This window comes from Calliphora vicina, chromosome 3 (genome assembly GCF_958450345.1).
Source record: "Calliphora vicina chromosome 3, idCalVici1.1, whole genome shotgun sequence".
In the NCBI taxonomy this organism is placed as follows: Eukaryota; Metazoa; Arthropoda; class Insecta; order Diptera; family Calliphoridae; genus Calliphora; species Calliphora vicina.
Window position 1 is genome coordinate 83854971 of NC_088782.1, and position 72089 is coordinate 83927059.

The 72089-nt window shown below is 27.9% G+C and overlaps 1 protein-coding gene across 1 annotated transcript; it reads left to right on the top strand.

Moving 5' to 3' along the window:
• Positions 1–4556: 4556 nt before the first annotated feature.
• Positions 4557–15834, top strand: LOC135955579 (probable serine/threonine-protein kinase clkA; the record flags this gene model as incomplete). Its single annotated transcript, XM_065505933.1, has 4 exons — positions 4557–5393; positions 14876–14959; positions 15400–15491; positions 15657–15834. Coding segments are annotated over 4 exons (1191 nt in total), but the record flags the coding sequence as incomplete, so codon positions are not given.
• Between the last annotated feature and the right edge of the window lie 56255 nt (positions 15835–72089).

Consider the following 72089-nt stretch of genomic DNA (forward strand, 5'->3'; position numbering starts at 1 on the left):
ATAATAATAATAATAATAATAATAATAATAATAATAATAATAATAATAATAATAATAATAATAATAATAATAATAATAATAATAATAATAATAATAATAATAATAATAATAATAATAATAATAATAATAATAATAATAATAATAATAATAATAATAATAATAATAATAATAATAATAATAATAATAATAATAATAATAATAATAATAATAATAATAATAATAATAATAATAATAATAATAATAATAATAATAATAATAATAATAATAATAATAATAATAATAATAATAATAATAATAATAATAATAATAATAATAATAATAATAATAATAATAATAATAATAATAATAATAATAATAATAATAATAATAATAATAATAATAATAATAATAATAATAATAATAATAATAATAATAATAATAATAATAATAATAATAATAATAATAATAATAATAATAATAATAATAATAATAATAATAATAATAATAATAATAATAATAATAATAATAATAATAATAATAATAATAATAATAATAATAATAATAATAATAATAATAATAATAATAATAATAATAATAATAATAATAATAATAATAATAATAATAATAATAATAATAATAATAATAATAATAATAATAATAATAATAATAATAATAATAATAATAATAATAATAATAATAATAATAATAATAATAATAATAATAATAATAATAATAATAATAATAATAATAATAATAATAATAATAATAATAATAATAATAATAATAATAATAATAATAATAATAATAATAATAATAATAATAATAATAATAATAATAATAATAATAATAATAATAATAATAATAATAATAATAATAATAATAATAATAATAATAATAATAATAATAATAATAATAATAATAATAATAATAATAATAATAATAATAATAATAATAATAATAATAATAATAATAATAATAATAATAATAATAATAATAATAATAATAATAATAATAATAATAATAATAATAATAATAATAATAATAATAATAATAATAATAATAATAATAATAATAATAATAATAATAATAATAATAATAATAATAATAATAATAATAATAATAATAATAATAATAATAATAATAATAATAATAATAATAATAATAATAATAATAATAATAATAATAATAATAATAATAATAATAATAATAATAATAATAATAATAATAATAATAATAATAATAATAATAATAATAATAATAATAATAATAATAATAATAATAATAATAATAATAATAATAATAATAATAATAATAATAATAATAATAATAATAATAATAATAATAATAATAATAATAATAATAATAATAATAATAATAATAATAATAATAATAATAATAATAATAATAATAATAATAATAATAATAATAATAATAATAATAATAATAATAATAATAATAATAATAATAATAATAATAATAATAATAATAATAATAATAATAATAATAATAATAATAATAATAATAATAATAATAATAATAATAATAATAATAATAATAATAATAATAATAATAATAATAATAATAATAATAATAATAATAATAATAATAATAATAATAATAATAATAATAATAATAATAATAATAATAATAATAATAATAATAATAATAATAATAATAATAATAATAATAATAATAATAATAATAATAATAATAATAATAATAATAATAATAATAATAATAATAATAATAATAATAATAATAATAATAATAATAATAATAATAATAATAATAATAATAATAATAATAATAATAATAATAATAATAATAATAATAATAATAATAATAATAATAATAATAATAATAATAATAATAATAATAATAATAATAATAATAATAATAATAATAATAATAATAATAATAATAATAATAATAATAATAATAATAATAATAATAATAATAATAATAATAATAATAATAATAATAATAATAATAATAATAATAATAATAATAATAATAATAATAATAATAATAATAATAATAATAATAATAATAATAATAATAATAATAATAATAATAATAATAATAATAATAATAATAATAATAATAATAATAATAATAATAATAATAATAATAATAATAATAATAATAATAATAATAATAATAATAATAATAATAATAATAATAATAATAATAATAATAATAATAATAATAATAATAATAATAATAATAATAATAATAATAATAATAATAATAATAATAATAATAATAATAATAATAATAATAATAATAATAATAATAATAATAATAATAATAATAATAATAATAATAATAATAATAATAATAATAATAATAATAATAATAATAATAATAATAATAATAATAATAATAATAATAATAATAATAATAATAATAATAATAATAATAATAATAATAATAATAATAATAATAATAATAATAATAATAATAATAATAATAATAATAATAATAATAATAATAATAATAATAATAATAATAATAATAATAATAATAATAATAATAATAATAATAATAATAATAATAATAATAATAATAATAATAATAATAATAATAATAATAATAATAATAATAATAATAATAATAATAATAATAATAATAATAATAATAATAATAATAATAATAATAATAATAATAATAATAATAATAATAATAATAATAATAATAATAATAATAATAATAATAATAATAATAATAATAATAATAATAATAATAATAATAATAATAATAATAATAATAATAATAATAATAATAATAATAATAATAATAATAATAATAATAATAATAATAATAATAATAATAATAATAATAATAATAATAATAATAATAATAATAATAATAATAATAATAATAATAATAATAATAATAATAATAATAATAATAATAATAATAATAATAATAATAATAATAATAATAATAATAATAATAATAATAATAATAATAATAATAATAATAATAATAATAATAATAATAATAATAATAATAATAATAATAATAATAATAATAATAATAATAATAATAATAATAATAATAATAATAATAATAATAATAATAATAATAATAATAATAATAATAATAATAATAATAATAATAATAATAATAATAATAATAATAATAATAATAATAATAATAATAATAATAATAATAATAATAATAATAATAATAATAATAATAATAATAATAATAATAATAATAATAATAATAATAATAATAATAATAATAATAATAATAATAATAATAATAATAATAATAATAATAATAATAATAATAATAATAATAATAATAATAATAATAATAATAATAATAATAATAATAATAATAATAATAATAATAATAATAATAATAATAATAATAATAATAATAATAATAATAATAATAATAATAATAATAATAATAATAATAATAATAATAATAATAATAATAATAATAATAATAATAATAATAATAATAATAATAATAATAATAATAATAATAATAATAATAATAATAATAATAATAATAATAATAATAATAATAATAATAATAATAATAATAATAATAATAATAATAATAATAATAATAATAATAATAATAATAATAATAATAATAATAATAATAATAATAATAATAATAATAATAATAATAATAATAATAATAATAATAATAATAATAATAATAATAATAATAATAATAATAATAATAATAATAATAATAATAATAATAATAATAATAATAATAATAATAATAATAATAATAATAATAATAATAATAATAATAATAATAATAATAATAATAATAATAATAATAATAATAATAATAATAATAATAATAATAATAATAATAATAATAATAATAATAATAATAATAATAATAATAATAATAATAATAATAATAATAATAATAATAATAATAATAATAATAATAATAATAATAATAATAATAATAATAATAATAATAATAATAATAATAATAATAATAATAATAATAATAATAATAATAATAATAATAATAATAATAATAATAATAATAATAATAATAATAATAATAATAATAATAATAATAATAATAATAATAATAATAATAATAATAATAATAATAATAATAATAATAATAATAATAATAATAATAATAATAATAATAATAATAATAATAATAATAATAATAATAATAATAATAATAATAATAATAATAATAATAATAATAATAATAATAATAATAATAATAATAATAATAATAATAATAATAATAATAATAATAATAATAATAATAATAATAATAATAATAATAATAATAATAATAATAATAATAATAATAATAATAATAATAATAATAATAATAATAATAATAATAATAATAATAATAATAATAATAATAATAATAATAATAATAATAATAATAATAATAATAATAATAATAATAATAATAATAATAATAATAATAATAATAATAATAATAATAATAATAATAATAATAATAATAATAATAATAATAATAATAATAATAATAATAATAATAATAATAATAATAATAATAATAATAATAATAATAATAATAATAATAATAATAATAATAATAATAATAATAATAATAATAATAATAATAATAATAATAATAATAATAATAATAATAATAATAATAATAATAATAATAATAATAATAATAATAATAATAATAATAATAATAATAATAATAATAATAATAATAATAATAATAATAATAATAATAATAATAATAATAATAATAATAATAATAATAATAATAATAATAATAATAATAATAATAATAATAATAATAATAATAATAATAATAATAATAATAATAATAATAATAATAATAATAATAATAATAATAATAATAATAATAATAATAATAATAATAATAATAATAATAATAATAATAATAATAATAATAATAATAATAATAATAATAATAATAATAATAATAATAATAATAATAATAATAATAATAATAATAATAATAATAATAATAATAATAATAATAATAATAATAATAATAATAATAATAATAATAATAATAATAATAATAATAATAATAATAATAATAATAATAATAATAATAATAATAATAATAATAATAATAATAATAATAATAATAATAATAATAATAATAATAATAATAATAATAATAATAATAATAATAATAATAATAATAATAATAATAATAATAATAATAATAATAATAATAATAATAATAATAATAATAATAATAATAATAATAATAATAATAATAATAATAATAATAATAATAATAATAATAATAATAATAATAATAATAATAATAATAATAATAATAATAATAATAATAATAATAATAATAATAATAATAATAATAATAATAATAATAATAATAATAATAATAATAATAATAATAATAATAATAATAATAATAATAATAATAATAATAATAATAATAATAATAATAATAATAATAATAATAATAATAATAATAATAATAATAATAATAATAATAATAATAATAATAATAATAATAATAATAATAATAATAATAATAATAATAATAATAATAATAATAATAATAATAATAATAATAATAATAATAATAATAATAATAATAATAATAATAATAATAATAATAATAATAATAATAATAATAATAATAATAATAATAATAATAATAATAATAATAATAATAATAATAATAATAATAATAATAATAATAATAATAATAATAATAATAATAATAATAATAATAATAATAATAATAATAATAATAATAATAATAATAATAATAATAATAATAATAATAATAATAATAATAATAATAATAATAATAATAATAATAATAATAATAATAATAATAATAATAATAATAATAATAATAATAATAATAATAATAATAATAATAATAATAATAATAATAATAATAATAATAATAATAATAATAATAATAATAATAATAATAATAATAATAATAATAATAATAATAATAATAATAATAATAATAATAATAATAATAATAATAATAATAATAATAATAATAATAATAATAATAATAATAATAATAATAATAATAATAATAATAATAATAATAATAATAATAATAATAATAATAATAATAATAATAATAATAATAATAATAATAATAATAATAATAATAATAATAATAATAATAATAATAATAATAATAATAATAATAATAATAATAATAATAATAATAATAATAATAATAATAATAATAATAATAATAATAATAATAATAATAATAATAATAATAATAATAATAATAATAATAATAATAATAATAATAATAATAATAATAATAATAATAATAATAATAATAATAATAATAATAATAATAATAATAATAATAATAATAATAATAATAATAATAATAATAATAATAATAATAATAATAATAATAATAATAATAATAATAATAATAATAATAATAATAATAATAATAATAATAATAATAATAATAATAATAATAATAATAATAATAATAATAATAATAATAATAATAATAATAATAATAATAATAATAATAATAATAATAATAATAATAATAATAATAATAATAATAATAATAATAATAATAATAATAATAATAATAATAATAATAATAATAATAATAATAATAATAATAATAATAATAATAATAATAATAATAATAATAATAATAATAATAATAATAATAATAATAATAATAATAATAATAATAATAATAATAATAATAATAATAATAATAATAATAATAATAATAATAATAATAATAATAATAATAATAATAATAATAATAATAATAATAATAATAATAATAATAATAATAATAATAATAATAATAATAATAATAATAATAATAATAATAATAATAATAATAATAATAATAATAATAATAATAATAATAATAATAATAATAATAATAATAATAATAATAATAATAATAATAATAATAATAATAATAATAATAATAATAATAATAATAATAATAATAATAATAATAATAATAATAATAATAATAATAATAATAATAATAATAATAATAATAATAATAATAAAAAGATGAATAATTTAGTAAAATTTAATCTTAGTCACAATAGATCAATTTATATAATAACTATTTTTACACTTAATTTATGAAGTTTTTAAATTTTCAAATATCCATACTTTTATCCTCCTTATTTGTCACCTTTATTAGCTGCTTTTTTTTTGTCAATCCTTTCTTGGCGTTATTAGATTCAGCTACTGATTTCGCTGCTGGCTTCTTTTTTTTTGCTGGAAAACTTTTTTAATTTGAGTCTTCCATCGACAAGCGGTATGAAAGCATGGTATTGAGCAGTGACATCGATTGTTACCGCAGCATCTGACATCCTCGTATTCAGATTGAAATGTTGCGAATAATTCATTCAGGTTACAGAGAACCATTCTCTTCTGCATTTGAACTTTCTTGCCATCGATTCGTACAGACATCCAGTCTTTCATCCCTGGCATCAGGCGACTCATATCATCTCGCTGATAAAACTGAGTTATTAGAGATTTAGTATCGCACTCCAAAGTTTTTCCCTTCTTTTTGTTTGGGAGTGTGAGAATCCCATGCTCAGCAACCAATTGTTTAGCAATTCTTGCTTTTCGTTGAGACGTTCCAAACTCAGTCATTGTTTTTGCAGAACTCCATGTTCTTGGAGCAAGCGTGAGAAGTTGAATTCTTTCAGCTTCACTCTGTGACGTTTTGTATTTCTCTTTTTTTTGTTCAAGAACTTCTACTGCATCCTTATGGTATTGGTTTCGACACTCATTCGTTGAATTTGAAAAGTTAGAACAACCATCATCATCAACAGTTCTGTCTTCATTCTCGGAATTACTTTTGTCTTCATCTGGAATAACTTCAACGCAAGGCTCATTACTATTCAAATTCGGTAATTCGTTCAACTTTCCGAGCTCTTTCCTGCATGATCCACAAATTTTCAATCGTTTTGACAGCGTAGGGAATTTTTTTAATAAGCCGTCGGAAATATTTCGCATATCTGATGATCTGTGCTTCATTTTGTTAAAGGGATTAAAACAAAAAGACGAATAAATTTCATTTTCAACCTTAGCCTTTTTAGAAGTCGTAGACATTTTGAAATTTGTAAGTATTTATGTAAATAACACACGTCTTAACTTTAACGCTGTTTCTAAAAAACTGATTTCCGTATGTCTTTAGAATGACAATAAATAGTTTTTAAAGATCATATAGGTAGTACGTTTTAATGAATGAGTCTAAAATCTTTTATTAGGGTCAAGAAGGGCTTACATACTAAAGTACCTAGTTTAACCAAATGTTACAAATAATAATAAAAATAAACCACCATATAAATAACCTACCTGTCAACTTCTACCTCTCCACCCACTTCTTAAAGTCAAATGTCATAAAATAATAAATAAACTGGTACTTCGGAGAAGGGCCATAAAATATTTCCACTTGATTCCAAAAATTTGTTTCTGGGGCACCTGATATTTTAACAATGAAAATCACGTGCGCTGAAAACTACCTCTAGGATTGACTAAAAAAGCCGCAAGATACAAAACTCAGACAAATTTTGGGGGTGGAAAATTAATAGCGGTCGGCCTCATATTGCTCCTCTCCAGTGGCTATTATCGGTCAGTTGTTGTGGTTTTTATTTTTAAGGTTTTAGAAACACTTACACACAAATATGAAAAAAATCAATTTAAAAACATTTGTCTTGAGTTACAAAACATTTATTTTGATAGATATCCCACTCGCATCCCACTAAGCGACCAAAAAGGTTTTAAAGGAAAAGACCTAAGCTTTCTTTTGAGAAAAAAAATTAATAAAAAAGAGTCCATTTTGGAAAAATAAAGTCAAAAAGGTTTTTGATTTTTCAAAAAAAAGTAAAAAATTGTATGTCTTGAGTTACAAAACATTTTTTTTATAGATATCCCACTCGCATCCCACTAAGCGACAAAAAGGGTGTTAAAGGAAAACACATAAGCTTTCTTCTGAGCAAAAAAAAAAATTAAAAAATGGGTCCATTTTTTTAAAAAAAGTCAACAAAGTTTTTGATTTTGCAAAAAAATTCAAAAATTTTAAATCTTGAGTTACAAAATATTTTTTTTGATAGATATCCCACTAAGCGACCATATAGGTCGCTTAGGAAAAGATCTAAGCTTTCTTAAAAAAAATAAAAGGGCCCATTTTGAAAAAAAAAATATTTTTGATTTAAAAAAAATATTTTTGATTTAAAAAAAAAAATCAAAAATATTTTATAAAATTTTTTTAATTTTTTTTTTCGAAAGATTGCATAAATAGCTATCTAAACTATTTGGGACACATTTTGCTAAGAACAATAGGTAATAAGTTATATGGATAAAAAAAAAACACCTGTTTGGCCAAAATGTAAAATTTTGACCTCCTATAACTCAGAGAGTTCTTGACCGATCTTGTTGAAAAATGGTGTCCGAATTACTATCCAATAGAACTAATTGGTGCAAATTTCATCGCGATCGGAAGGCATCGATTTCAAAAGTTGGTTCACTTGACGTGAAATGCCCCATATGTATATTAGAGTGACAATCAGTTGTATGTAAAAAAATGTTTGTTAAAATTTTGAAGAGTGCCGGGTGGAAAAGTTAAGTGCTGAAAATTTTAGCCAAATCGGACAACGATTTCTGGACGCGCATCGAGGTCAAAGTTCAGATATAGATTTATATCAGATTTATAGATTTATTATACATATAGAATATGTAGATTTATTTATATTAATGAATATTACATTAAAAAAAAATTTTTGGAAATTGACCCTGTATCTCCTTTGGATCAAAATTACCCAAAAACTGTATTATCGCCAAAATTCGGGAAAAATGCAAATTTTTCAGTTTTTGTAAAAATTTTGCTACTAAATAAATACTTTTGCAATTGAATGCAAAATAATCGAAATGAGTACATAATTATGGTTGTAATGAGATATAATTGACAAAATTTGGTTAAAAAATGGTAAAGTATTACAAATTCGCCAGACCATTAACGTGTCTCAAGCCACTTGGAAAAGAAATTTAAGAAAAAAATTAAAATATTTCGAGAAAAATTAAAATAAAAGCTAATTTTTATTTAAAATATATCCGTATATTCTTGTGTATGAGTTTTTTTTTAGGAGGACTATAATATTATGAATAGGTTTTACTTAAAATTTGTAACAGTAAGGAAATTGTGCTCATTCGCCAAAATATAGACAAAAAATTAGTTTTTCTTGAAAATCGCAAAATTTAAATCGCAGGTACGGAAAAACTGTAAGAGGTATTGATATAAATTTTTCATCTTTTTATTCCCCATTATGATCTCAATAAATCCCAATGTGATGATCGAAAAATTCTGAAATTTGTTTAACAAAATTTTTAAAAATTTAAAAATGGAGATTCAAAACAGCCGTTAAAAAAATATTTTTTTTTTGGCCATACCTGCGAATAGGTTAACGGTATCCTACGAAGACAAAAACTCATACACAAGTAAATAGGATATATTTTAAATAAAAATTAGCTTTTATTTTAATTTTTCTCGAAATATGTTAAATTTTTTTCTTAAATTTCTTGTTCAAGTGGCCTGAGACACGTTAATGGTCTGGCGAATTTGTAATAACTTTACCATTTTTTAACCAAATTTTGTCATTTATATCTCATTACAACGATAATTACGAACACATCGACTCTTTTGCATTCAATTGCAAAAGTATTTTTTTAGCACCAAATTTTTAAAAAAACTGAAAAATTTGCATTTTTCCCGTATTATGGGCGATAATACAGTTTTTGGGTCATTTTGATATGATCCAAAAAAAAAATTTAATGTAATATTCATTAATATAAATAAATCTACATATTTCTAGAAAACAATGCAGAAAGTTAACGAAAGTGCAGAAAGTATTCTATATAAATAGTAAAATTTAGCATATATCTGAACTTTGACCTCGATGCGCGTCCAGAAATCGTTATCCGATTTGGCCCAAATTTTCAGCACTTAACTTTTGGGCCTAGTGTCACAATATTCCACCCGGCACTCTTTGAAATATAATGTATATATATAGTAATAATTATATACATAATAATCTTAATATCTCATTATTAAAATCATTGATGGGGGTAGTACACTAATTTTGCAGTTTGCACTAATACTTAGTGATAGTGCAAAATTAGTGCAATCATTTTGTTCATATTTAGTGATGAGTTGAAAATTAGCAGCCTCACTAAACAACATACATATGTAAATACTAGGGATGCCAATCCCGAAATCCCGATCCCGAAAATCCCGGGATTTTTCGGGATCGGGATTTCCCGAATCCCGGGATTTGTGAAAATGAATCCCGGGATTTTTCGGGATTAACAAATCCCGAAATATTATGAGATTTTTGATATTTTAGGAAGATTTTTGAAGCACCCAAAATACTTAGAAAGCTAAATTTTAGCATATTTTTTATAATACTAATCTCGCTTCAAATCCAAACGCAGCCAGATTTTTTCATTTGAATCGGAGAGCAGCACGTCTCCCTTGCATTAACAGGCTTTTACACAATTTACACTTTTACGAAATTTATGTTCAAGTTATTTTCTAAAGGGGACTAGGGGCAAATGTAGCCCGATTTCCGCAGTACTTTACAGTATGATTTCAGAGTATTTACAACTTATTTTGTGCAAAATTTTATAAGGATTGCCGCATAATCAAGATATTTATGACTGCTCAAACAGTACTCCGGGGGACAATTGTATGGAGCTAGGGGAAATCATGGACCATTTTATTTTAATTTAACGCATTAGTTTTTGATTTGTTATGTTTTTACTTAAATATATTAATGATATAATAGTTTTTATTGTTGAATTTGATGTTTTTGACGTTTAATTAAAATCCCGAAGTCCCGAAAAATCCCGAAATCCCGAAAAATCCCGGGATCCCGAAAAATCCCGGGGTCCCGAAAAATCCCGGGATCCCGGGATTTACATTTCTAAAATCCCGAATCCCGGGATTTGTAAAACCCAGTCCCGTTTGGCATCCCTAGTAAATACCTATATTGCAAAAAAAAAAGAGGAAAACTAAATACTGTTTGTATATTACTCTATCCAAACTACTCAAAAACCTTTTTAGTATATCGACCTGCAGAATATTTTTACTATTCAGTAGGATTAACTAATATGATATTTTCACAATAAAGCAGGGAAAGGCAAAACATGGGCGCCGCGTTTTTCATTTACTCTTCTCTTACGTACGTGTACACACGCATTGTAGATAAATAAACAACTTTTAATCAGTCTAGCTCAGGGAAAGGCAACAAATGGGCGCCGCGTTTTTTCATTTACTCTTCTCTTACGTACGTGTACACACGCATTGTAGATAAATAAACAACTTTTAATCAGTCTAGCTTGAGAACTCAAACAAGCAGGTTGTGTATCGTTTTTTTATCGCACAATTTAAGAATCAGCGTTGCCAGTGAAAAAAAAATTTCCCAACTTTTGAAGATGTATGATGAACAATATGAGATTTTACATTTTTAATTGGGGAAAAGAGACGAAAGTTTACTGGCAACACCGATTCGAGGTGAGAGCGGAGAGAGTGTATAACTAATACAGTCGTAAAATGCAATAGTATAGGTTACCTTTCCCTGCAATAAAGCAAAGTAAAGTAAATCAATACATAAGAGAAATTAATATAAATAATGATCTTAAAACAGTGATGTTCAAAAATAAAAATGAAGATGTATTGGTGAGAGAGCTACCCAGCAAACATAATGTCAAACATTTAAAATAAGAACAAAATAATGAAAGTTTAGATTTAGAATTTTTGTCACATATAACCAATTTATTTAATGAATGTAATTTAAATTTTAAGGAAAAGAAAAAATATGCATTATACGGCCTAAATTCTATTTAATTTTGTATTTATTTTTGACTTTGTTATTATGTGATCAATTGCAATTGAAACGCTTGTGTTTGCTATGCTTCGTCCAAAAACAACCAACAACAATGCTTAGTAAATGTCTGAAAAAAATGACGATAGTCCGTCGCATGTGTTTTCATCGAGAGCTAAACGATGAATGAACAAAAGTTTTTAAAAGAGCGTAACAAATGTGTGTAAATTTTTCAAACAATTGTTGTATGGCGTGAACATTACTGTCTTAAAATAATAACAACATCAACAACAATATTTTCTAGAGGAAAGAGAAATTTATTTGTCAAAATATACCTAATATAAAGAGAAATTTATTACAACTATTTTTATAATATAAATACAAAAACAAAATTTTTAAAGAATATATCGTCACCTAAAATGCAAAATAACGTAACATCACTTTTCATAAGTTTATAGGAGAAGCAAAACACGATATAAAATGAAAACTACTTGAGATATTGAAACAAAATGTTCAAATTTGAATTAGAATGACTCTAGAAATTTGGCTTACGATTTTTTGAATTGTTATTTTCTGAAACAAAAAAACGTATCAATATAAATTTGTATGAAAAAATAAAAACTTAAATAAAAATATTTTTTTATTTTAAATAAAAGCAGTTTATATATGGGGCAATTCGGACACCATTTTTCAACAAGATCGGTCAAGAACTCTCTGAGTTATAGGAGGTCAAAATTTGACATTTTGGCCAAACAGGTGTTTTTTTTTATCCATATAACTTATTACCTATTGTTCTTAGCAAAATATGTCCCAAATAGTTTAGATAACTATTTATGCAATCTTTCGGAAAAAAAAAATTAAAAAATTTAATAAAATATTTTTGATTTTTTTTTTTAAATCAAAAATATTTTTGACTTTTTTTTTAAAAATGGGCCCTTTTTATTTTTTTTTTTATTTTTTTAAGAAAGCTTAGGTCTTTCGCTTAGTGGGATGCGAGTGGGATATCTATCAAAAAAAATATTTTGTAACTCAAGATTTAAAATTTTTGAATTTTTTTGCAAAATCAAAAACTTTGTTGACTTTTTTTAAAAAAATGGACCCATTTTTTAATTTTTTTTTTGCTCAGAAGAAAGCTTATGTGTTTTCCTTTAACACCCTTTTTGTCGCTTAGTGGGATGCGAGTGGGATATCTATAAAAAAAATGTTTTGTAACTCAAGACATACAATTTTTTACTTTTTTTTTGAAAAATCAAAAACCTTTTTTACTTTTTTTTTCCAAAATGGACTCTTTTTTTATTAATTTTTTTAAGAATTAAAAAAATTATTGAAGACTTTTTTCAAAAATATGCGAATAAAAAATTATAGCTGATTTTTTTTGGAAAATTTAAAATTTTAAAATGCAATAAAAGTTTTGTTTATGAATCGTTTTTAATGAAATTTTACACTTATATAGAAACGTTCGATGCAAATCCAAAAGTGAAAAAGATATTTGTGAATTGTTAATGACAATCCCACAATTCCCAAAAAACTTTCCAAAAATCCCAAAATTGGGATTTTTTTGATTTTTGGATCTATTGAAGGTACCAAGCTCGGGGCTATGAAATCTCTTTGCATGATATTGAAGAACAGATTGGGACATACAAAACTGGTCTTAATTTTTTGAAAGCAGCTATGCGATTTTAGAATATGTTGTCTAAAGTTGAAATTTACATAAAAAATAGGTCTACTTCGGAAGGCTCTGGACCACGCAATAATACGAATTTTGATATTATTTTGCTTTTATAATATTTCCCGAAATGTTATCTTTCAGAAAAATATAAACACATTATTTATTTTTTTCTCATTTTCTGTATAATTTAAAATTAATGTAGGTACTTTTTTCGAAAAAAAAATTGTGAAAAAACGACTTTTTTATTTTTTTTTAAGTTCGAATGCACATAACTTTTGACTCAGTAGATATTTTTTAACAATTCTTTCTTAAGATTATTAATAAATTTGTTGTTAATTCAAAAAAAGATACTTCAAGAAAATCGGGAAGAAGAAGATTTGGATCAAGATCAAGAAGAATTGGATCCGTTATTAGCAAAATGGCAGACCAAGGTAGGCAAAAAAAATTAAATTTTATTTTTCAAATGCGAATAACTCGTAAACTATAAGAGATAATATATGGCTAAAGCAATGTTTTTTGTAGTACATTCCATATATATAAAAATCTTTCAAATCGGATCGCAAACAAAAATTTGGCATCATTTTTAATTTTTGAAAAATTAAAAGCCCAAATTCAAAACTTAAACTTACTGACACCTCCTCTATAGCCATGGGAAATTTTATTAAAATCGGGCTATTCGTTTAGAAGTTACAGATTTATTTCCACTTTTTTTCAGATCCCCCACTGTGCAATGCCCATATTAGAGTTAATGGCCCTGCTCCTAAGCATATTTTCTGTCCAATTTCTTATCCGCTGATCAACACCTAGGTCACCCAATGCATCAACTATTGCGGATATGTTCACATTATTAAACGCACCCTCTATATCCAAGAAAGATGCCATAACATACTCCTTTTTGTCAAGTGTCCCCTCTATAGTTCCGACAACGTCGTGCAAGGCAGTCTCCACCGACCTCCCTTTAAGGTATGCGTGCTGTGCCCTACAGACACTTTCCAGTGTTTTCAATAAAAACGATGACAGACTGATCGGTCTATAGTCCTTGGCGGTACTGTGGTTTACCTTTCCCGCTTTGGGGATAAATACCACTGTAACCTCTCTCCATTCTTTAGGAATGTATCCTGTTTCCAGGCTGCACCTAAATATCATTATAAGCCATGGCATGATGGTTAAAATCGATTTTTGGAGTAACGCTTTTAATAGTCGTAGACGCGATGCCTCCGTGGTATTCTCCAGTTCCTCACAGAAACGCTCCCAAGATTCCTTCATTGCCCGTCTGGTTTCCCTTTTGAAAGTGTTGAAGCTTTGAAGATAATCGTCCCAGCTCAACAAGTCTTGGTCCCTCTTCGCCTTATTAAAAAGTTTTCTACATTCCTTCCTTAGCTGCATTAGTCTAGGATTCCACCATGGTTGCCGGAATTTCCTAGGTCCCTGCCGCTCCCTACACGAAGCATAGTAGGCTTCCCTTAATGACCTGGATAGAAACTCTACCGAGTCGTCCAAGTCCCGTGTACCATTTAGTCCATCCATTGTTGGAGGTGGTATGGTGTCACTAAAATTACTCAATTTGACCCAGTCGGTTTTCCTAGGATTTCTAAAGGGTTTTCCCTGTCCAGTGTAAGCTGTATCGTAAAAACTATCCTGTGGTGATCGGAGAGTTTCACTCTCCAATCAAGAATTCTAACTGAGTCAGTGTTCCCTGCCAAAGTAATATCAATGACCTGCTCCCTGATCCTATTGACGAACGTTGGTCTATTACCCCTATTGCAAACACTTAGGTTAGTAGATAGAAGGTATTGAAGTAAACACTCAACCCTGTCATTTATATCCGAGCTCCCCCACAGAGTATGATGGATATTTGCATCGCATCCTATGATGAGATCATGGCCCCTTATGTTACACCAGTCTACAAGTGTGCGTACGGCACGTGAGGGCAGATTAACTTCTTCGTATGGTAGGTACGCAGATGATATGATTAGGGTTGGTAACCCTTGTCGCTCTAGTGCAACTACCGTTAAATCACCAGAACTGTAATTAGATAGAAGGAAAACCTTAATGTCTTTCCTGACCAAAATACAGCTCCTTACTTTACCTTCAGGGGTCGCAGAAAGGAGCACATAGTTTCGTGACCGGACGCCTCGAACTTTACTGGCTACAAGCCAGGGTTCTTGGATTAAGGCCACGTGGATAGCTTCCTTCTCCATGAAGCGCAGCAAATCGTCCGATGCTGCTTCGGAGTGGTGCTGATTAATCTGTACCACTCTCAGGCCGCTTGGGTTCATCACTGCGCTTCACCGCGGGCAAGATCAACCGAAGTTGGTTTAGCCCGTACTTAATGACGCCTTGCGAAGAACGCAGGAGTCGGAGGGAATCTGAACCGATTTTTATCCAGAGATCCTTGCCTTCTCCTTTTTCCCTCGAGCGTCCTCGTTTGATCGTCCAGTCATCTGTGCCAAGTTCCTTGTTCTGACGCTTTATAAGTGTTAGCGTGGCTACGTCCTCCAAGAGAGGAGGAGGAATCCACACTCTCACCGTCGTACGAAAAGGTACTTGATCCAGTGGGACGATTTCGATTCTTGCATTGGGCCAGAGTTCGCCAACTCCTCGCATACAGTTTCTGAGAAAGCCTAGAGCCTTCTCGTTACCACACCTGATGATCTTGACACCCTTTAACCATTTGGCGCCGTCGAATGCAGTGAAGGAATCATCCTCACTGCATGCGAGTTCGGCAACTAGTGCCCGCAAGATCTTCTCCTCCAGAAGCAGCCATCTGTCCGTAGTCATTTTCCCATCAGGATGACTACGATCAATGATGGCTACTTGTAGCTCAGGTGCTGATGATAAGCTAGTTGATGGTTTCAGCCGCTTACCCTCAGACACCTGCATTTCACCTGACCTTTGCCGCTTAATACTAGGCCTGCTAGCTGGACCTTTGGCAACCGTCGCGGTTCCTCGAGTAGAGGAGATTGCCGACAGCACCTTGGGTATTGTGCTAGCAGACTTCGTCGTGCTGCATTGGTCATCACCTCTCTTTGGTCCCGAAGTGGCCCTCTTTGATTTAGATGGGCGTACGTCAAGATCCTCCGAGACGGTGATCGTGTTCGGTCCAGTGCTGGCATGGGGCACATGTTTAGATGTGATCACCTGCCTGCTCTGGTTTGGTTCGGTCGTAGTCTTGACTGGCCTGACCTCCACAACAGTAGTATTTAGCATAGCCTCATACTTCTGTATGTGGTAGGTATGTTTACGCCGTAAACGCTTTTCCCTGGTGGTCAAGGACGCGGGATCTCGTGAGTCCAACGTCCTGACATACCGGATAGAGCGTTTGTAGCCCGCCAACCTTTTCCGTTCGTTCTGTTCTGAGTCCTGTTTTTTGTTTTTCTTTTCTGTGTCTCCCTTTGCAGGGTCATGGGCCTCCGACTTCCTTCGCTTTTAGCGGCTCGGAAGACACCATGAGTAAGTCCTCCTCATCAGTCTCATAAAGGTTTAACCCTTTCAGACCTGAGAGGTTGTCGTCACTGTCGTCCAAAGTCACTCTTTCCTCACTCTTTGTCGAGACTTACTAGTTAAATGTTTTATTAAATTGAATTGCAAAGTAAAAGTTCCTGAAGATATAAGTTTGTTAACACGTGTTAGAGGAGACGTTATGATAGATGACAAATCTGACATCGATACTGAAAAAATTCAAATAGTTGATACCGATAATAGTCAAACAATAGTTATAAAAATGGCAACAACAGAAAAGATCATACGTTAGCATGTGCTCTATATGTGCCTCTATTATTAGGGAAAATTATGATGGTAATCCTTTGACGCTCCATGCTTTTTTGGACAAAATTGAATTATTTGAAGAGCTTACGGATACAAATTTAAATGTTACGTTTTTGACATTTATTAAATCTAAGCTTGAGGCGAAGGCACGAGAGTCATTGCCATAGACCGTAACATCAATAGAACAGATTAAAACTGTTTTAAAAACGAGAATTAGGCCAGACAACTCTAAGGTTATAGCAGGGAAAATGACCACTTTAAGTGTCAGGAATAACAATTATTCAGATTTTGCAAAAGAGGCAGAAGCATTAGCAGACGCATTAGAACGATCCTTAGTCATTGAAGGCATAACGAAAAGTAAAGCTCATGAGATGGCAATTGAATAAACAGTTGCAGTATGTCGTTTAAATGCTAGGTCATATTTAGTCAAGTCTGTTTTAGCTTCATCAGTTTTTACGGACCCAAAAGAAGTCGTGGCAAAACTGATTGCCGAGCAGAATAATGAGACAAAGGAACGTCAGGTTTTAGCTGTTCAAACTTCTCGTAATAACAGGAACAATAACTCGTTTCATAATACCAATTTTCGTAACAACTAATCGGGGTAACAATTATGGAAATTTTCAAAATCGTGGTAACAATTATAGGAATTTTCGTGGTAACTATCATTTCAGAGGACATAACCGACGTTTTAATAATAATTATAATGTTCAAAATAACTATCGTGGAAACAATGTAAATCATTCTTCCCGAAACACTAACCAAATAGCTTCCGTTCGGACTTTAAACGCCGAAGTCCCTCAACAATCGTCGTTGAGGGTGATGGATCAGGAACAATAAAATCAGACCTGGAAAAATTACATTGTCAAAAATCAATTTATACTATGAACCTTAATTACACCGATTTTATCAAATTAAATTGTACTGATACAAATCAAACTTCTACATTTCTTGTTGATACTCAAGCTGATATTTCACTATTAAAAATCTCTTGTTTGAAAACTGATACTATTTTAAATGAAAATGAAATAATTAGCATTACTGGCATAACTGCAAACCCTATATTTACCTTGGGAACTATCTGTACAAACTTAATAATTTCAAATCAATTCATTACACAAGTTTTTCATATCGTCAAGGATGATTTCAATATTCCATCAAATGAAATTTTAGGAAAAGACCTTCTCAAGGACAATAAGTGCAAAATAAATTATGAGGATTTTTCCATAACGGTGAATTTTAAGAATAATATAGCAAAAATACCATTACTACATGGAACCAGAAATTATACTTGTATATTTCCACCTAGATGCGAAGTATTTCGAATCCTCTATTTGACTGGTATAACAGAACCTATGTTCATTGAATCTCAGGAAATCTGCAAAGATGTATTCATAGGTAAAGGGATAATTGATTAAACCGTCCTGTTTTAAGAATAGTTAATACTTCGGATGAATTTAAGTGTATTAAGAATGATAAAATTAAGGCAGAGAAACTTAAAAACTTCTATGTATATTCAATAAATGAGAATAGGATAAATGATGAGCGTATAAAAAACTGAGAAACATATTGAAAGTCCAAATGCCTAGTAACATTGAGAATAGCCTAATGCTAATTTACGAACAACACGTGGATATATTTTCTTTAGACACCGATAAAATGACAATAAATAATTTTTACGAACAGAAACTTAGACTAATAGATTCATCTCCAACGTACATAAAAAATTATAGGCTTCCTTATAGTCAATGGGAGGAAATAGACAAACAGGTGGCAAATCTATTTCAGAATGATTTAATAGAACCTAATCGCTCAAATTTTAACAGTCCCCTAATTCTCGTACCTAAAAAAATTTCAGATAATAAAGCTTATCGTATGTGTGTTGACTATCGTGCGGTAAACAAGAAACTTATTGCCGATAAATTCCCATTAACTCGTATCGATGACATCTTGGATAATTTAGGGCGAGCAAAACATTTTTCGATAATTGATTTATTTTCAGGATTTCACCAAATTCCATTACATCCGGACTCCAGAGATATCACAACATTTAGTACGGATAGAGGTTCCTTTCGTTGGAAGATTTAGCCATTTGGGCTGAATGTCGCTCCTAACTCATTTTCTAGAATGATGAGTATTGCTTTCTCAGGTCTAACACCCAACAAAGCGTTTTTATATGTCGATGACATAATTATTATTGGGTGCAGTGAACAACACCATTTGAATAACATAAGAGACGTTTTTGAAATCTTTAAAAACACAATTTGAAAATAAATCCGTTAAATGCAACTTTTTTCGTCCGGAAGATTTATACCGAATTTTGCGACTTTGGCCGCACCTTTAAACACATGACAAGAAAAAATTTTCAATTCAACTGGAATGAAATGTTTCAAAATTTATTTGAAAATCTTAAATCTGCTTTACTATCCCAGAAAGTTTTACAATATCCGGACTTTTCAAAACCATTCATAATAACGGTAGATGCATCGAAAGTCGGCTGTGAAGCAATATTAAGTCAGAATTTTGACGGTGACGATTTACCAATATATTTCGCTTCAAAGAACTTTACTTTATCGGAACAAAAGAAACCAACTATTGAACTTGAACTCTTAGCAACACATTTAGCAATAACCCAATTTCGTCCCTATATCTATGGCACTTATTTCATAGTACGATCGGATCATAGACCGTTAGTATATCTTTTCAACATTAAGGATCCATCATCAAAGCTAACGCGTATTCGTTTAAAACTATCAGAGTACAACTTTACGGTGGAATACATTAAAGGGAAAAACAATGTAGGAGCTTTATCAAGAGTCTCAATTAACGATTTGAAAAACTCAAACAATCAAATACTTACCATGACAACACGTTCAATGAAAAAGAACATGAAAATTAATAAGACTGATTTAAAACAATCTTTCAAAGAACAGAATATTACCAAATTAAAAGTTTACGATAAATTTTCTCATGATTTTACCAAAAAGATTCCAAAGATTAAAACAGAAATATTTAATATTGATGAAAAAAATAAAATATTGCGCATACATTTAAACAGAAAATTTAAAAAATTTCTATCACTTGAATTTGAGGTTGTTAACGAAACATTTCGATTTCGAGGTTACAGAATGCTGCCGACGATCACAAAATTTTTAGTGTAGAATGGGCAAAAGACGATTTATTTTTTACAATTTTCAGGATTCAGGATTTAAAAGATTGTGGTAATAGGATATTGAAAACTTTGGAAATCATTTTAACTGATCCAATTGAGATAATAACTGAAAATGACAAAAAATTTAAACTAATGCAGATATATCACAATGATCCCCTATTAGGTGGACACTGTGGACAAAAAATATTATACGCGAAAATTCGGACAAAGTTTTATTGGAAGAAAATTACTAAAAACATAGCAAAATTTGTTAGATCGTGCAAAAAATGTACTCTTAATAAGGTTAGACCTAAAAATATTGAGAAACATGTTTTAACACCAACTCCTACAAAAGCATTTGACGTCGTAGTTTTGGATACAGTTGGACCATTACCCCAATCGACCTATGGAAACAGATACGCATTGACCCTAAAGTGCGACTTATTCAAATACTTGGTTACTATATCTTTACCTGATATGTCAGCAGAAACAGTTGCCCGTGCAATTTTTGAAAATTTTATTTTGATTTACGGAAAAATTAATACGATAAAATCAGATTTAGGAACGTAATTTAAAAATGAACTTCTAGCTGAGCTTTGCAAACTTTTTAAAATTACAATAAATTTTTCTACTGTATACCATCATGAAACCTTAGGAACGGTCGAACGTAACCACCGAGTTTTCAATGAATATCTTCGATCATATTTAAATGAAAATAAAACAGACTGGGACACATATCTAAAATACTTCACATTTTATCACAACACAACTTCTAACACAGTTTTTGACAACAAATATACACAGAAAGAAAAAGCACTTCTAAATTTAAGTTTATTTTACTCAAATTTAGCCAGAATTGTATTTAAAAATTTAAGTACGATTCATACTCATTTGTACTTAGAACAAGTATAAACGGGATTGATTAAAAAAATCAAGCGGACATTTTCTTAAAACAAGAACGAAATTCTTGAATTAAGTAAGAAAATCTTGTTTTAAGTATAAGTGAGAAGTTAAATCAAGTAGTTAATTCTTAAACTTCAAATTAAGAGTGAGATAACTTGAAATAAGAAAAAATTCTTATATTGATCCATAATAGGGAAAGAGCGGTATAAAATTTATTCACTGAGCTGTTCTCAAAGCAATTTTCTACTCGCGCTGCACAGTGGTTTAGAAACTTTTTTTTTGGAAATAATTCGGTATCTCGGGAACTATTGGAGATATTATTACAAACTTTCACATGGTTAGAGCTTAGGTGTTTTTGAGTTGAATTACATTTGTTCGGCTTCCTAGGGGTAATACGGGCCAGTTTGTGCCCCCTCAAAGTTGGTCACCACGGGTCTCAAAATTTTTAAAAAAATCCCCAAAAATTCATTTATGATCCGAATGAGCTGAAATTTAAAATATAAATAGTCCTTGAGAAGATCTACAAAAAATACACTTACATGTGTAGGTTATCTCCTTCAGTTGAAGAGATATTTAGGTTTATTTATTTTTTTTTTTTTAATTTTTCAAATTTTTTTCAAAATATCAGTTATATTGGCAATAAAATTCTAAATAAAATAAAAAAACTTGGTAACAGTTATCTCGTCCGTGTAAAAAGTTACACGCATCCAAAGTTGGAACATGTAAAATGGGCCTAATTTTTTACGATTTTTCCTAAGAAAGTCCCTATATTTTTTCTCTTGTAGAAACAAATTTTCTTTGGTACTATATACAATTTTTATATGTTCCGGAAAGAAAACAAATACGGAACTTTTTCGAGGATCGGTGCTTAGCCTTTTTAGAATTTTTTACTGAAACCTAAATATTTTTTTTTTAATTGTCCAAGTTTGGATAGGTCTGGGGGATACTGTGTCCGCTTAAGTGAGCCCAATTTTACTTTACATGCTTTTGCATTAAGTTTTCTTTCCGGAACATATAAAAATTGTATATAGTACCAAAGAAAATTTGTTTCTACAAAAGAAAAAATATAGGGACTTTCTTAGGAAAAATCGTAAAAAATTAGGCCCATTTTACATGTTCCAACTTTGGATGCGTGTAACTTTTTACACGGACGAGATAACTGTTACCAAGTTTTTTTTATTTTATTTAGAATTTTATTGCCAATATAGCTGATATTTTGAAAAAAAATATCTAAATCTAAAAAACAAAAAAAAATCTAGCAAAATTAAAAAAAAAAAAAAATAAACCTAAATATCTCTTCAACTGAAGGAGATAACCTACACATGTAAGCGTATTTTTTGTAGATTTTCTCAAGGACTATTTATATTTTAAATTTCAGCTCATTCGGATCATAAATGAATTTTTGGGGATTTTTTTAAAAATTTTGAGACCCGAGGTGACCAACTTTGAGGGGGCACAAACTGGCCCGTATTACCCCTAGGAAGCTGAACAAATGTAATTCAACTCAAAAACACCTCAGCTCTAACCATGTGAAATTTTGTAATAATATCTCCAATAGTTCCCGCCGTGAACTCAAGTTATAAAATCTATTCTTTATTCAACAATAAAATATCCAAAGAGTTTCATGGTTAAACATTAACTAACTCTTTATTTTAATTTTCTTCTTATCTTACTTATTTATACTTATCTTATCCCATCATATAATTTGACATATGTACTTATGATTATAATTGACATTTACATGAATGCTAATTATAGTAATATTCAGGGCTGGAACTACACCTCCCTTTTTTATAAAAAACATAATAGAATTAAAAATACTCATATGCGAAATTTTGTTTTAATTACATATATTAAATATTAAAGATAAAACTAGATATAAAGTACTTTATATATGTAAAATTTGATTTTGGCATCATAGACTTTAGGAGTTCCATATGTACCTCCCTTTTTTATATAAAAAAAATTGGATCAAACAAGATGATGATGAATTATAAAATAATATAAAATATTTTGTTTCTATTTATAATATACTAGCTGACCCGACAGACGTTGTCCTGTCCAAGCAACAATAGCATACATGTAAATCAATGTACATACATATTTTGAATTTTTATATAAAAAATCGAGTTTTTGTCAGAAATATGAGTGATCACAGATCGAGCAGCTTTTTCCTGATTAAGCGCTTATTGGCCAAGTTATTAGTGAATTTTGATATTTTGAGTTTTGTATAAAAAATCGGTTTTTGTTCAGATATATGAGTGATCACAGATCGATCTCCTTTTCTTGATTAAACGCTTATTGGCCAAGATATTAGCGATTTTAGATATGGTGAGTTTTTATATAAAAAATTGATTTTTGGCCAGAAATATGAGTAATCAAAGATCGAGCAGCTCTTCCTGATTAAACCCTTATTGGCCAAGTTATTAGCGATTTTAGATATGGTGAGTTTTTATATAAAAATCGATTTTTGTTCAGAAATATGTGATCACAGATCAAGCTCCTTTTCTTGATTAAACGCTTATTTGGCCAATATATTAGCGATTTTAGATATTGTGAGTTTTTATATAAAAAATCGATTTTTGGCCAATGCAAATAGAAACACTCATCGTTTCTCGGATGGACCTAATGTGTCGTTAGAAAATAAATGGGGGAAACCTGGAACTGGAATGCCTTGTTTCCGTTGAAATTTCTTTAACGATTGATTTCAAGTATATATTCCAAGGATTATAGCAGCGTTCGGCCAAATTTATCATTCCAGCACATATCAAAAAATCTGGTCAATGTTGTAGATGGCGGTCGATCAACCATTTTTCAGATGCCATATTTGGCCTTTGGTCACATATAAGTGGGCATATTATTGGGCGTAAAAAACTTTTGTGGACTATTGCGAACATTTAAAAGAAAATAGCCAAATCGGTCCAGGCGTTCTGCGATTTTAGATATATCGAAAAAAAAGTGCGCGTGGTAAATTTTTCTTACGAATTTTCTTACTACGAACATTTAAACTAAAAATTAGCCAAATCGGTGTAGCCGTTTTACGATTTTAGACAAATGGAAAAAAGTGGGCGTGGTAAATTTTTTTTTTTGGACTATGACCAACATTAAAAAAAAATTGTCTAAATCGGTCCGGCCGTTCTCAACTGATGCAATTACCAACGAACGACAATTGATTTTTATTTATATAGATAGATTATTTTTTTTTGTTTGTATTACATATGTATAATGAATAAATGGACAGTTTTTTCTTTTTTTGTAATTTTGTTATAAATTGTTACATTAGTATCGTTTATGTTTTTACAATATATGGACCTTCATATATGTTTTTTATGTTTGTCATAGGGTTATGTTTGCCATAGGGTTATTTTTATAGTAAAACATTATCTAATTTATAGATTTTTGGTAATTATTCGAACTTTTTATATACATATATAAATTGAAAGTAAATTTTTAATTAGGCTTAAGTTCATTTATATTATAATTTATTTGTAATAATTCAAAGAATATCATTAATTTTTATACAGTATTGGTTTAGAGAATTTATCATAATAATTTTTGTTTCCGTTCTTGTGCTTATCTATCAATTGTTTAGCAATAATATTAGTTTTTTGCAATCTGTACTTAACTTCCTTGCTGTAGTTGTCAAGGTTGTAAATTGGATCTAGTTTTGTATTAAGTTCGTTAGGCAAAACTGCATTTTTACCAAAAACAAGTTCAAAGGGTGTACACTCATAAAAAAAATTGAGTAATCCGTACTTAAATCAATCCGGAGCGGTGTCAATAGTAGGGTAAGTACGGATTTTCTTAAATCGAGTACAAAATACTTGATTCAAGTACGGATTCATCAAGCCCAAAAATCTTAATTTTAGCTCTATAGAATAAGATTTGTTAAATTATATTTGCAAAAATCTGTATTATTAAATGCTTATCTGAATTGTTTCCACTTAAAAGCTTCTTCCTAAATACTATTCGAAGACCAAGAGGAGGTATTGCTTCCTTAATGTTTTCACCTTTCATATACTGCAAGCTGTTTTATGTTACCTTAGAGTCAATTTTTTCCCTTTTCTCATTTTTCCTATTCAAATTCAATGCTAAAAAACTCCCGGGGAACAAACTGCCGCGGAATTTTTTATTCATGATTGGGCTGAATATGAAAATTGTTTATAAATTCATTTATAATATTAACTATACAATATTAAAGATTTACCCCCATATCCATAAACAATTTTCAAAGGTTTATAAAACAATATTTCCATACAAAATTCGTTTTATAAACCTTTGATAAATTTAAAAATTATTTATTAATATGATGGCTATAATATAGACACACAAACATCAAGCACGAGAATTCTTAAACTAAGAACAAAATGCTTGTATTATTTGTTTAGAAGTGCACATTTTGTTGTTTGCGTCTTAAAAACCCTGTTTCTAAACGATATGCGCAACTACATATGTATGTGTGTGTTAGTACAAATGAAAAAATATTTCCCAGCAGTTAAGCAAGTAGTCAATGTATCCCTTAAAGACAGTAATTGTCACAAATGTCTTATCACTTGGCTGCCTCCAATTTATATATTTTGGTCATTTGTCACGTGTGTGCACTTTGTAGTGCAGAGAGAAGACAATTGGTTACTTTGTACATCCCAAGTAATCTAGCGTAAAGACGATCGTCACTTAAGTGTCTCTAAGTAATCTGGAATGTAGCCACCTTAATCGTTTTGTGAGTAATTCGTACTCAAATGTCTTACCACCTGGCCGACTCCAATATATATATTTTGGCCATTTGACACGTATGTGCTCTTGCAGAGAAGACAATTGATTTCTTTATACACCACAAGTAATCTGGCAGGAAGACAATCGTCACTTTAGTGTCTCTAAGTAATCTACGGTGAAGTCACTTTAAAATATTATTTTGTGCTGTACTTTAGAAAGTAGTTATTTTACCCACCAGACAGTTTTCATACAAAAATATTTTTAACCGACAGTATAACTATTAGTTAGGTCATAACCAGGCTTCGTGTTAATGGAGGTAAGACTAGTAATTTAACTTACGCTAAGTAACCTGGAGTCGGTCAATCTGGCTATGTACTATTGTATTTTAAATATAACATTTTGGTTTTATAACATATTACAACTCTTAAATTGAACTTAAGAAATTAGTTATTTAACTCACCAGAAGTGATTTTTTGGAAAGTCGATTGTGACTTTGTGTCCCTTTGTAATAGGAAAAGTAGTTTGTATAATTTGTATGTTTTTTTTACCTTAGGGATAAGTCATTATACTCACTACAAAGTTGATAATGCGGCATGTATTATCATATTAATGTCCCTTGGTAGACCAATCACTGGACATATCAAAACTATAATAATGTATATATTTAAGGGCTAGCTACTTTACTCACCAATAATGTCAATATTACTGAACCATAAAGAGCACTTTAAAAATCATTTTATATTATTATCTTTATTTCCCCTTATACACAATCAATTTTTAAATTTGTAAAATGTTTTTTAAAATAAAATTTCCATACAAAATTTGTTTTATAAACCTTTGATAAATTTAAAAATTTATTATGATAAGGTCTATTACATTTAACATACACAAATAAATCTAGATTGGGACAAAAGAAGACAAAATTAGAATTGATTTTAAATGTGTATATACCTATTTGATATGTTACTTACTACAATTATTTTCGTAGAGACACATGACTAGGTACATATGTATTGTATTTTAAATATTACAATTTAGTTTTATAACTTAAGAAATTAGTTATTTTACTCACCAGAAGTGATATATTGGAAAGTCAATTGTCATTTTGGGTCCCTTGGTAATCTGAAGAGTAGTCTGTTTAAATTTTATGATTTTATTTTTCTTTAGGGATTAATCATTCTACTCACTACAAAGTTTATAATGTGGTGTATATTATTATATTACTGTACCTTGGCAAACAAAGGCTCAACTATAATTTCTTTATGCTTTTTCAGAGAAAAAATTAATTCTTCATTTTAATTGATTAATTTTTTTAATTTCGGAATTTTCTATGTTAATTCTTATTCCTTCGAATATAAAAAAATAAGTTTTATTAAATGGAAATTAATGTCCAATAATAGTCAACCCAAAAACTCATCTGTCACTCTAGTGGTAACACTGATCATATTCAAGGTCAAAAAAAGAAACAAGAGAAAAAGAAAATAAAATAAATCAGTTTACTTGTGCAAGAGTTGGAAAGTTCAGTGCCATGGTAATATACAATACTATGAAAATATTTTTGTATGTATTTATATATTTTTAAACTGTATTTAAAAATTAAATAAGGTTTTGATATTATAAATTTATTATAAGTTAGTGTTTGTCCTCCGTGATGTAAAGACGTCTTTATGTGCGGTGAAAAAAAGAAAAAAAACGGGAAAATTAAAATACATAACAAGAACAAATATACATACCAAAAATCAACCAACAAAAATTTTAAAAACCATAACAACAAATAAGATCAAACCATAACAAAACTCACACCTATGATAAATTATCAACAATTTTTAAGAGAAAACAAATCTCTTAAATTATTCTACGACACACTGACCACACAAAGGGCTTTTATACCTCTAACTAAGTGTTTTTGTTGTTCTCTTCCTTCCCTTATTAATTTCCTTTTCTCTTAAAAAAATTTCCCTTCGTATGATACAGTGATTTTTGTACTCCGATTGTAGTTGGAATAATTAGTGTCTAAGGCAGTGATGTTCAAAAATAAAAATGAAGATGTATTGGTGAGAGAGCTACCCAGCAAACATAATGTCAAGCACTTAAAATAAGAACAAAATAAAGAATGTTTAGATTTAGAATTTTTGACAAATATAACCAATTTATTAAATGAATGTAATTTAAATGTTAAGGAAATAAAAGAATATACATTATACGGCCGAAATTCTCTCAAATTTTTTATTTATTTCTGACTTTGTTGTTTTGTGTTCAATTGTAATTGAAACGCGTGTGTTTGCTATGCTTCGTCCAAAGACCAACCAACAACAATGCTTAATGAATTTCTGAAAAAATGAGACATTTGTTATACTCTTTTAAAGAGAATAAGAATATGTGTGTTGTTACTCAGCGCGAAAGCACAATGAAATGAACATCATTGGTCTAAGGCATAACACTAAACTCTTATTATTCGATTCAATTACAATCAGTTTTCACTTGTCTCTGTTATTTTACTGATACTGACTTGAATTGTTTTTTCATTATATTTTATTTATTACATCTCAATATGTCAAGTAATTTTCGTATAGATATTTGCAACATACGTGGCCTAAGATCCAATTTTTTTTCCCTATTTGTAGCATATAACGTGTTGAAAATTGGAAATGTTTGTGGAAGCATAAACAAGCGAGTTGCATGCATTTATCCAGCCTTATTGCTCGTCGGAGGGGAGGTTCGTTGCCTGCTGCTTCGTTTAAAATGTTGCCACTATAAGATTTTAAATTTGCATGCAATATATTAAAAGAATATTAATGAAAATGAATATAAAAAAAGAAACTTTCTAAAACCATAAAGTCTGATTGAATCTGATGTTTCGACTCAATATACTGCCCACCCTACCATGATTACTAAAGCCAAATCCAAAAATAAACCACTTAGTAATCCCATTTCCTTACAGCAAATAACCAAAAGTTTTTAAATCAAAACAGTTAAATTTTCAAATTTAGCACAAAATCATATTGATTTATTAAAAATAAAATTTCAAATTAAAAATTTAAACATTATGTCGAAAAATATTGAATTGAATTTATATGTAATGAAAATTGTTTCGTTTATAAAAAAAACAATAACAAAATTATAGCAAATAAAATAAAGAAAACAAAAAAAAAACTCTTAAATCTATAGTAAATTGACTTAATGGTTCACTATGTGGTCATTAACCTCACAACAATATGACACAAAATATTTCTTACAATAAAATTTGGTAACCATACTAAAATTTAAAAATAATAATATTAATTTACAAAAACATGATTCTTAATTATTTTTAATTTCAATTTGCATTGTTTTATTAGTTTTTAGTTTTAATTATCATTAATTTAATAGAAAAATCAAAAACATAAATTTTGGTATGGTCACCCCAAATAATAAAAAGAAAATATAAATATTAATAAACAAAATTACTACAGAGAACAAAGAGAGTTAAAAAACAAACATTAAGAGAGACTTACATTATTCTTGATGCTCCCACGCCGAAAGATCTTTCGATGAGTACAGCTGTAAATATGTATGTAGCGTTGGCTTATTTAAGAGAGGATTAAATGTTCATGTTCTCTGTAATTTTTACATAGCACTAAACTTATTTCTTTTTTTTTTTATGTTTCTAATTTAAATTTTTTTTATAATAGAGTTAATATAATTTCAAAATACATTTAATACAATTACATTACATTAAACAAAAAAACCATCACACATATAAATCAACATTTAATTATAATTATTTTTGCGGCATTGCCAGATCAAATGTTCAACCAATTAAAGAGAGTGTTTATATGTTTTTGACAATAAATATATTTATATGTGTGTGATTTGGGCACTAATGTTAATGCAATTGCATTAAAGTCAAGCTTGTTTTTTTTCACAAAGTCAAATAAATTCTTTTGTTACACTAGACAACAAAAATCACTTATAATTTAAATAATTAACACTAACAAATTAACACTTAAACATATTTTAATATTCAAAATTTTAATAAATAATCTTTTCTTTATGATATTCTTTTTTTTTGTTTTAAACAAAGGCAATTAGTTCTTTTTCCATTTAAATTTTTTTAGGTTTTTATATTTTTTTTGCAATTTTCTTTTATTTATATTTTTTTTAGCAAATAAAATTTAGATTTTTCTATATTTCATAATATTTTACTTCTCTAAAACTTTTCACTTTTCTATATTTCTTAATTATTTGATTTTTTTATGAATTTCTTTAAACATTTTTATTTCTGTTAACCTGTGTAAATCAAAAGGTTTCGGTTAACACATATTTTGTTGTTGTTATTCAGTTGTTTTTTTCTTTTTATGTATTCTTTTAATTAGTTATAGGTTTTAGCAATTCTGTTTTCTTTTTTTTTTTAAAAAAATTTATGTATATGGTTTTACCATTATATTTGTTAGAAATTGTTTGTTTTTCTAATTTGGGTTTCTTATCTATATATTTTACACACTTTTTACTTTGCACTCAACACTATCACGACACAATCCCGACGCTGACTGAAGATGCTCTCTCCCAGAGAAAATACCAATGCCTCCAGAAGTTGTTTGGGACAAAAAGTTAGCAATTAAGGGCAAAAGAAACGTATAATTGGGTGCCAATCTAAATAGAATAACAAAAAAATTGATTTTGTCACACTAAATAGAAGAGAGATTCTCTTTGTATTAAATATTACCATGAAAAATTGGCACCTTTTATATAAAATCCAACCAAATGTAGAAAATCAACCACAGATTTGCACCTTTCAATCTATAAATTTGAGATTAAAAGTGTTTGTCAAATTATGATGAAAAACTTATTTTATTGAGGAAATCTCACCTGTCAATTTCGGTTTTTACCAAAATTAAAAATAAATCCAATTTGGACAATTTCTGGCCTATCAAAGAAACTGATGTTGTTTTCTCTCAACAAAAACTAACATGAAATAAATAAAAGAAAACACAAGATAGGCTTATTATTCCTCAAAAAGAATAAAAGCAATTAAACAAACGTTTTGTTAAACAAATAATACTTACAGTTTCCTTTATTCTTTTGAACAAAAATGTAACAAAACTTTAAAAAAAAAACAAATGATTTTAAAAATGGTATATTTTAAACTTTGTTATTTAATTTAAACTTGACTATAGGCGATCCTCAAGGAAAATGGCAGAGTTTTCCCTCTAAAGCCATAATGAAATCTTGGTTGGCGTTCACAATTTAGCGGTTTGGAAGGATAACATTTCTATTCCCAAACAAAATTGTATTTTTGACAAACAAATATCAATATAAACGTCAATTTAACGATAGGAGCAAAACGAATGTTCCAACTATGCACCACTAGATGGCGTTGTTAACTATGTTAACATCTATGTTAAATCTTTTTAACGGAGTCAATAAAACCCAAATTTGAAAGAAAAACAAACAACATCATAAACTATTTATTGTTGTTTATTATTATTTATTATTTATTATTTATTATTTATTATTTATTATTTATTATTTATTATTTATTATTTATTATTTATTATTTATTATTTATTATTTATTATTTATTATTTATTATTTATTATTTATTATTTATTATTTATTATTTATTATTTATTATTTATTATTTATTATTTATTATTTATTATTTATTATTTATTATTTATTATTTATTATTTATTATTTATTATTTATTATTTATTATTTATTATTTATTATTTATTATTTATTATTTATTATTTATTATTTATTATAATCAAAATATAGTACATTTTGATCATTTTTAGAAAGAAAACATAAAAATTTAAATCTTGTTCCATAAAATCATTTTCTCATAGCAAGCGACATTACATTTCCCCCCTGTTAAAATCAGACTTTGGGGTTTGAAGAAATCAAAACACAAAGCTGATAACGCTTGCTTTATCATAAATCATGTTTTGAATTTGATTATTATTGCCGAATGTCTTTGGCATGGTAATTCCCTATCAAATTTCCTTTCAAATCCTCAAGTTCATAGTAACTATTACCTATCTTTCTACGTACACGAGCCTTGACAAATATCGGAGCAAGTTTTGCATTGTAGCCTTGTTCAAAGTTACTTTGCTTGAAATTTCGGCGGAAAACCTCTTGACCTTCTTCATAGGAAACCTCTTTGGATCTAAGGTTGTAAGACCGTTCATTGCGTTCAAACTGTTTTTGCATTAATTCTGAAGCTTTCTTTGCCATAATTTGGAGCGAATCGTTTCTGTCAAATCGCACAGATCTATCATCCAACATATCTAACTGTCTCAATAATGAATAGGTAGCACCATTTGTAACCATATGTTGGCCGAAGGTTAAATAGTAAGGTGACGTACCAATGGCTGAATGAACTGCTGAACGTAGGGCACAACTTATGTTACTAAGGAGCTCATCCCAGTTCTTTTGATCTGGCTTAACATAAGACTTAATTGCAGATAAAACCGACCTGTTAACACGTTCCGAAGCGTTGGCTTGAGGAGCATGTACCGCTGTGAATGTGTGATTAATGCCATATCTTTTCAAAAAAATCACCAAATAGTTTTGCCTTGAATTGCGAACCATTGTCAGAAACAATGGTTTCTGGGACACCAAAAGTATGAAACAAATCCTGTTCTAAATATTTTATGACGACATCTGACGTTAGCTTTTTAACTGCCTTTAAAAACGGAAATTTTGAATAATGGTCTAACACAATGAAAATTCCTACATTTCCTGTACGAGATCTCGGATAAGGACCTAAAAAATCAATAAAAATCTTTTGGAAGAAGCGATGAGTTTCCCCAGTTTTCCCCATTGGTGGTCTAAGAACATGGTTAGGATGTTTTGTTGTCTTGCATACCTCACAGTTATTTATATAGTTCTTGACATCAACAGCTAAATTTGGCCAAAAATAAAATCTTCTGATTCGTTCAAGTGTTTTGTTTATACCACCATGAGCTGATAGTGAACTATTGTGAGCCTTAAAAAGAATATCAGGGACTATTTCCTTTGGAATCCAAAGTTTCCACGACAAATCATCATGAAGCTTCTCTCCCGTAACATGTTCGGTACGTCTGTAAAGATAACCGTCCACTATCTTCAAGTCCGGCATCTGGTCTAGTTTTTCTCCAACCTTATCTAATAGTTGTTTGTAGTCATCAGATTTAAAGTGTGCAGAATCAAGGTCTACAAAAACCCCAGTATCACTATCCGAATCTGTCAAGCTCTCTAATGCGGACAAATCTTCAGTATTGGCCCTAGATAAAGTATCAGGAACTATGTTCAAACTACCACGCCTATGCTGAATGTCAAATTTGTAACCCTGTAGTTTTAAAGCCCATCGAGCAAGCCGCGTACTTAAATCTGTCTGAGACATAAGCCACTTCAAAGACGCATGGTCTGTGATGACCGTGAACTTATGCCCTTCGACGTATGGTCTAAACTTTTTCACGCTTAGCAAGGCTGCCAAACATTCTTGTTCGGTTACTGAATAGTTTCGTTGGGCTTGGTTGAGTTTCTTGGACATAAATGCCACAGGAACCTCTTCACCTTCCGAATTCTTTTGAACCAGTACACTTCCTATACCCGTTTTACTAGCATCACAATGTATGAAAAACGGTTTAGTGAAATCAGGGCTATGTAAAACGGGAGCGGTGCTCAAATGAGACTTTAAAACCTCAAAAGCCTTTTGAGCTTCATCGGTCCATACAAATTTACGTTTAGTACTCATCAAATCAGTCATAGGTGTAGTAATAGAAGCATAATTCCTGATAAATTTCCGGTACCAACCCGTCATTCCCAGAAATCTTCGAACTTGTTTCACGGATCTTGGAACTGGGAAGTCTGTTATGGCGGACACTTTCTCCGGATCCGTTTGAATAACCCCATTACCAACCACATGACCTAAGTACTTCACTTCCGGTACACAAAATCGACTCTTTTCTACATTAATGGTCAGTCCAGATTCCCGAATTTTACCAGCAATAACCCTTAGAACCTCAAGGTGCTTTTCGAACGTATCCGAAATGATCAGAAGATCATCCAGATAGACAAACACTTCTGTCCTGAGAGATGGCGGTATCACTTTGTCCATGAGTCTAGACATGGTCTGTGGAGCATTACAAAGCCCAAAAGGCATTACGGTATAGTGATACAGCGGTCTCCCAGGAACAGTAAATGCTGTCTTTTCTCTAGATCCCAAATCCAACGGAATCTGCCAAAAAGCATCCTTGAGATCCAAAGTGGTTATAAATTCGGCTTTTGGTAGTCTACTTAGGATTCCGTCGATTTGTGGGAGGGGATAAGCATCACCTACTGTAACTGCGTTCAGTTTACGGCTATCCAAACACAACCTATTCTTCCCAGGCTTCCTATGTAAGACTACTGGCGAAGACCAGGCACTGTTTGATTCTTCGATAACCCCTAGCGATAACATTCTATCCAATTCCTCGTAAATCAATTTCTCAATAGCAGGAGAAACAGGAAAGTGTCTTTGCTTTATGGGCCTAGCGTCTCCTGTATCAATAACATGGCTTAAAACACTTGTCTTGCCTAGACCTTCTTTAGCAAATGAAGGAAATTGATTTATGACCTGTTGCATTCTTTGTTTTTGTATCGATGACAAGGGAATTTGGTTTACAATTTCATACACAGAGGAATTCGAATTTAAAAGAGAAAACTTTTCTATACCATCAGGCAGCAAATCATACAATTGCCAAAAGTCTATTCCTAAAAATAGATTTCGCTCTAGACCTGGGATTATAAAAATAGTTATAGATTTCTCTACTCCTTTAAACAAAATTTTAGTTTCTACAAAACCCACTATGTTCTGGCTTCTACCATCAGCAGTTTTTATAGAAGATCGAATTCTCTTATATGAAATCCCCGAAGATAAAAATTCTTGTGCAGCTTCAGAACCAATGCAACTTATTGACGCACCTGTGTCTAACAAACCTAGAATATTTTTGTCAAAGAGAATTACCTCAGCATATGGTCTTACATCACAAGGTTTATCCAACACGGATGCGATAAATTTATGTTTAAATTGCTTGACCTTTTGCCAAAAATTTCGTATACGTAGAGAAGATCTATTAGGTTTAGGACTACTATTAAAAATACGATTTCTAATTTGATAATATTCTCGTAATCTAATGTGAAAAGGTTTGAAATGCTGAGGAAAATTTGAAAAATTCTTGTGTGAGTCAAATCCGGGTGTGTTAAAATCTGTTGGTTTTGCATTTATAACATTTTGCTTGTTTATATGGTTATTTCCTGTTAATTCATTTTCTATTCTGTTAGGGTTTTGTAAAATTGAAACTACAGTTCCGTTTCCTGAGATGGTTTTTTGTGTGCACATCTCTGGGCACTGAATTTTAAGTTTTTTGACTGACAATATTTGCAGTTTGGCTTATATGTATCAGCTTTTCCACAACCATAACAGAAAACTGTACGTGCTGATAGGCAATCTTGGTATCTATGACCAGGTTTCTGACAATTCCAACAAACTAAATTTACTTCTGCCACTTCACCACTATCACAAACTAAACTTTCGTCAGGCTCATCCTCAAAGTCTCTATCAATTTCAGAAATACGTTTCTGTATTGGAGGCGCTCTCGAAAAACTAACCCCATGTTTTCTACGGATGTCAGCCATGAAGAACTCTCTTCTTCGACAGACATCTCTTAAATGTTGGACAGTGTAAATCTGGGTGTTTAAAATTTCATGTTGTATATCTGGGAGTAAATTACGTCTCAAGATTTCAACTAGAGTTGTATCCTCTATAGGAGTCTTCAAACGATCCACCAACTCGTTAACGGCTTCATAGAAACTATCAAAAGTTTCGTTTGGTTTTTGTTTCCTGTCCCTTATCAATTCTAAAAAGTCAATATCAGTGCGAGAATCTCTGTATTGTTCTCTAAGCGCTTTGCACAATTTAGGCCAGGTTATTCTAGGATCTCGTTGGTGAAATCGCCAGAACCAATCAGTAGCCTTTCCCTCGAATAATGAACCAGCGTTGTTACATAACAACTCAAAGTCTCCATACAATGTTTGTGCAGTTAGAGCCTCAACTCTATAGATAAAGCTATCTACTGACAAACCATTTGTTGACCCTGAGAACTTTATTTTCCAATTTGAAATTGTTTGTAAAACTTTGTCTGGTCGAACATATAAGTCAGAGGACAAAGCTGATCGGTGATTGTTGCTGTTTGGTCTAGGGATTGCATTACCATTGTTAGAACGAGATTGAGAAGGAGATTCAGTAGAATGTTCTTGTCGCATTCCCAACATTTCCCTAAATGTCTGTTGCTCAACAGCTGGTAATGTTTGCATACGTGGTGACATTTGATTAGCTGAAGGTGGGGGTTGTAAGTGCTGTTGTTGAGGTTGAGCATTACTTAAGATATTTGGGCTAAACCTAGCAAGACTTGTCTGAATGTTGGACTCAATTAGAGAAGCTATCTGGCTGTTCAATGCCGAAAACAGTTGGGCTTGTTGGGCAGAAACTATTCTAGTTATCATTTCCTTTAAAACATCATTCTGAATGATAGACACAGCAGGATTAGAAGCTGGTGAACCAGAACTGGAAGAATTTTGAGTGGTGGGGACTAAAGCAGGTTGTACTGACACAGAATCTCCCTCTAATTGTGACATTGAAGGTTCTCTGAACGAGGAGCTTAAAATTGCAGGTGGTTCTGTTGTATTTAAATCACTAGCTTTAGAACGAGTCTTAACGCCAGTTGTAGCATCTGTGCTTGAATCAGAAACAATACGTGTGTTGCAAATTGGACAATATGGTCTAGTTTTTATACTTTTCGACAAACAAGGTTTGTGAAAAATATGCCCGCAACATGTTTGAATTTGGCTAGTTTTAGACAAGATTACACTGCGACATACATCACACGTAGTTGTCTTGTCACCAGGGGCAATATTGTCTGGATTCATTATAAAAAAAAACAAAATAAAAAAAATTTAAAATAAAATAAAATTTAAAATTTAAAAAAAACCAAAATTAATTCGCAATGAAATCAATTATTTAGAATTGCTATGAATTGTTTAAAAAAAATACAAAATTATTAAAATTGAAAAATTCAATAAATTCTAAACGAATTTTAAAATGCTTTGGTTTCTAAATTATGTTTATAATTCCTGGACACGGAAATCTGTCAATATAACAGGAAAAGGAAAGTCACAAAACAAATATACAATTGTCTGTTATTGACTCACTCACACAAAAAGAAAACAAAATTTTAGCAAAAGTTGATTAACACAACAAGAGTTGTTTAATGTTACTATTACAAGAGTGTTATATAACTCTCAAAAAACCAAATATGCCTACAATGCGTATAAGCAATAACACATCAAACAAAAGAGACTACTTGTTTTTGTTCAATACTTTTGTTTGTAGAATTTTCAAACTTTTAAAATTGGAAATTATCTTATGAGAAATTATGAAATATGTTTTAGAACTGTAAGAAAATGAAAAATTTAATAAAAATTAAAAAAATGATTTAGAAATGTAATAGCAATGCTATGAAAGAAAATTTGAAAATAAATTTAAAAAAAAATGAACAAGATTCAAGTTTAAATGAAAAAAACTCGTTTAAACGAAAATGAAAAAAAAACGTTTAAAATAAAAACCGAATTTTAAAGTAAAAAAAATCAGATAAAAATTAAAAAAAGTATATAAAAAGTGAATTTGAATTTCAATAAAAATCAAAAACTAAAAATAAATAATTAATGAAATTAAGGGAATAAAAAAAAACATGCAGAAATAAATAAAAACATGCAAAAACAAAATGAGAATAAATAATAATAAAAATTAGTAAAGTATAAGAATAATAAAATATTGTTATATATTATAGATATTAAATAGTATTTTTTTCTGTATCTTTACGTAAAAATCGATATAATTATTCTTTAACTGTTTGATTTTATTTAACTAATGGCTATAATTTGCTGTAAATTAAGACATTTTGCTCTAGAAAGTACAAAAATTTAATATATTCGGAAATAATTTTAGTGATTAGAAAGATTTTACTTTTGAGGATAGAGTTTTAAAACCTATTCTATTTCCTTCAAAAGTTAATTAGGGTATATTTATTAAAACAAATATAACTATGGTTAGACCTAGCTCAATTGTCCAGGATCTAAATTCCTATTAGATATAAAATGTTATAATAAAAATACATAAATAGAAAAAGTGAAGTAACATGAAATAAAAGGTTAAAATCGAAAGCCTAAAAGCTAAACAAATAATAAAATCCATTGAATTTCATGTTACACAGTTAGAAAAAAAATGAAAATAAACGTAATAGAATAGAATTAGAAAAATTTGCAAATTAGGAGCCGAACAGAAAACCATTGATTAAAAAGAGATTAAATCAAAAAGATGTTGAATGAAAATTTGTTTATCTACTGCTCGGGCCCCACGTTGGGCGCCAAAAATCTTATACTGTAGCATATAACGTGTTGAAAATTGGAAATGTTTGTGGAAGCATAAACAAGCGAGTTGCATGCATTTATCCAGCCTTATTGCTCGTCGGAGGGGAGGTTCGTTGCCTGCTGCTTCGTTTAAAATGTTGCCACTATAAGATTTTAAATTTGCATGCAATATATTAAAAGAATATTAATGAAAATGAATATAAAAAAAGAAACTTTCTAAAACCATAAAGTCTGATTGAATCTGATGTTTCGACTCAATATACTGCCCACCCTACCATGATTACTAAAGCCAAATCCAAAAATAAACCACTTAGTAATCCCATTTCCTTACAGCAAATAACCAAAAGTTTTTAAATCAAAACAGTTAAATTTTCAAATTTAGCACAAAATCATATTGATTTATTAAAAATAAAATTTCAAATTAAAAATTTAAACATTATGTCGAAAAATATTGAATTGAATTTATATGTAATGAAAATTGTTTCGTTTATAAAAAAAACAATAACAAAATTATAGCAAATAAAATAAAGAAAACAAAAAAAAAACTCTTAAATCTATAGTAAATTGACTTAATGGTTCACTATGTGGTCATTAACCTCACAACAATATGACACAAAATATTTCTTACAATAAAATTTGGTAACCATACTAAAATTTAAAAATAATAATATTAATTTACAAAAACATGATTCTTAATTATTTTTAATTTCAATTTGCATTGTTTTATTAGTTTTTAGTTTTAATTATCATTAATTTAATAGAAAAATCAAAAACATAAATTTTGGTATGGTCACCCCAAATAATAAAAAGAAAATATAAATATTAATAAACAAAATTACTACAGAGAACAAAGAGAGTTAAAAAACAAACATTAAGAGAGACTTACATTATTCTTGATGCTCCCACGCCGAAAGATCTTTCGATGAGTACAGCTGTAAATATGTATGTAGCGTTGGCTTATTTAAGAGAGGATTAAATGTTCATGTTCTCTGTAATTTTTACATAGCACTAAACTTATTTCTTTTTTTTTTTTATGTTTCTAATTTAAATTTTTTTTATAATAGAGTTAATATAATTTCAAAATACATTTAATACAATTACATTACATTAAACAAAAAAACCATCACACATATAAATCAACATTTAATTATAATTATTTTTGCGGCATTGCCAGATCAAATGTTCAACCAATTAAAGAGAGTGTTTATATGTTTTTGACAATAAATATATTTATATGTGTGTGATTTGGGCACTAATGTTAATGCAATTGCATTAAAGTCAAGCTTGTTTTTTTTCACAAAGTCAAATAAATTCTTTTGTTACACTAGACAACAAAAATCACTTATAATTTAAATAATTAACACTAACAAATTAACACTTAAACATATTTTAATATTCAAAATTTTAATAAATAATCTTTTCTTTATGATATTCTTTTTTTTTGTTTTAAACAAAGGCAATTAGTTCTTTTTCCATTTAAATTTTTTTAGGTTTTTATATTTTTTTTGCAATTTTCTTTTATTTATATTTTTTTTAGCAAATAAAATTTAGATTTTTCTATATTTCATAATATTTTACTTCTCTAAAACTTTTCACTTTTCTATATTTCTTAATTATTTGATTTTTTTATGAATTTCTTTAAACATTTTTATTTCTGTTAACCTGTGTAAATCAAAAGGTTTCGGTTAACACATATTTTGTTGTTGTTATTCAGTTGTTTTTTTCTTTTTATGTATTCTTTTAATTAGTTATAGGTTTTAGCAATTCTGTTTTCTTTTTTTTTTTAAATTTATGTATATGGTTTTACCATTATATTTGTTAGAAATTTGTTTGGTTTTTTTCAAATTTAGGTTTCTTTTCTATACATTTTAAACACTTTTTACTTTGCACTCAACACTATCACGGCACAATCCCGACGCTGACTGAAGATGTTCTCTCCCAGAGAAAATACCAATGCCTCCAGAAGTTGTTTGGGACAAAAAGTTAGCAATTAAGGGCAAAAGAAACGTATTTTTGGGTGCCAATCTAAATAGAATAACAAAAAAAATTGATTTTGTCACACTAAATAGAAGAGAGATTCTCTTTGTATTAAATATTACCATGAAAAATTGGCACCTTTTATATAAAATCCAACCAAATGTAGAAAATCAACCACAGATTTGCACCTTTCAATCTATAAATTTGAGATTAAAAGTGTTTGTCAAATTATGATGAAAAACTTATTTTATTGAGGAAATCTCACCTGTCAATTTCGGTTTTTACCAAAATTAAAAATAAATCCAATTTGGACAATTTCTGGCCTATCAAAGAAACTGATGTTGTTTTCTCTCAACAAAAACTAACATGAAATAAATAAAAGAAAACACAAGATAGGCTTATTATTCCTCAAAAAGAATAAAAGCAATTAAACAAACGTTTTGTTAAACAAATAATACTTACAGTTTCCTTTATTCTTTTGAACAAAAATGTAACAAAACTTTAAAAAAACAAATGATTTTAAAAATGGTATATTTTAAACTTTGTTATTTAATTTAAACTTGACTATAGGCGATCCTCAAGGAAAATGGCAGAGTTTTCCCTCTAAAGCCATAATGAAATCTTGGTTGGCGTTCACAATTTAGCGGTTTGGAAGGATAACATTTCTATTCCCAAACAAAATTGTATTTTTGACAAACAAATATCAATATAAACGTCAATTTAACGATAGGAGCAAAACGAATGTTCCAACTATGCACCACTAGATGGCGTTGTTAACTATGTTAACATCTATGTTAAATCTTTTTAACGGAGTCAATAAAACCCAAATTTGAAAGAAAAACAAACAACATCATAAACTATTTATTGTTGTTTATTATTATTTATTATTTATTATTTATTATTTATTATTTATTATTTATTATTTATTATTTATTATTTATTATTTATTATTTATTATTTATTATTTATTATTTATTATTTATTATTTATTATTTATTATTTATTATTTATTATTTATTATTTATTATTTATTATTTATTATTTATTATTTATTATTTATTATTTATTATTTATTATTTATTATTTATTATTTATTATTTATTATTTATTATTTATTATTTATTATTTATTATTTATTATTTATTATTTATTATTTATTATTTATTATAATCAAAATATAGTACATTTTGATCATTTTTAGAAAGAAAACATAAAAATTTAAATCTTGTTCCATAAAATCATTTTCTCATAGCAAGCGACATTACATATTCGCTCATATTAACTACCACAGACCTGACATTATGGCTGTTTGCGAAACTCAAGTTAGTGAATTGGCCGATCCAACTGATTTTCTTGTACCCGGATATCACATTACTACTGCTTTTAGCACAAACAGGGGTCTTACTGTTTATGTGCGTGACAGTTTATTATACCAACCCATGAACCACTTGAATAACACTGACCCTGAGTTTACCACTATTTGGCTAAAACTCAAGATCTGCTCACAGACAAAATATATGTGTTTTCTGTATCGGAGTCCAAACTTGTACACTCTAGCCATACTTCAGCCGAGGGCCAGTATGCTGAACTTTTTGCGGTACATAACTATCTTACTCAGTTAATAACTGAACCTACACATATTCCCAACAGTGTTGGGGTGAACGGTAACATACTTGACTTATTTTTGACCTCTCACCCTGAGGTCCATTTCCATATCATTCTCGTATTCTGCCCTCAGGGGTTCCCAGAACGCTTCACCTGAACGTCTGGTGTTTCAATACGGAAGGCCCACTGGAATGAGCTCAAAAGTTTCTTTGATAACTTTAATTGGAAACTATGCTTCCTCGATGACAACATCGACGCAGCTGCCGAGATGGTAGTGAACATAGTTCTATTGGGAATGAAACTATTCATACCAAGAAGGAAAATTTCCAGCAAATCGACGGACAAACGTTGGTTCAATAGAACTTGTCGTGATGCAGTTCGAAATAAAAATAGTGCATTTCGGAATTGGTGTAGAAATAAGAATCCCCATACTGATCAACTCCGTAGACAGGCACGTAATGACTGTACGAACATACTCGATCGCGAAAGGCTTAACTACGAACATCGCATACGAGCTAGAATACTTGATGCCCCAAAAAACAGCAAAAGTTTCTGGTCCTTTGTGAAGAGGATTCGGAACAACACCGGTGCTTCAATCCCTCCCCTTCGTACGGGTGACTGTATTGTAAATGAAGCTAAGGAAAAGGCAAACCTTTTGGCTAAAATTTTCTCTACAAATTCATCTCTTCCCGACTGCAATCAATCGGTGCCAGTGATACCCTCTGTGTCTTGTATTATGCCTAAAATATTCTTCAGAACTCGGGCAGTTAAGAAAGTTCTATCCGGACTCAATGTGAATAAATCCCCTGGTCCCGATTACATTCCAGCACTTGTTTTAAACAAATGTTCATCATCGCTGGCCCGTCCACTTAGGAACCTTTTTTACCTTTCATATCAATCTGGGATTTTCCCTAATTGTTGGAAGGTTGCCAACGTCCAGCCAATCCCCAAAAAAGGTGACCCCACCAATCCCGAAAATTATCGCCCAATCGCAATTTGTTCGGCGCTCTCGAAGGTTATGGAGAGCATTTTAAACTATCACTTAGTCAATTATTTAGAATCGAACAAACTTCTAAATGACAGACAATATGGCTTCCGTAGTAGTCGTTCAACTGGAGACCTAATGGCGTTTCTTTCTGAACAGTGGTGTCAATTAATACACCGCATGGGAGAGAGTAAAGTAGTCGCACTCGACATTTCGAAGGCATTCGACCGGGTGTGGCATGATGGACTAGTTTCGAAATTGACCTCGTTCGGTGACGGGGTAGAATTTTCTCGTTTTATTTCTCGTTTCCTTCGTGGTCGTACTATAAGGGTAGTAATAGATGGTATTTGCTCCGAGAAATTCATATTGAACTCTGGAGTCCCCCAGGGTTCTGTTCTTTCTCCTTCCCTTTTTTAATTTTCATGAACGATTTACTAACAATCACTTCAAATCCCATTTATTCTTTCGCGGATGACAGTAATATCTGTCACTCATATTCATTCGACCACAGACCTACTATTTCTGAGATTAAATTGTCAAGAATGAATATGGACGACTCGATAAATCGTGACCTTACAACAATCTCCAGATGGGGTGAATTGAACCGAGTTAATTTCAACGCACTCAAAACTCAGAGCTGCCTATTGACACATAAACGTCTCGAGATTTCACCAGAATCAATTATTCGTATGGGTAACACAACTGATGGTGTTTCAGATAACCTTTTGATTCTAGGTACGAGAATACAGTGTGACGTCCGTTGGAATCGTCATATATTCGATGTTGCGAAGGAAACTTTTAGGTGCTTGGGTTTCTTGAGACGGTGTCGGACATATTTCTCCCCTTCCGATCTTCTTCGTATATACACAAGCTTCATTCGTCCAAAAATGGAATATAATTCCCACATATGGGCCGGAGCTGCAAGGTCAAGTCTAGAGCTGGTGGACCGGGTTCAAAGAAGGGCGGTTGATCTTATAGTTGATGAAAATGTTACCCGGTTTATCGATATTTTAGAACATCGTCGTAATGTGGGCAGTGTTGATTATTTTCATGATAAACGACCATTAGTTTATCATGAAAATAATCTTTTTCTTATTTTATGTTTTTTTTATTGACCTAAAAATCTAAAACCATTTAATCACTGGATGTTATCATTTTTTTATAATATAATAATTTACTTTATTAGGTTAACTCATACTAACTAAAATATTTTAAATTTCATTATTTAATGCAGAATTTCTAGTTACTCTTCATATTAGCGTCCCTTAAGGGGTTAATATTTTCTGCAAAGAAGTGGTAAACATATTTTAAAAACATTTTGTCAAAAACATATATTGTCAATACACTTTACCAGAGAGTTAGCTACTCCGCTAGCGTTCCAAAAATAATTAGAGTGTCAATAACCACAATAGAAACTCTGGGATTGCAACATATTCGAAGTGCTATGATAAGAGACAGACAATATTAATGATCAATGTAAATTATATACATATATAACTCTTACCTTCAATATGTGATCTAGAAAACATCAAACTCTTATACTAGCGTAGGTTAAAGTATAAATTAGTTTTTTTTTTTTTTGTTATATTTTATTCATTAAATTTATAAAATTCTTTTTCTATTGCTGCAATTGTCAATCAATGTTGTTTGTTTTTTTACTCTACCTCGGTTTAACTGAGTTTCTTCACTTACCTTTTGTTATTTTTTTCTATTACATGGTTGTAAACTTTTAATGCATGAATGCAAACGTAGAAATGGTTTAAGTCTGTACTGTACTCTTCTATGAAAACAAAATATTACTTTGTTCGAATAAATAAGTCGAATACAATTTTGATCGAATAAAATTTCATACATTTTTTTCTTTAAGTAAACTTTGAATAAAATAAATAAAAATAAGCCTTATTCGAGTATACAAATATACGTTTCTAATAAAATTTCAAGGATGAACATATTTGTTACATCATTACAGCATATTTGTTACCCTTCATATGGTTTTTAAAATTTACTGACGTTAACGATCTTCGGATCAAAATTTACCCAAATAGAAAATATATATTTTTCTTTTGTCAATCTATCTTTTCTAAAGTTGTTGACACTTGAAATTATATAAAAGTCATAAAATATCAAAAATATCAATCACTCACTTCCAGAATAAATTCAATGTAATATCAAAATGGGTCAAATTTGACCAGAAGACTCAAGAAGGTTTCTACAGTAATTTAATAAATTTAAGACTGGAAATCGTTGGATTCTGTATTCCAATATTCGAAAATTATTGATTGCGTAATTTGATATTAGAAACTAAAAATTTACTTGTTTTCCTTAATTATTTCAATTTTCTATTCCAATATTAAAACCCAAAACTTTTCATATTTATTTAATTACTACCACTAATAAATTCCGAGCTTAAAAACAAAATTATTTTTGATTCGAATAAAATAAATAGTGGGTAATTTGGAAACCCTATAAAAGTACAAGAAATAACAACACTAGGGTACAAAAGTTCTAGTCCTACCTTTGAGTACAACACTTTTCGTTAAATGTTTCTCATTTATGAGTATGTGTGAGCGGTAACAAAAACAAAAATCGGTCTGATGGTAGCTAATGAAACTTCTGGGCGTTCTTTTTGATTACGACGTTTGAGCTAGCAGTATCAACGATAGTATTAAAGAAAATTAATAAATGAAATACAAGAAAAGTAAAACGTGGTATTATATAAAAAAAGTAATTGAAGAGAAGTCTCCGCTTCATTAAACAGCCTTATACTGGAAGCAAAGTCCATACATTTATATAAAACTAAAGAATTTACAGGTAATATACCATAAACCTGCGCTTTTGACATGAACTTAAAAGAAATGTTCTTTCAATTTCTAGAATATTTATTCACATGTCCATATTTGTATGTGAACAATACGGCACTTAACCTTATATTTGGTACTAGGTGGTGGACACCTGGATATCACGTGGGACGTATGATATCCCTTCTACAAACCCAGCTATAAAATATTCCGTCATATATCCATAAAGCCATATATCAACTTTTCTACTCATTGACTGCAATTTCCATCAGCTAAAACAACGCCTTTATCAACCTATAAATCAAATTAACTTTCATTGCTAAAGCTTTTTAAAACATATATTCATCTAATTAAAATCACAAAAAAATAGCACACAATTTCACCTAATACTACTTAAAACTAATTTACAAATTTAAAATATGCAATCCTAAATCTGCATTGAAACAACCTATTTTTAATTCTAACCACGATTCTTAAACCCTAACCTCAAATCGATACCAGATATTGAATATGGATTAAAAACAAAAATTATTCAGTTACTCATTTTAAAATTTCTGATTACGATTTGTAAAATATCTTATTCGATCTAACTAACAATGTGATTTATCATGTTATCTAATCATAACAAAATTTATTCCCTAACTATTTATACCTAAAAGTAATTTACATTTCATACATTTCAATATACATTTTGTACAAAATTATATAAATTTTGCTAACCATCATTTACTCAATATAAAAGAAAATGTATATATAACCTAAATATTTAAAATTTTTCTAAAAGTTAATTATACTAAACGAAGTCCTACACCTAATATCACAGATTTTTATAAATTTAAAACAATAGTTTAACATGCATTAATAAATTAGTAAAAACAAAATAATGAAATCTAACACTTAAATTTGAATTACCCTATATTTACAATTAATGAATATATATACCTATACTAACCCATTGGCAACATATTAAATGCAAGAATATATTTAACCAACATTTATACAAGAAATACCCACATCATCAAGTTCCTGATGGAGGCCTTCACCAGATACAACATATGATGCGGTAAGTTCGATCCAACATTATTTTTCTCTTCAAACATAAATTCTTGCATTTTAATAATTAATATTAAAGAACACAAAAACCAAATAAGCTGTTAGTAACATGATCAATACAAAAATTAAAATATATAATGTTAAATATTAAAGTATCTATGTATATGAATTTAAAATAAATACCTACCAATATTTTCTGAAGAGAATAGTTAAAAATAATATAAAGAAATTAAACTTTGAATAGTTAACACTATGATTATTATTTTTTTGTTATTGCATTATTTTCTCTTTTATTAATGAAGAGTGAGCAAATGATAATTAAACAGAACTCATTTCTTTTCTGTCGCCCATGAGATTGGTTTTTGGTTCTCTTATATTAATTAATTTGTTTATTTGTTTTGTTTTGCCAAATTCAAGTTTAACTAATGAGATTATTAACCCTTTGAGAATCGGTTATTTCAATTAACTTTACGAATTTTATTTTTTTTCCATTGCTACAAATTTTATTATTTTATAGTATGTATTTAATATTTCTACATTTGTTTTTTCTGAATAAATATCAAATATGAACATAAGCTTATCATTGCAAGATTTTGTAGAATTTTTTAAATTTATATTAATAAAGCAGTTGTAAGCATTATGACTGACTAAGTGAAATTATTAAAGGGTGTTTTTCTTTTGGCATGGTTGAGGTAATAGAGTAAAACTTTTCGTTTCGTTTAATATGGGGTTTCAAATAAATTAGTAGCCATTGAAACATAGGTAGGCGAGGGTTACGAGGCGATCTCTCTGATAACATCTAAGAGAGATAACTTATATGAATTAGATTTTTGACATCTTTTTAATTTAATTATTTTCGTTTGTGACTAGACTGGGGCATAAATATAGTGTAGTTTTCTAGTCATTTTTGGCCCTGACATCGTAAAATAAAATAAAAAGGGAGTCTAGATAAAAATAATGTAATGAAACAGAGGATATTTAGGAAAGGACCGAACCCCCCCACACCACTGTTGCTAGCTCTTTTAAGGCTCCCGTAGTCCTATCCCTAAATCCTTCATTGGAAGGCAGTCATGATTAGGCATATGCAAATTTTTAAACTTTTGTTTAGATTCATAAAATTTAATATTTTCATCTCTTCAGGTATGCTGTGACTGACATGATTGAACTTCAAGTTTTAGAAATTGTTTGGTTTTTTGCTCTGGTACATTACATAAATAATGGCGCCCAACGTGGGGCTATAGAACTTTAAGTTCTATTCGGCTCTGCAAAATTTAAATATAGTAGATTTCAATATTTGGCTTAGCTTTTAATTAGCATATATTATCTCAGGCTTTTTGGAGAATAATCAATAGGATTTTGATGGATCTTTCGACTATTTGAGTAGAACATTTCGAGTATGTTGACCGCTTAACACTTATTGATATTTTCAAGAGAAAGTTTCGGATATATTTGTTAATTCTAAGTTTATGCAATATTGTTTAGGAGGTTAATTTGTTCAAATTTTTTTTTTAAAGCGAAAATGACAACCAAAATATCATTTTGGATTTCATTAATTTTGCTGCTTGCGAGTTAGTGACCAATGCATTTTTTTTGGCGATATTATGAATCAGTATAAAATGAATTAATCGAGTTATGGCGTTGAAAAGTTTGATTATAATTTTCCTTAAGAACAATACACAATAGCCCAGTTTTGATAACTTATGTCAGAAATTTAATTTTAAAATAAAGTCTTACTCTAACCTTAACTGCTAATTGAAAACACCCGTTCGTTAATATCGAGTACTATTTTGATAGAAGCTACTATGACAATAGTTTGGAGTTGTAGCTAATTTTATATATACTATAAAATTTTTATATTTGAAATTATTAAGTTGATAATTTTGTTTTCATTTCTAAATTGAATTAATTTCTATTGCAACTTTTATAGTGAGCAAACAATTGAATTATAAATTATATTTTCTGTTTTCCCTAATGAAATTTGTGCTGCAATTAGGGATATTGATTTAGCCCTAATTTCCATTAATTTTCCTAGTTTGAACTTCCATATTATTTTCATTTTCATAATTTTTCTATAATTATTTATCACAAGCACTATTTTATTCATATAACCGTTTGCAAATTTCGCATAACTATTTAACCCTGTATTTTTGTTGTACAAACCAATTAATTCAAACAATACAATTTTCTTCTATTTTCTAGTTTTTTAAAAACAATTTTAAGATAATTTTTCTTTTAATTAATTTAATGTTTTAGAAAGTATCTAGTATTTTTCTCCCGTTTATTTGTTATATATGTAACAGATTCACGGATTCAAAACATTTTTGGTATCATACAAATTTTATGAAACCAAACTTGTCAATAATAAAATTGATTTAACAGTTTCATGAGAATTTTAAGTCATCTTGAACATTTTATAGTTACGAAAATAAGTTCAATTTATTAATTTTGCTCTTAAACGCACTTTAGTTATTTTTCTTCTTCTAAAATACTTTCTGGCGTTTTAAACTTTATTTGTTTGAAGTAATATATCAACGTAAAAGTAAAAGTGTATAGTTCTAAATTTTGAAATAATCATTTGTTTTGGTAAACTTTTTACGTTATAATAAGTAAAATCGGTTGAACATCGTGTTTAAATCAAGTTCTATATATTATTTGCTCAGTGAGTATAGTTTTTTGTATTGTTCAGTATTTATCTTATAACGGTTCAGAATGTCGGTTCAAGAAACAACCCCTGAAGCTAGTATACCTCCGCCACTTCCATTGGTACCACTGCAAATTGAGCCCTCAGTTTGCCATATTTGCCATGAAACGATGCTTGAAGGTGCGGATTGTCTAATAATCAATATATGCTCACACACATTTCACAGAAACTGTATAGAATCATCACTTTCTTCAAATTCAGAATGTCCAGAGTGTAAACGACCCTGTCAGCTCTCGGAACTTCGAAAGTTGGTGATTTGTGCTAGAGTAGCGACTGTTAGGACAACAAATAAGTCTAAACCGAGAGGTGCGTTAGCTAAGCACTACAACACGCGAAGTTCTCAAAGAAATATTTTTCCTGAGACAATTTCTCAAAATGACGAGGCTTCAAATTTTAAAGAACAGAATCAAATTATTAGTGAAGCTAACACTAATATGGTCAGTGAAAACATTTCGCATTCACCTAACCAACTTACTAATCAAATAGCTCCACCGAACAATGCCAGTGGTATTGATTACAGTGAAATAAATCGATTAATCGAAGAAAATTTGAATCGGTTATTCCGCAATTTAAACTTTGCACCACCCACTAATAATAATGTTTTGCCAGATAATACTCAGAATAATTATAGTTCTCAGAATCAAACAAATTTTTATGAACCTCAGAGGCAGCAATCTCGCCTAAACGGCAATAATCCCTACTCACTGTCCCCCATCGCAATTTCTAATGTAAGTAGTGGATCCATGCATGCCGACAAAATAACTTCAGTCATCCAAAACTGGAACCTGAAATTTGATGGTTCATCTGCAGGTCTACACGTAGAAGAATTTTTATACCGAATAAGGTCACTTACAAAAGAAAACTTCAACGGCGATTTTAGTGTAATTTGTAAAAACTTACACATTCTGCTAATAGGAAAGGCAAGGGAATGGTACTGGCGGTACCATAAACAGGTTCGCACAATACAATGGGAAGAATTCTGTGATGCCATCAGAACTCAGTACAAAGAGTACAAGTCGTCATTCGATATCAGAGAAGAAGTGAGAAATCGTAAACAGAAGGTTGGGGAAAATTTCGATTCATTTTTCGAATCAATTTTGTCCATTATGGATCGGCTTCCAACTCCAATGTCTGACATGTAGTTAATCGAAATACTTGCCAGGAATTTTTGTCCTGAAATTCGTCAGGACTTATTATATGTACCAATTCATTCGATTTCACATTTACGCAAACTTGTACAAATGCGGGAGCATTTCCTAAATGAAGAATCGGTCAGTAAAAATAATCCTGTACGAAACCAAAATAGTATGCCGCGTCGGTATATTGCTGATCTTGCTTCTGGAAATGAAAATGTTGTAGAAAAAGTAGACTTTGATGCCACAGTTGAGGCAATTCAAAGCAACGAAATTAATATGAAATGCTGGAACTGTGACGAAATCGGTCACAATTGGCAAAACTGTATTAAAGATCGAACAGTTTTTTGTTATGGCTGCGGATTAAAAAACGTCTACAAGCCTAATTGCCTTTCCCGAAATGCCACTAAACCAAAAAACTTTCGACCTTCAGCACAACTGAAGGACCAAACCTAAATCAAGTACATTTTTCTATTCCCAAATGTGACAAAACTACCAGCACCGAATATGACCTTTTAAAACCTGATTTTCAAATTTCAAAAGACCTAGAAAACAAACCACTTACAATTCTTAAACGTTTCAATAATTGTTATGATAACTTAAATTCTGAAGTTGATGTTTCTAAGATTATAAGTCCAAGACTTCCATACCACCAACGTTGGGAACTGTATCAACAAAAAAGGAATACAATTTTCAATATTTCTGTCTTATCCAAAAATAATCCTAATAAACCTAAACGTTCGACTCTTCGCATGCGTAAATTCTATAGATTGAAGAAATGTTGTCGAAAACTTTTAATTTCGGCAATAATATCAAATCCCAAGGATTTGAGATATTACGCCAAAGTATAGTTTTTGGATTTGGAAGAGTTAGGTTTGCTCGATACAGGAGCCAATATTAGCTGTATAGGATCAGATTTAGCGTTAAAGGACTTTTCTAAATTTTCTTGCTATACAAAGTGTAAGTCTAGTGTTAAAACTGCAGATGGCAAGCTACAACAAGTTTGTGGTTGGCTTGATGTTGAAATTTTGTTTAAAAACGAGTGTAAAAGAATTGAATTGTTTGTGATACCTTCCATATCACAAAGATTGATTCTGGGGATTGACTTTTTGAAGAAGTTTGCTCTGTTTCCAGATGTTGTTGGCTCTGTAGACATGATTTGTTGTAATAATTTGTCCAACATGTCCATATCTGATCTATCCGTTCCCAAAATTAAGTCTGAAAGTTTGTCCGAAAATTGTTTGGTATCAAAAACTCCAATAGATGAAAATCTATATCCATTATCCGATAGCCAACGTCAACAGCTAAATGCTGTTATATATCTCTATCCGAATTTCGAAAAACAAGGGTTGGGGAGAACCAGTCTTATTAGACACTCGATTGATGTAGGGAATGCTACACCAATCAAGTCACGGTTCTATCCGGTTTCTCCCGCGGTTGAGAAACTGATGTTTGGTGAAATTGATCGTATGTTGGCACTAGGGGTGATTGAACCATCCACATCCCCCTGGAGTTCACCAATGCGTTTGGTTGTGAAACCAAACAAAGTCCGTTTATGTTTAGATGCACGTAAGGTTAACTCTGTAACCAAAAAGGATGCATATCCTTTACCAAACCTTGAGGGGATATTTGCAAGACTTCCACAGGCCAATCTCATCACAAAACTGGATCTGAAAGATGCCTACTGGCAGATTGCCTTAGACGAAAAATCCAAAAGTTTGACAGCATTCACAGTTCCGGGAAGGCCTCTCTACCAATTCGTAGTTATGCCTTTCGGACTGTGCAATGCTCCTCAAACAATGTGCAGACTAATGGATGAGATCATACCACCAGATCTACGGCACTGTGTCTTTGGGTATCTTGATGATCTAGTTATCGTTTCTGCAGATTTCACATCACATCTAGAGATACTGATTCGTATAGCATCACAATTTAGAAAAGCCAATTTAACACTAAACATTTCTAAATCCAAATTTTGCGTGACAAAGGTAAATTATTTAGGATACGTGATAGGAAATGGAGGTATCTCAACTGATCTAGAAAAAGTTACTGCAATTAACAACTGGCCCGTTCCCAAAACGCTGAAACAGGTAAGAGGTTTTCTTGGATTGGCGGGGTGGTATCGACGATTCATTGAGAATTTTTCATCAGTCGTATATCCAATAACAGAAGTGTTATCAACCAAAAAAATCTTCAAGTGGACCCAGGAGGCTCAGATGGCATTTGAAAATGTGAAAAAGTTACTCACCTCAGCTCCTGTATTGAAGAATCCAGACTTCAGCAAGAAATTCTTTCTTCACTGTGACGCCAGTGATTTCGGAATCGGCGCAGTTCTGGTGCAATTGGACGATAAAGGTGAAGAACGTCCAATTGCATACATGAGTAAGAAACTAAATTCAGCGCAACGAAATTACAGCGTCACAGAGAGAGAATGTCTTGCTGCAGTTGAGGCAATCAAACGATTTCGCTGTTATTTGGAAATGCAGGAGTTCGAGGTGATAACCGACCATTCGAGTCTCTTATGGCTTATGCGTCAACCAGACCTGAGCGGAAGATTGGCCAGGTGGGTTTTTAAGCTTCAAGCTTACAACTTCAGCATCAGTCATCGGAAAGGTAAAAAACCATGTGGTACCGGACGCACTTTCCAGAGTTCCTACTAATGACATCGCAGCCTTAGAGATAGTCGAACCAGAAATCTGTTTAGATTCTCCACATTTTAATGATCCGGATTACGAGGATTTGAAAAAGAAGATAACTAGCAATCCTGAAATATTCCCCGACATCAAAATAATTGATAAATACGTTTATTACAGAACTCAACATTACAGTGGCAATGAAAATGAAGAAGAACTCTGTTGGAAAATGTGGGTACCTTACAATTTTCGAAAAGACACAATAGCCAAAGCGCACGATACGCCTCTAAAAGCACATGGTGGTATGGCCAAGACTTTGGAGCTGTTAAGGAGACACTTTTTCTGGCCTGGAATGGTTCGAAATGTTCGAGACTACGTAAGAGATTGTGTCATTTGTAAAACAACAAAAGCTCCTAATTTTGTAATGAAGCCAGCTATGAACAGTTCCACCGTATCAACTCGACCATTCCAGCGCCTTTTTATTGATATTCTTGGACCATATCCCAGCAGTAAGTCAGGCTATATCGGTCTACTGATAGTGCTAGATCACTTAACCAAATTTCATTGGCTTTGTCCCTTGCGAAAGTTTACGTCCGCTGCAATTCTAGACTTTTTGAAAAAACAAATTTTCCACACATACGGAGTTCCTGAAACAATAGTAAGCGACAATGGTACCCAGTTTCGAGCCATTTTTTACTACGTATGGTATTAAACATGTATATACTGCGTTATACTCCCCCCATTTTTTGGCCTCCGAACGCGTAAACCGGTCGTTAATTGCAGGAATTAGAGCATACCTTAAGTCTGATCACCGTTTGTGGGATGAGAAGCTAAGTGAGATCAGTTGTGCCCTCCGGAATTCTTATCACCAATCCATTAGTAGCTCACCTTTTCACGCACTATTTGGATTTGATATGATCACTCACGCTACATCCTATGAGTTATTGCGAAAACTAAATCTTTTGAACGAACCAACAGCAAGAATTTCTAGGGACGATAACCTACAACTAATACGACAAGATATACGTAAATGTATAAAACTGGCTCAAGAAAAGAATATACATCAATATAATCTCCGTACAAGACAACAGAGCTTTGAAGTAGGAGAAGAAGTTTATCGTAGGAACTTTGCCCAAAGCAGTTTTGAAAAACATTTCAATGCTAAACTTTCTCCCCTATTTCTTAAAGCACGCATTAAGGAGAAAATTGGTAATCATTACTATATCTTAGAGGATGTAGACGGGAAAATAATTGGTATATATCACGGAAAAGATATCCGTAAATAACTCCCTTTTTCCATTAAATTTTTGTACGCATAGCTAGAAAATTGCCTGGTTTTGTAATGGTCGTTTATCATGAAAATAATCTTTTTCTTATTTTATGTTTCTTTTATTGACCTAAAAATCTAAAACCATTTAATACACTGGATGTTATCATTTTTTTATAATATAATAATTTACTTTATTAGGTTAACTCATACTAACTAAAATATTTTAAATTTCATTATTTAATGCAGAATTTCTAGTTACTCTTCATATTAGCGTCCCTTAAGGGGTTAATATTTTCTGCAAAGAAGTGGTAAACATATTTTAAAAACATTTTGTCGAAAACATATATTGTCAATACACTTTACCAGAGAGTTAGCTACTCCGCTAGCGTTCCAAAAATAATTAGAGTGTCAATAACCACAATAGAAACTCTGGGATTGCAACATATTCGAAGTGCTATGATAAGAGACAGACAATATTAATGATCAATGTAAATTATATACATATATAACTCTTACCTTCAATATGTGATCTAGAAAACATCAAACTCTTATACTAGCGTAGGTTAAAGTATAAATTAGTTTTTTTTTTTTGTTATATTTTATTCATTAAATTTATAAAATTCTTTTTCTATTGCTGCAATTGTCAATCAATGTTGTTTGTTTTTTTACTCTACCTCGGTTTAACTGAGTTTCTTCACTTACCTTTTGTTATTTTTTTCTATTACATGGTTGTAAACTTTTAATGCATGAATGCAAACGTAGAAATGGTTTAAGTCTGTACTGTACTCTTCTATGAAAACAAAATATTACTTTGTTCGAATAAATAAGTCGAATACAATTTTGATCGAATAAAATTTCATACATTTTTTTCTTTAAGTAAACTTTGAATAAAATAAATAAAAATAAGCCTTATTCGAGTATACAAATATACGTTTCTAATAAAATTTCAAGGATGAACATATTTGTTACATCATTACAGCATATTTGTTACCCTTCATATGGTTTTTAAAATTTACTGACGTTAACGATCTTCGGATCAAAATTTACCCAAATAGAAAATATATATTTTTCTTTTGTCAATCTATCTTTTCTAAAGTTGTTGACACTTGAAATTATATAAAAGTCATAAAATATCAAAAATATCAATCACTCACTTCCAGAATAAATTCAATGTAATATCAAAATGGGTCAAATTTGACCAGAAGACTCAAGAAGGTTTCTACAGTAATTTAATAAATTTAAGACTGGAAATCGTTGGATTCTGTATTCCAATATTCGAAAATTATTGATTGCGTAATTTGATATTAGAAACTAAAAATTTACTTGTTTTCCTTAATTATTTCAATTTTCTATTCCAATATTAAAACCCAAAACTTTTCATATTTATTTAATTACTACCACTAATAAATTCCGAGCTTAAAAACAAAATTATTTTTGATTCGAATAAAATAAATAGTGGGTAATTTGGAAACCCTATAAAAGTACAAGAAATAACAACACTAGGGTACAAAAGTTCTAGTCCTACCTTTGAGTACAACACTTTTCGTTAAATGTTTCTCATTTATGAGTATGTGTGAGCGGTAACAAAAACAAAAATCGGTCTGATGGTAGCTAATGAAACTTCTGGGCGTTCTTTTTGATTACGACGTTTGAGCTAGCAGTATCAACGATAGTATTAAAGAAAATTAATAAATGAAATACAAGAAAAGTAAAACGTGGTATTATATAAAAAAAGTAATTGAAGAGAAGTCTCCGCTTCATTAAACAGCCTTATACTGGAAGCAAAGTCCATACATTTATATAAAACTAAAGAATTTACAGGTAATATACCATAAACCTGCGCTTTTGACATGAACTTAAAAGAAATGTTCTTTCAATTTCTAGAATATTTATTCACATGTCCATATTTGTATGTGAACAATACGGCACTTAACCTTATATTTGGTACTAGGTGGTGGACACCTGGATATCACGTGGGACGTATGATATCCCTTCTACAAACCCAGCTATAAAATATTCCGTCATATATCCATAAAGCCATATATCAACTTTTCTACTCATTGACTGCAATTTCCATCAGCTAAAACAACGCCTTTATCAACCTATAAATCAAATTAACTTTCATTGCTAAAGCTTTTTAAAACATATATTCATCTAATTAAAATCACAAAAAAATAGCACACAATTTCACCTAATACTACTTAAAACTAATTTACAAATTTAAAATATGCAATCCTAAATCTGCATTGAAACAACCTATTTTTAATTCTAACCACGATTCTTAAACCCTAACCTCAAATCGATACCAGATATTGAATATGGATTAAAAACAAAAATTATTCAGTTACTCATTTTAAAATTTCTGATTACGATTTGTAAAATATCTTATTCGATCTAACTAACAATGTGATTTATCATGTTATCTAATCATAACAAAATTTATTCCCTAACTATTTATACCTAAAAGTAATTTACATTTCATACATTTCAATATACATTTTGTACAAAATTATATAAATTTTGCTAACCATCATTTACTCAATATAAAAGAAAATGTATATATAACCTAAATATTTAAAATTTTTCTAAAAGTTAATTATACTAAACGAAGTCCTACACCTAATATCACAGATTTTTATAAATTTAAAACAATAGTTTAACATGCATTAATAAATTAGTAAAAACAAAATAATGAAATCTAACACTTAAATTTGAATTACCCTATATTTACAATTAATGAATATATATACCTATACTAACCCATTGGCAACATATTAAATGCAAGAATATATTTAACCAACATTTATACAAGAAATACCCACATCAAGTTCCTGATGGAGGCCTTCACCAGATACAACATATGATGCGGTAAGTTCGATCCAACATTTTTTTTCTCTTCAAACATAAATTCTTGCATTTTAATAATTAATATTAAAGAACACAAAAACCAAATAAGCTGTTAGTAACATGATCAATACAAAAATTAAAATATATAATGTTAAATATTAAAGTATCTATGTATATGAATTTAAAATAAATACCTACCAATATTTTCTGAAGAGAATAGTTAAAAATAATATAAAGAAATTAAACTTTGAATAGTTAACATTATGATTATTATTTTTTTGTTATTGCATTATTTTCTCTTTTATTAATGAAGAGTGAGCAAATGATAATATTCAAGGCGTAATATAGCATTAAAAATAAATAGGATTATTCTTAATGCAATTGGGGTAGCTTGTTATTGATTTTATGAATACTAGGTGATTTTTTGGAGTTTAAATCAACAATAGCCTTGACAATCTCTGAAATCTCAAAACGAAGTGGTTCAGCTGCAGTAATATGGGGTAAAGTAGGTGGTAACTCTATTATGTCGTTTGACTCGTTTGGGAAAAATGCATTCTTTAGATGACTAACAAACAGGTTTCCTTTTTCAGTATCGTTTCTCGCCCAGCCTCCATTAGAATTACGTAGAGGAGGTCTGCTCATAACAGGCTTTTTAATTTTTTTGTAGCTCGCCATAGAGAGTAATTTGAGTACTGGGTGGTATCTAAGTTAACCAGATATTTTTAAATTGAGTCAGTTTTGCGTTTGTGAAGAAGCATACTGAGGCGTTTGCGACATTTTCTAAGCTCCGTTTTAAGTTGAGGGGATCTGTAGAGTTGCCACTCTCGATGAACTCTTCTTTTTTCAGCTAATAACTGCTCAATGTCTGCAGAATAGAGTCTATTGTATCTTATTTGTTGGGTTATTTGATCTCTATCTCTTGGATCATTTGTGCCATAAAAAACATATCCATTTATCTTAAATAAACTTCTAGACGTCAAATGGGTTTCCGAAACTAACATTATATCAAAAACATTTTCTTAGGCAGTTCATGGTCTGTTAAGCACAGCCTGCAATAACATTGATTGCATCTTAAGCATTTCTTGCATCATGTTACTCATTGAGTTTGTAAACATATTTACCGATTGCACAAGAGTTTCTATTGTAGATTCTAGTCTGGTAAAATTGAAAATTGGCGTTTGCTCTCTTACCTCTGGGTTCATATTTTGGTTTTGTGGCTTAGTACATTTGCATATGTTTCTTTGTTGTCATATGTCTGTTGCAACGTGGGGTAGTTAAAATTGATGTTATTTAATGGCTGAGCGGGGAAAATCTTCGGTTTATGGCTTTGTGATTTTTTAACAATTGAGTAGACAGGACAACCCCTGTAGTTCGCTGTGTGGTTACCTCCGCAATTGCTGCATTTTTTCATTTTAGGATCATCCTTGGATTTGTTACATTGGGATGTGTTATGCAACTCTCCACAAATAACACATACGGGTGGCAATTTGCAATATGCCTTGGTGTGTCCATATTCTTGGCAATTCATACATTGGACGGGGCCAAATCGTTTATGTGGTTCTTCTACCGTAATTTTACGATGCAATAAGTACTTCAGGTTATATATGGGATGTGTTTCATTTTTTTTCAGGCTTATGTCACCGGGTTCAAGTTCAACACGGAAGAGTGGTTGGGGTTTTTTTTCGCGATTTCTAATGTTTATCACATTTTTTGTCTTAAAACCTTTATCTTCTAAGCTTTGCTTTATTTCGAGTGGTTCAACATTACAGTCAATACCCTTTATTACAACTTGTAGACCCTTGCTTCCTTTCAGCTGATAAGTGTAAAAACTTTTCTTTTGAGTTTCAAAATCTGTTACAACCTTTCTATAATCGTTTTCACTATTGACCTGTATTTTAGTTTCATGAATCGTGCCTTTCTTGATTGGGATAACGTAAAAAGAGTTCTCACCTATTAATGATATCAGGCTCTGAACCAGTGAGTTTGAATTATTTTCTCTCAAGTAAATTGGGGGTGGTTTTATAGAGGTAATTTTATTTACTGGTTCATCTGTTTCACATTCCAGTATAGAAAAACGATTTTCATTATTAAGTCTATTAGGTTCACTATCCTTATATAATTTAGCCAAGGGTGCCGCTCTCGAAGACTTGGGACTTCGTGCCCTTTTTAGTACTGTAACATACCGGTCCATTCCAACCTGTATTTGGGATTTACTATCTTTATTTAATGGTTGACCAATCTTGGGTATTGCGCCGCTTAATGGGTTAATTTTAATTGTAGTTGGTGTGGTGGATTTCGTTTCTGAAGCTGATATTGCTAGCATACTTTCAGGCGTAAATAAAGTATTTGTATTTTTTGGTAACTCCAGATTAACAGCTGTTGGGTTTTCTTTTGTTTGACAATCATTAGCTGTTGACAATGCGGGGGAACAAGAACGAGCACGGTTAACAGACTTGGCGGTTAAAAACAAGCTGTCATCTATTCTTCTTTTTGTTTTATTTATATTTTTTTCATCTGCATTAACTGTTACGTATGCATTTCTGCCGTTTACACTCAACCTTCGCTCACTGTTTTCGTTTAAGAGACTCATTTAAGAGTAGTTGTAAATAAATTAGTTAACACTCTTGATCTTTATTTAATGTTAATGTACAAAAAAAGGTTCAAAAAAGAAATAAAGAAATTTCTTTACTTATTTGTCTTTTAGTTTGTTTTGATTTTTTTTTATTTAATATTATTAAAATATAAGCGTCCTTTCGCGTTAATAAAAAACAGGTGTAATTTATATTTATTTCCCGATAAAAACATTAGGATTACGAATTAACTCGGAGTAAAAAATAGAACACGTCCAATCTCTATCACAGTCGACATTAATTTATATTAATAAATACCTACCAATATTTTCTGAAGAGAATAGTTAAAAATAATATAAAGAAATTAAACTTTGAATAGTTAACATTATGATTATTATTTTTTTGTAATTGCATTATTTTCTCTTTTATTAATGAAGAGTGAGCAAATGATAATTAAACAGAACTCATTTCTTTTCTGTCGCCCATGAGATTGGTTTTTGGTTCTCTTATATTAATTAATTTGTTTATTTGTTTTGTTTTGCCAAATTCAAGTTTAACTAATGAGATTATTAACCCTTTGAGAATCGGTTATTTCAATTAACTTTACGAATTTTATTTTTTTTCCATTGCTACAAATTTTATTATTTTATAGTATGTATTTAATATTTCTACATTTGTTTTTTCTGAATAAATATCAAATATGAACATAAGCTTATCATTGCAAGATTTTGTAGAATTTTTTAAATTTATATTAATAAAGCAGTTGTAAGCATTATGACTGACTAAGTGGAATTATTAAAGGGTGTTTTTCTTTTGGCATGGTTGAGGTAATAGAGTAAAACTTTTCGTTTCGTTTAATATGGGGTTTCAAATAAATTAGTAGCCATTGAAACATAGGTAGGCGAGGGTTACGAGGCGATCTCTCTGATAACATCTAAGAGAGATAACTTATATGAATTAGATTTTTGACATCTTTTTAATTTAATTATTTTCGTTTGTGACTAGACTGGGGCATAAATATAGTGTAGTTTTCTAGTCATTTTTGGCCCTGACATCGTAAAGTAAAATAAAAAGGGAGTCTAGATAAAAATAATGTAATGAAACTGAGGATATTTAGGAAAGGACCGAACCCCCCCACACCACTGTTGCTAGCTCTTTTAAGGCTCCCGTAGTCCTATCCCTAAATCCTTTATTGGAAGGCAGTCATGATTAGGCATATGCAAATTTTTAAACTTTTGTTTAGATTCATAAAATTTAATATTTTCATCTCTTCAGGTATGCTGTGACTGACATGATTGAACTTCAAGTTTTAGAAATTGTTTGGTTTTTTGCTCTGGTACATTACAGCAGCTTATCCTTATTTTACAGATATTATCACGGGTGTTGTTCAGTAGACATAAGTAATCTTATACCCAATACGCGCACTTTCATTCGGAACACACGACTATCACACAGATCGCACCCATTTGCTATTAATTTGAGTACCGATCGCACGACACATTATAGGGAAAACTCTTTTTTTGGTCGAACCATACGTATGTGGAATCTACTTGTCAATTCAAGTCAAACGTCAACAAACACTACTCCTTCTTTCCTCCTTCTCACAACTTTATTTCCTAACATCAACACAATGCACTGCATATATAGGGGTATCCCCTGAGTGTTGGTTATACAAAAAAAAAAAAAAAATAAGCAAGAACAATAAACAGTTACATTTCTTGAAATTTGTTTATTTGTTTGTTTTATGTTAGTTTACTTTGAACTTTCTGACTAGTAGTGAGTGAAATTGTGCAAGTAATATAAAATATAAAAATCATCAAATTAAAGCCATTATTCAGGTAAATATAAAACTAAAAATAATATTATTAGTAATTTCTGTTTAAACCTTTCGCTACAGGGTTTAATTGGGAAGCTTAAAAAATTAATTTTTTGACATTTTATGGTAGTTTTAAAGTTACAAAGTGCACTCGCGATTTTGCAAAATTGTTCATATTTACGAATGGCATCTAGTTAACATCTACAACAATTTTTACAATAAAAATAAAAGTTTCTTATGTTAAATTTTGTACTTAGTGTTTATTGGATTTAAAAAAAAACAATATTGTATTTAAAAAAAAGGAAAAAAACGTAAAATTATTATGCGAAAAAATCAGTAATTTTCTTTGTAGATTTATCACATTTTACATTAGTAACACTTGAACTTTTCACTTTAAATTTATATTTAAAATATGAATATGGAACTCCAGCTGAATGTGTGCACTAACTAAAAAGAGTATATTAGAAATTTTGATTGACAGCTGAAGACAATTTAAAAGCAAACAGCTAGGGAAATCCCCGAGAATTTAGCCATTACCCTGTTGATTTAGATTTCCACTCTGTGTGGATAGATAAAATCCGTTGAAAAAAACAAAAACAAGCTGTTAATATTTTAAAGCTTTTGCACTAAGTTCATATTTTAGAGTATTAAAAAGTGTTCATATTTTGGGGTGATCATTCTTAAATTTTATAAAAACGCTTTAATTATGAGCAAAAGACATTACAGACGAATGATAAAACAAGAGAAAGACGTTTTGCTAAAAAGATTTAGAAACTTGAGAACTGTTAATACAGAACTTAGTAATGTTTTAAATATAAACAATTATTTCAATTCTGACGATATTGTCACAGACAATAATATTCAAAACGATGACATTATTAACTCTGGACTTAACAATTCTCTCAATGACAAACTAATATGTTGGTTTCAAAAATACAGACCTAGTCGTAAATGCGCACTGGCACTAAAAAAAATTCTTAACGAAGAAAACCTTAATATTGGTGCTTTTTATAAGTTTCAAAATCCTTCAAACGCTAATATTATTGCAATCGCTGGCGGTTCCTACTTACATATGGAGTAGTGTCCCAGTTGAAAAAAATGTCATGTCAGGTTGAACTTCCGCCTTGTATTAGCATAGATATCAATATTGATGGTCTTCCATTATTTAGGAGTTCCAAAATACAATTTTCGCCTATTTTGTTGAGAATAAATAATATAAAAAGTTCTCCAGTATGTCCTGTAGGAATTTTCATGGGTATAACTAAGCCCAACAACTGCAATGAATACTTAGCGAAGTTTACGTCGGAAATGTCAGATATTTTTTTGAATGGCTTTACATTAGAAGATAAACTATTTCATATCAAAATAAGAGCAATTGTTTGTGATGCACCAGCAAGAGCCTTTATAAGTGGCACACCTTCTCATACGTCGAAACATGGTTGCTCAAAGTGTACTCAGGTTGCAAAAAAGATAGAGGGAACATTAACATATTCTACAGAATCAGGAGAATTAATAACAGATGTTGATTTTTCTAATCGGAGATACTCAAATCATCATCAATTACAATATCTCAACCAAAAGTCTCCACTAGAACACATGAATTTGTCAATGGTTACACAAATACCTTTAGATTTAATGCACCTAATTGATTTAGGTGTCATGAGGAAATTTTTGTTGCGAATTGTAAACAATAGTTGCACTTTAAAGTTGCAAAGCAATCAAAAGCCAAAATTTCTGAAAATCTTCTGAAAGTTCGTAAGAATGTTCCAAAAGAATATGTTCGCAAACCAAGAAGTTTAGATGATTTGTTGCATTGGAAAGCCACTGAATATAGACAATATTTGTTATATACTGGCATTGTAGTGTTAAAAGACGAAATTCATGAGCAGCTATTTTACGAGTTTCTCTTATTACACACGGCTTATAGATTACTATGTTGTCCTAAACAAAGATCTTCAAATTTAGAAACAGCTCAGACATTACTAAATCTTTTTGTTGAAAACTTTCCAATTGTGTTTGGAGAAAATAGTGTGTCCTACAATGTACATAACTTGCTTCACGTTAAAGAGTCTGTAGAGCTTATCGGTGATCCGGTTGCAGGATCGTCTTACTCGTTTGAAAACTATTTACAGCTGTTGAAAAGATAAGTTACAAAACCAAATAAAATATTGCAACAGATTCATAGATGTTTAACTGAAGAAGAGTTTTCAATATCGTCTGACGTAATGGAACCAGTCATTTTTGATAAGAAATGCATATTTCCTGGTTTTACTTTGTACAAAAAACATCCAGACAATTATTGCTATGTTAATGATAACATACCCATTCAAATAGTTTCATTTTCTAATACTGGGATTGTTGTAGGTCGAAAATTTAAAAACTTGAGAAACTATTACACTGAACCTTGTGCTTCAATGACCCTAGGAATTTACTTGACTGATATTGAAGCTTCTACTACAGAAGAACGATTTTTAATATCGGATATAGAATGTAAGGCAATTGGATTTGTTTATAATAAAGAACTTGTATTAATGCCAATGCTTCATTACTGTTATTAAATGCAGTCCTAACGCATAATCTAAAATATATTTGAAGCGATTAAGTTCATTATTATAAATAAAAGCAATTGCAATAATGAGTGAGTTATCCTATGAATTTGCAATTCTTTTCTACGTAAAACAAGTTATGTATATTGTAAGACATGCTAATTTCCCCGAACACAACTTCAAAAATTTCAACAAAACGAATTAGTAATGTCTGAGCTGTTTCTAAATTTGTAGATTATGTTAATATTTCAACTGTTGTTTGTAATTTGATTGGGCTTTAAACAACCATGTTTGTGTGCTACTTATAAAGGCTCTTGCGTGGACCTTACAATGTAAAGCCATTCAAAATTATGCACAACATATTAGAAGTGTATAGTTATTAGACTTAGTTTTACACATTTCTACAGTTTTTCATATTATTTATTCTTAAAATAGGCTATAATTGTATTTTGGAACTCAAAATTCAAATATTTATCACATATTGAACTGGTTTCAATAATTTCATAATTGAATCAAGTATTCATGTGGTCGAAAACAAAATTTTCTAATTTTTCCTATTGAATTTTGAGTTTTGAATTTGATAATTTAGATAATTAAATATACATATAATATACACTTTTCCTTATTGGTTAATCTTTGTTAAAAAATATTATTGAAAATACATCTTTCGTAATTGAAAACAAAACTAAAATGTGATTTCAATTATTATTCAATTATCACATTCAAAACTCAGAATTCAATAGAAAATATTAGAAAATTTTGTTTTTGACCATGAATACAATATCAATATGTGATAAATATTTTTTTATAAATAGTTTTTTCTGTGTATGTTAATACACTATAAAAGTTTAGTCTGACATGTCATACGACAATATGTATGTGTGACCTTCCAGCAATTCTTAGATGTTCCAGAAATATGTCATATTTTCGTTAAAAACTATTTATATGACAATTTTCAATACAGATCTGTTGACAAAATTACTTATTATATATAAATACATACATAGCTAGAATATTTTTAAATTTTTAACCAAATTATTAAAATTGTCGACATTATCTTTTTTATATAGCAAAACCTTAAAATGTCGGATTCAAATAGTCCTCCTATGAAATTAAAACGTTTTTTAACAAACCGAAGCAAAGGTATGTGCAAACAAATCAATCCCTTACCACCAACTTATCGTAAGCGACATTTTTCTAAAAAAAAATTATTGGAGAAAAAATTTGATTTTTTTTTAATATCTAATTGCAAATAAATTTAAATTTTACCCTTACCCCCATTAACACGAAGTCTGGTTATGTGTAAACTTTACAGCGAGCTGCAGTGAGCTCTCTTGTTATACCCTTCAGCTTCGTGAGAAGGGTATATATAAGTTTGTCATTCCGTTTGTAATTTCTACATTTTTCATTTCCGACCCTATAAAGTATATATATTCTGGATCCTTATAGATAGCGGAGTCGATTAAGCCATGTCCGTCTGTCTGTCTGTCTGTCTGTCTGTCTGTCTGTCTGTCTGTCTGTCTGTCTGTCTGTCTGTCTGTCTGTCTGTCTGTCTGTCTGTCTGTCTGTCTGTCTGTCTGTCTGTCTGTCTGTCTGTCTGTCTGTCTGTCTGTCTGTCTGTCTGTCTGTCTGTCTGTCTGTATGTATGTATGTATGTCTGTCTGTCTGTCTGTATGTCTGTCTGTCTGTCTGTCTGTTGAAATCTGTTGAAATCATTTTCTGAAGGCCCCAGATATCTCCGGGATCCAAATCTTCAACAATTCTGTCAGACATACTTTCGAGAATTTTACTATTTAAAATCAGCAAAATCCGTCCATAAATAACGGAGATATGAGCAAAAATCCGAGACAACCTCTGAAAATTTCATCAAAAAACACAATGTATTGCATGCTTTGACAAAAAAGCAACAAAACGTATGGTTGGATGTGCAAGATTTGCGTATTTTGTTTTTTTTTTGTGTTTTGTTTCTTTTGGCGTTGTTGTTGTTTTTCATACAACTAAACGTTTGTTTGGTTGTGTGTTGGTTTTTTTGACAAAAAAACAACAAAACGTATGTTTGGATGTGCAAGCTTTGCGTATTTTGTTTTTTTTTTGTGTTTTGTTTCTTTTGGCGTTGTTGTTGTTTTTTATACAACTAAACTTTTGTTTGGTTGTGTGTTGTTTTTTTTGACAAAAAATCAACAAATCGTATGTTTGAATGTGCATGCTTTGCATATTTTGTTTTTCTTTTGTGTTTTGTTTCTTTTGGCGTTGTTGTTGTTTTTTATACAATTAAACGTATGTTTGGATGTGTGTTGGTTTCATTGCCTTGCGTATTTTGTTTTTTCTTTTGGTGTTCTGTTTCGTTTGGCGTTGTTGTTGTTTTTTGTGTTCTTGATAAATTTAGGATGCTGTAAGCTGAAAGTGGGCAATGTACATACATACCTATATACTAATTATAAAAAATAATAATGCATCCACAACAAAGGTGAAGGGTATATAAGATTCGGCATAGCCGAATATAGCACTCTTACTTGTTTTTATTTTCACATGTAAGCAAGCACCAGTGTTGCCACCAAGAAAATTATAAACTACACATGTCTCATACCTAAATTACACATACGAGAAAAAATTTCACATGTAAATAAATGTTCGTGATTTCAATAGGAGAAATTGTCTAAAATTGTCATAAATATAAAAGGTTTGTCATAGTGGACTCTGGGATGTTTGGACCAAATACGATCACTTTATTGTCAATGGACAATTTTCACTTGCGGTGATTTTAATTTATCCAGGAATTGGATATATGAGGGATATTAAAGCAAGGTCTCTTTTTTTTAGTGAACTTTTCTAATTTAATGAATTCTTGAGATCGGTCAAATATACATATCAATTCCAAATACGCTTTTAACAAATATTAATCAATGTTCATTCGGAGATTGTTCCATTGGAAATTGTTACATTTCTATTAAAATTTAACAATATTTAAAAAATAGCACTCTGTTTGCTTTCGAATTTGAATTTATTCCTAATTTAAGTGCTTTGAAATCAGTTTTGTTTTCAGTTTCAAAGATAAATATTTTTTACTATTTGTTTAAAAATTATAGCTCTGATCATTTTCCTTCCCAGTAAATACTTTACCAGTAAAATCTTGTAACGTTTATATTTTTAAAATTTGTAGTTATAAATTTGAAATAAAGCTTCCAAAATAGTAAATCGTAAGTCAATTTTATTGTTTGTTATTTAAAACACACACCAGAAACCAGACAGACAATAGCATAAACACAAAACAGTTCTTACGGGTATAAAAAATAAGTAGTAACAATTTGTAAATAAATTTGTCTCACACAAATTCCTACGTTCTTGTTTTTATACCCTTCACCTTCGTGAATATTCTGGATCCTTATAGATAGCGGAGTCGATTAAGCCATGTCCGTCTGTCTGCTGAAATCAATTTTGTGAAGACCCCAGATATATTCGGGATCCAAACTTGAATAATTCTGTCAGACATGCTTTCGAGAAGTTTGCTATTTAAAATCCGTCCATAAATAACGGAGATATGAGCAAAAATCTGAGACAACCTCTGAAAATTTCATCAAAAAAAGACAATTTATTGCATGCTTTGACAAAAAAGCAATAGAACGTATGTTTGGATGTGTGTTGGTTTCATTGCTTTGCGTGTTTTGTTTTTGTTTTGACAAAAAAGCAACAATATGTATATTTGGATGTGTGTTGGTTTCATTGCTTTGCGTATTTTGTTATTGTTTTGTTTCGTTTGTGACTTCTACAATTTTTAATAGTGTTCTTGATATATTTAGGATGCTGTACTGAAAGTGGGCAATATACATACATATATACTAATTATTATAAAAAATAATAATGCATCCACAACAAAGGTGAAGGGTATATAAGATTCGGCATAGCCGAATATAGCACTCTTACTTGTTTTCTCTTAAGATTGGCTAAAGTTACCCCGAAATAACTGCAATTACCGTTACCGATATAATAGCTTATACCGTTATCTGTAAATACCTTTACCCTTATTCTATAAACAATTTAAAATTATAATTGAAAATTAAGTTTTTTCCAATAAAAATTTGTAATAACTTGTAAAAATGTATAAGTTATTGAATAATATTTGTTGTTTTATATTTTTTCATGTTGGAATTAAAAGTCTTTAATATAAACTATAATTTAGTTTCTATTACCAATATTACGCAAACAAAACTATCACTAACGGCGAAATGTCCACTTGGAAAACCAAACATAGCAATCTCCAAATTACTTATCATATTTTTCTGCAAACCTTAATGTTAATTTTGTTAAAACTTGAGTCATATCCTTATACAATAATTCCATTATACTGAGTAACAAACGAGTACAATATAATAAATATGAATACATTTAGAGATACTGGATTTTTTATTTATCAACTAAAATAGATATAATTGGAATTTAAAATTACATATGAATTACACATTCACTCAATTACACATGGGCTACACATTCAAGTTAAAATTACACACAATATGTGTAATTACACATGAAGTGCAACACTGGCAAGCACACACATTGTATAAAAACCAGTGTTGCCACCAAGAAAATTATTAACTACACATGCCTCATTCCTAAATTACACATACGAGAAAAAATTACACAAGCAATTTTCATGATCGCAATACTAGGAGAAATTGTTTGAAGGTGGTCGTATTACGAATACAAGATTTTTAAAACGTACATGAAGACAAAAGGTTTGTCACAGTGGACTATGGGATTTTTGGGCCAAATACAATCACTTTAGTGTCAATGGACAAAATGATGGACAATTTTCACTTGGGCAGATTTTAATTTATCCAGGAATTGGATATATGAAATTACTAAAGCAAAGTCAGCAATCTCTTTTTTTTAGTGAACTTTTCTAATTTAATGAATTCTTTAGATCGGTCAAATATGTCAATCCCAAAAAAGATTTTAACAAATATTAATCAATGTTCATTCGGAGTTTGTTCCATTGGAAATTGTTACATTTCTATTAAAAATTTAACAATATTTAAAAAAATAGCACACTGTTTGCCTTCGAATTTGAATTTATTAATTATATTAAGGACCTAATTTTGTAAATCACGTTACCTAAGTGATATTAATATGGATAGCAAAAACAAAATTTCAAAAATTTTAAAAATTTGTTTTATATACAAAATTTTCAAATTATGAATGGCAAATCAATGTCTGAATGCGTTTGTTCTGTTCAGAATTTGTTATATACAAAACAAAATCAAATTTTTAAAATTTTGGTGACGCAATTTACAAAATTAGGACCTAAGTGCCTTGAAATCTGGTTTGTTTTCAGTTTCAAATAGGCTTAATTTAGACAAAGTTAAATACTTTTTACTATTTGTTTAAAAATTATAGCGAGAGAGAAAAATAGGAAAAAGTAAATGAACACTTTACCAGTAAAATCTTGTAAGTCAATAAATGTATAATTTTTGTAACGTTTATATTTTTAAAATATTGTAAACAACATAGGAATAATCTCCAAATTACTTATCGTATTTTTCTGCAAACCTTAATGTTAATTTAGTTCAAACTTGATTCATATCTTCATACATATAATTCCATTATACTGAGTAACAAACGAGTACAATATAATAAATATGAATACATTTAGAGATACCGAATTTGTTATTTATATAAAATAGAGGATATAGCTACTTTTCTTCATATAAACGTACATATTTATTTTCAGTCGGTTTTGAAATCTGAACAATACCAAAAATGATTGAAGACATACATTGACTTATTTTGGATATATGTAATTGGAATTTAAAATTACACATGAATTACACATTCATTCAATTACACATGGGCTACACATCCATGTTAAAATTACACACAATATGTGTAATTACACATAAGTGGCAACACTGATAAAAACAGTCAGTCTCGCATGAGCATTGATAGAAGCAGGTTGTGTTACGCTTTTATGTTTGTTTATTTCATTATTTCAGCTATTTGTTTTTGCCAGAGAATAATTCTCAACTCATACAACTACAATAAAAACTGTAGTGGTGTGAGTTTGCATTTCGCTGGTGTAATCAAATAATTATATTAATATTTTACATTAAAAAATAATTCTAACCGACAGTATAACACTTAACATTGAAATTTTTTGGTTTATACATATATTTTTGAAATTAAATACAGAAATAATTTTAAACTGTGAAAACAAAATAGATAACCTTAACGGTATGAATATTTACTATTTTTCAGATTTATATACATATATATTAATAATTACTGTTTCTGATTTCCAGATGATTTAAAGGGGATTCTACGTGAAGTACAAGGTAGCGAAATTTAAATACTGAAATTTCATAACTCGTTTTTTTATTCAATATTCTGTATTTAATTAAATCTAATAAAAAAAAAATTCTGGTATACCTGAATGTTCGGTTGAAGTCTGGTAACACTACTATACAAATATAATTATTTTAAAAGTACCCCTCATGCAAACAGAAATTGGTCATATTTGTTATTAGCGTGACAAAATTATATACAAAAATGTTTGCAAGGGGAGCCTTTTTTGGCTCTTAAGTATTGTTATTACTAAATAATTTACTTTCCTTAATATATATGCAGATCAAATGAAAGTGCTTTTGGAGACACAGGCAGAACAAAACG